Here is a 72,089-nt window from a genome sequence, read left to right as displayed (position 1 = left end):
AATATTGCCTGTTAAAAGTTTTTTTCTAAATATAAGTAAAAAGTTGTAAGGTTAATTGTGTGTCAATAAATTTAATTCTTTTTCTTTTTACAAAATTATTTTCACTGTAGAAAATTAGATTATTTCAAGGTGTTCTGTAGGTCAGTAATCCACCAGTTCAATTCATCAAGTATTTATTCAGCACTATATTCCAGGTAATAAGTAAGGTAGCAAGCATTTATTTAGTACTGTGAGACAGACATTCTGCTAAATATTGGGATACAAATTCAAACAAAAAGAAAGACAATCCCTGACTTATGGAAGTTTACATTCTAATGATGATAGGCAACACATAAAAAGGAGGGGCGAGAGATTACATGGTGATGGCAAAATCCTGAAAGCCAAGAGTAGAACAGAAAAAGTAAGAAAAGACAGTTAACCTGGGTCCTTCTTCAAAATGAAAGATCCTGGAGAAACTCAATAATGGGAGAAGGGGTGAAGATCTAGCACTGTGATAAACTCTACACAAAACCAAAATAATCCCTGACTCCAAGGAAGTTTTAGTCTATTGGAGGAGACAATGAACACATAGATGAATATATACAAATATGCAATAAATAAATAAATAAAAGCAACTTCTCAAAGAATGAGCCCTAACAAATGGAAGATCAGGTAGTCTCCTAGAAGAGCTAAAAACTGAATTTTGAATTATTTTTTAAAAGCTTGAAATTTTGTCATCATTCTTAAAATAATGGATTTGTTGATTTTAATAAGACTCTGAAGAACACAACTTAAATATATGTCAGAAGAATGAAATAATTTGGAGATGAGAGAGTGATTATTATGATAAAATAAAATTATTATGATAAAATAAAACATAAGGACCTTTCAAATCTTAAAGAAAAAAGGGCAATAAAAATAAAATGAAAAATAAAAATAAATTTTAGAAAAATTTCTAAAGTAGAGTGAATCATCAAGAACATAAATTACTCTATTGTTATTCGACCATCAGGATATACTCCCAAGTCTTTTGACTCACCCTTTCAAACTAATATTCCACTGAGACCTCAATGGACTTAATTTTTTTGATGAAAGGGAAATAGAGGGTGAGGTGGCTAATGCCAAATCCCCAGGTCTAGATATGGTCCTTTCGGGGGTGTGTAATATAAGAAATTCACAAATTATAGGTACTTAATAATGTTAAATTAAACATCAATATCCCCAATTTACAAATGAAGAAACTAGATGAGACAGTATATACTAAGTCATGTAGTTTAAGTAAGTTACAGGTAGTCAGGTAGTCAGAGATAGGTAATAAATGTTGACTTTGTTAGCATTTAATAAATGTTAAATTAAGTATCATTATTTCCAGCTTACAGATGAATAGACTAAGGTTTATAAATATTAAATGACTTGACCAAGCATGGTCACATAGCAAATAAATTTTAGAGCTGTATAAAATCTAGATGTTCTAATTCTGAGTGAAGATCTCTTTTAAATGAGACAATGTATATAAATCATTTTGTCAAATACAAAGCACTACAAATCTTAGCTATCATTCTCAAGTCACCTTTACTGTTTCTGCTCTTCAGATACCCCCTAATAACAATCGCAAAAGTAGACATATTATGCTAGAGAATTTAGCTTCTTCTCCATAAGAGTAGAAAGCCTGACATGAAAAGAATGCTCTTTCCTAGTATATCATGAAAGATACTTGACTATGTCTTTGCTATCCCTCCCAATTAACAAAATGAAGTCTCTCTGAATGGGAAAATTCATGAAAGGATTCTCTTCTGTATGCATTAATTAAGCTTGGAAACAAGGAGTTCTAATGTAGTTCATGTTAATATATAAACCAAACATTCATGGGACTGATAAACTCTTTGGTGGACAAGGCATTTTTGAAATTGAGACAAAGAACTAAATATATCATATACCAATGTTGTTCCAACTTTAACAGAATTTTAAATGAATTTAGTGACCCATCTATGTAGCCATCCACAAAATCAAGACACAGTTTAATCATTTCTATCAACTTCTGAAGTTGATATGTAGTTGACTATAGTCCAGAAAACAGAAGCATGATGGAGTTAGGAAAAATAATCCACTCAAACAGCCAATAGATTACTTGACAAAGGGATATGACACCACATAGCTTACAGCATTTTAAATACAGGAACTAACCCACACATATATAGGATGACTATTTATCTGTAGGGCAACCCAAATCTTTTCAAAAAAACACTCCTATACACTCACTGAAAAACAGTAATAATAACTATTAATATTATGATCATTTGACTTAGAGCATTTTAAAGTATATAGAATGCTTTGTATACTATAACATTTTAAAGTACATGCAATGCTTTCTGCATAGCCACCTTGTGAGGTAAGCAATGAAAATGTTATTATCCCTCATTTTAAAGTGAGAAAATTGAAATTCAAAAAAGAAGCTTGCCCAAAGTCACACAGCTAGCTTCTGTCAGACCTAGGATGTTCCTGACCACAAGTCTACAGCTGGTCCACGCCACCTTAACTGATTAAGAGCTACTGAGGCCACATCAAAACATTAATTTATTGCCTTTTCATGGTTGGTCTTAGTTTACTATTTTCTTTAGAGAGCCAAACTCTTTCCAACAGATTATTGGTATAACTGAATGGAATGGAAGAGTTTGTTGTAGAAAGTATCAATGTACTATTTATGGTCTAGTTGTGGGTAGAGTCCCACATGAGCCACTTAAAATTGGTCGTTCAGGCCATTCAGTCATCAAGATTAACTCAAAATCACAAAGGGCCAATTTAGATGCCAGACATGGTTTATTTAGGTCACCCATGAGGAGAGAGAAAAACATCACATCACCATCACTCCTTTGGGACAATATGTACCCTAAAATAAGTTATAAGTCTGAATTTTTATGGAGCTAATAGGATATTATAATATTAGCCAATTTAAAGCTAGAAGGAACCTTAGAGAATCTCCTCCAAATCTTGATTTTAGTGACAAAGGAATCAAATCCAAATATCAGCTTGTTTCCTGCTGTGGAACCACGGACTTACCTTGAACTCATTTCCTTGAGTAAATTCAATTTGACAAGTAAATTGGACTCCAGAATGCCATGGATTTTGCCAATTAAAATATATTCTCTTAGATCTGTACAAATCCATGATCTTTTTTATACATCATCCCTGAAAAATTAAGATCTAGATAGTATTTAATTCAAGAAAATTGGCAAGCAATAGCTGCCTTACCCTAAAAAAATCCATCATGATGTAATAGAAAGAACAATGGCTTTGAGACATAGAATCCAAGAATCTCAAAATTGGAAAAGACTAGAGTTCTAAGGTCTAGTTTAACCCCTATGAAAAAAACAGAAATTTGTTATATTATATTCCCAATTACCAGGCTCTACTTGAAGACCTCATGACTGGGAACTATCTGAATGCCTTTGGACAGCTCCAATTGTTAAGGAGGTTTTTCTTGTGTTAAACTTATCTGCCTCTGTGAAATTTATAGATATAATCTCTATTCTCATCAACACAATAGTTTTGACCTTTCCTACTTTACCTCCTCCCTGCCGACTTTGATGTCTTCCACTCCTAGAGCCTCACTATAATGGAGCAGGACTTAGTGCAAACACATGATTGTCTTTAGCTCCACTGCAGTTTAGAACTTCCAAAATCAAGTGATCCACCTGTCTCAATTTCCTCAGTTACAGGGTTTATAAGCATATACCACCATGCTTTGCTCTTTATGTCCTTTTCTCCAGGCTAAATATTTTCAAATCTTTCTTCAATTGATCTCATACAGAATATCCTCTGAACCCCATAATATCCAACATCCTGTTCACCATCCAATAGATACATTTTATTTTTGTCAGCATCAAAACCAAATGCTATATTTTAGCTATGGTCTGAATGGGGGTTATTCCTACAATTCATATTATCATTTTGGCCTAGAAAATGCTTTTCAGACCCTGATTTTGTCTTCTAATATAGTAGCTAAACCTTCCAGTTTGATTTCACTTCAAACATATTAAATATGCCATATATGTTTTTATCTATGACTTTAATGATAATTTAAAGAGCATACAGTCAATAAAAGATCCCTATGGCACCTGACTATAGACTTCCATACATTGAGACATTAACTAATTCTATTTTGTCCTCATTCAACAAGGTCTGATTCAAATTTAACTATATTACCATCTAATGTTATCAAACTCAAATAGCTATTGGGACCACTAAATCATATAAAAGGATTGTTATAGTCCTCATTTTGACTTAGAAAACTATATATCAGCATTTTTTATGTTCTGTTGCATTTTACTTATTTTTAAAATATTTATCAATTACATTTTAATTCAGTTGGAGCATTCTAAAAAATGTTCACAGCTACATGTTTGATACTTCTGATCTCGACAACAACAGCATTAGACTACAGTGTGTTCTATAATTCTTCAATCTAAATAAACTTCCATCTCTAATATTATCCCCTATCTACCAATCTAATAATTGTCCCAAAAAAAGAATCAGGTTAATCTAGTATTGTTAGGCTACTCCTAACAGGGTGATATCTTTCCTTATCTAGTCACCTCTATGACTCTTTAGACATCTCCAGATACACGAGACAAGATAATCAGTCACCACACCTGATGAAGGTTGCAGCAGGCACACTTTATTTGGTACAGCTCATGATGTCTCTCCCTCTCCCTTGTCCCTTGTCCTTTATATCTTCCTCCCAACCATCCTCCATTTCCTCCAGATCATATGCCTTGACAACAGTTCTTCTAAGGCAGGGGAGTGCTTATCCCATTCTTGGCACCTATAGGATGCATGACTGTTTGTGACTTGTTTCTCTTGCTAGAACACGTAGAGCACACCTGTCAGCAGAATACATGCCTGGATGCCTCAACCACATCCTGGTTTGTACTGTTAGCCAAAACAGTTTGTTATAGGGTTCATGAAAAACAGGTGGGGTAAAAGGTTTCAGGCCCCAACATAGTATATCTTACACTTTATCATTTTCTGTTAGCTCTTTTTAATTAATACTTTCCTTTCTAAATGTTTATAAAGCATACTTTTAACATGATATTCTAAAATTCTACTAGAAATATAATTCAAATTCACTGGCCTAGTTTATAGCTCTTTCTGCTCCTTTTTTCTTTCTTTTTTTTGTCTAAGGCAATTGGGGTTAAGTGACTTGCCCGAGATCTCATAGCCAGTAAGTGTTAAGTGTCTGAGGCCAGATTTGAACTCATGATGTCAGGGCTAGTGTTCTATCCACTGCACCAACTAGTTACCTCCTTCTTTTTTTTTTTTTTGAAAACTAGGGCTGTTGTCTTTCTCCAGTCTTATAGCACCTTTCCCATTCTCTATGATCTTTCACAGTTCACAGATTTCATTTCATTAAATGAGTATGTCTCCTTGCATATAACAAGATATATTGGAAATGAAAGTGCTATAAAAACAAGAGATAACACTGATGGATTGAATTCTAAGACCACTGCTACTACAATTCCTCTCAAAGTTCTAGGGATAAATCTTGATGGATTGGTAGAGGAATGGTTTTCTAGGGCTATAGTAGATACGTTATCATTAGATGTCAGTAAGTCAGCTAGGCTTAATTTAATGTTTAAAAACGGGTATATACTGAAATTGTGTAACAGCTGGTAAAAAAAATCTAAAAAGTCTATAACACTCTCTCTTTCCAATAAGAGAAAGGAATAAACATTATTAAGTGCCTACTATGTGCTCAGCACATATTATCTCATTTGATCCTTACAACCACCCTGGGAGGCAGGTGCTAGTATAATGCCCATTTTATAGTGAAGAAAACTGAAATAAACAGAGGTGAAGTGACTTAGGTAAGTCAACATAGCCAGTAAGCATCTAAGGTCAGATTTGAATTCAAATTTTCTTCAGACCTAGTATTCTATCTGCTTTATTACCTAGCTTCCTCTAATATATCAAGACCAGAAAAAAAAAAGTAGGCTCAAGCTTAAACTGTACATGTAGCAAAGGGGTAACATACAATTCTTGGTTTTCTAAAAAACCCTTTCTTTCACTTTACAGGTACTCATGAAGTTCCTATTAAGTAAGCCATAGTTTTTCTGCTGGGGAGTCATGAAGCTGCCTTTATATTACATGTCTAGTTTTTCCTTGTCTCGATTCAGACATTGACACTAGTTTCTCCTGTTCCAGAGATGCTACAATGACACCCCTGAAAATGTCCAAATACTTCAGTTCTTCTAAGTTCATAAAGTACTCGTCTGATCAAGGAAATAGGGGAAACCTGAGGTGCTCCCTAAATACACGTTATTTCTTATTAAGAACTGGCCTGCAATAACTTATACTACCAATTTCTAAGTATCCAAATGTCTAATTTTACACTAGTTTCTGGTTCTGGTCACTGTGTAATTTGTAATCTTAGAGAAAAGTTGTCCTAGATTACTAGAACAGTCACATAGCCAGGATATCAGAAGGAATATCTATACCCATATTTTTCTGATGCCACTCTAGCCCATTATTCATTATCCCAATATGACTATGTCATCTTGCTTCTCATTATAAATGGTTTGTGCATGCATGTGTCACATGTTCCAAAAGGGCACAACCAAGTCCCTACAACCAATATGAATATACCTTCTATGCAATGTCACCTCATTCCATCCAATGACTTTAAAGGACTTTTAAGTGAGCAAGCATTTTTCAGACCTAGTCTAAAAAGCAGAGCAATATTGCCCTAAGGAACCAGGCTACCATTATAAATGAAGACTGAGAGAGAAGCTTCATAATGTTGCTACATATGTAAATTTTTATCATTAACTTGTGTTCTTATATTATGTACATTTGCAGCATATCTGCTTGTGTATCAAGAATGTCTTTTATAAATGAATTTATTGATTCAAAAAAGTGTTCTCAAGTGGTTGAGGTATTAGGGTATAGCATCTTTTTAACTCTCTTAAATAGTGGAGTTATTGGGAGATTGACTAAATGAGTCCTATTTTTACGTTTATAATATGCACACACTCATATATATATTATATATATATATGTGTGTATGTATATATATACATATTATATCACACACACACACACACACACACACACACACACATATATATATATATATATATATATATATATATATAAAACGCATACAGGAACACACAGAGACAGAAGCCTTTTTCAATTATTTTGTAATTTCTGAATAAGTTACATTCTTCCATAGTAATAGTCGTCATAATTACAATCCTACAAAGTTTCAGTCATACCTTTGACATTGAATTTGTGTCTTTGGATTAATTAATTTCCCTGAACTAATGGATTTCTCTCTCTCTAGTTGGAAGGTAAAATCATTTGCCTTCTTCATTATTTATGTGTTCTGCAAAGTTTAACTTTATTTGTATCATATATCCCTTTGGAAACCCAGTAAGCTTTTGGATCTATCTCAGAATAATATTTTAAATGAATATAATAAAAAATAGGATTTAAAAAAGTAAATATTGAAACAAAATTATTCACCCTGAATTTTTAAATATCAAGTTCACAGAACCCAGGTTAAGACTCCCTACTCTAAGTCTTTATTATTGAATTATCTTTTGTATCCCTTCCTGTGTATTACGATCATACCTACCAATATTCTTCTTTCTACTTTATACTACCTAATCCCTATATCTTTCTTAATAGAGAAGGTATGGGCACTCTTATTCCTTTCCTTTTCTTTTCAGATTTGCAGATTTCAGATTTGTCCCCAGGAAAATGTTTTCACTAATTTTTGTTATATGCACTCAATTTCTATCCAGGATATTTTTGGCCAAGATGGCTGCCAAAATTGGAGGCAAACCATCTAGCTCTTATATACTTACTCCAGAAAAACCTTGACATATGTACCAAACTGAATAATCATCAAAAATCCAATTAAACATTATAGGAAATTACATTTTCTACTCCAGATTCACACAGAAAGTCAATAAGAAGTTCATAGGCAATAAAATAGGCCCTCCACCCTATTCCCCAGCAAAGCCACTACTAGGATAGAATAGATTCCCATTGTGACTAGGAGAAACACATGTATCATGTAAGGATCCTTAAACAGAGAGTGGAAAAGTTCTCCTGAGAATGCCTCAAGATGGTTAGAAAGTCTCATAGTGGAAAACTTGGAAGCCCCAGAGATGGGTAATGTACGTGATCTGTGGTAGCACAGTGATCAGACTGAGATAAATCCAGCACATGGACTCAGAAGTCCCTAATACTTGGGCCTAGGATGCTAAAGAACCATTGTTTTATTCCTCCAAGATCCAGAAGGCTCTCTCCAGAAGATGGACATTAGAATAGAAACCCAGGGGACCCAGAAAGGGACTAAGAAAAAAAACCAACTACTCCATTTAAAAGACAATGAGTGAAAAAAACTGACCCTCTGGAGCAAAACCCCAATTCAAGAATTCAAGCTAAAGAGATAAAAAATGAAACAAAGAAAATATTGACCAATTTTTAAAATTATTGCAAGTCTAACTCCATAACAGAGGTTTTCCACAAATACTATATGAATACTTATAAGAAATGAAGCAAGAAATTAAAAAGAAATAAAATCTCTGGAGGAAAGAATTTGAAGAACTTAGTAATGAAAACTTTATCCAGAAAACAGATTCCCTGAAAACTAACTCAATGACTCTATGATAAAGCAAGAAATGTTAAAAACAAATCAAAAGACTAAAAAATAGTGGGAAATATAAAATAACTTAATCAAAAACAATTGATCTGGAAAACAGACTAAGAAGACATTAATTAGGAATCACTGGACTTCCTGAAAAAACCTCACTTAGTATTAACACTCTTTAATTCCTATATTTTAGGCCTTAGTTCAAAAATACAAATCTTGCTCTCAAATTCCCATTTTCATAAACAGCTATTGACTTCTTAACTTTGATTTGATCTTCTGAAGCTCCTACTTTTAATCAGTGGCAGTTATGAAAACACCACCTGTGCTCATAAGCTTTTTAGTTTCTTGCCCAGGATTTAATAATCATTGAAAAAGCTTCCTAAATTGATCCTCTGTTCTATCACTTGTCCCACCACTAATCACCCAAAGTGGGATGTGATCTTCATTTTTTAAGGTCCTCAATATATCTACCTTGTCCTGAACACATATCTTAAGAAAACAATAAATTTCTTGTTGTTTATATCAGACAAATAAATTGTCACCTATCAGCAGAATTTCCAATCATCAGTATCCTTCTACTCTGGTCATTGTGAGAAAACCTCTCTACTGATATCATAACTATAGCTCCATCATCATTACATGATGTTCAAGAAGCTGCTCATTCCTCAAAAAGAGCCATCTCCCCCAACAGAAAGAGACATGATGCTTACTTATCTTTAAGTGTCTAATGGCACTTTCTTCCATCATTTTCTGTCACATTCTTTCAAACTTCCTTACATTAGGTAGGATTATTCTCTACCTTTTTAAAACTTTATTCTTTTGTTTTCTCTTTGAAGCACTTCTTCCACTTGTAATTTGATGTAGATTAACCTAGGTTCAGAGGATTTCACATTCAACAGGCACAGACTTAAAAAGGTGAAATACAGAAATTTATTACTTCGCAGAACCTTGATTTAAACAAGATATAAGAAAAGAAGAAACTTATAGCATAAAAGTCATGTGCAATTAACAAACATGAAGATCATTTAGACAATGTAAGAAAGAGAGACAACATACAACATACATCATCACCACTATGAGGTAGCACCAATATCTGAATTCCTTGACTGGCAAAAGTCAGGTCACAGCTATTCAGAGTCTCCAATGGGAGGCTGTTAGGCAAGTAGTACAAAGTTTCCTAATTGAATTCTGAAAGTCCCCTTGCTTTTATAGGCTGAGAACAAAGAAAGCACTACATTAAATATTCTCATTTAATATATCACTCTAGAGACCTAGAGTAATCCCCTGAGGTACAGGATGTTTTCATCACAAGAAGCCCACCAACGAGAATATTTGTTCATTCCTTTAAGAGGATTATGTTTATTCCAGGAACTGGCCACTTTTTCAGGCTAAACACAGACAGACCTGTCATAAAGGTTATTCATTAATTAAGGCACCAGGAGGATGGCCTATCCTCCTAATGCTTCCTGGGATTATATTAGATAAATAGGACCATATTCCAAAGTTCTCAGCAAACAAATTTACACAAAAGCATGCCTAAGTCAATAGGATTCCTCACTAGGATTCCTTACATTTGACTACCACTAAAACAAGATTGAGAATAGGCAGTCAAGTGCTTCATATTCTGTGTGAAAGGACATATGACTCCTAATTTGTAGAGAGAATGCTAAATTCAGTACTGTGAACCTGAAAAAAGAGATTCACCATTTTGGCTCCAGAGACTTATTGGAAGAGACATGTAAGCAGAGGACACTCTAGGGATAAGAGAGAGAGAAAGAATTTTGAAATGGAAAATATGCCTGAAAAACTAATCCAATCATGCCTCTGAACTTCCTTGAAATCCTCAAAACTGATAGAATGGAATTTCTCTCAGTGAAAATGTTTGTTCTCTTTCCTGGTTTGAGCTGAGATTTCATCTTGCTCCCAGCTGGCAAATTCATTTACTCTTGTGTATTCTTTGCTATATTCTAATTTGTATAATGTCTCTGATTTCTGTTTGGAGCACTGTTCTGCTTGGATAATTACGTTTACTCAATATTCCCTGTGATAGTGCTTTATGTAACCAGCATTTGTTAGGAAAGAACTAAGCTGCTGAATGTGAGATAAGAGCTTTTCTTCCCCTTAAAAGTGACCAAGGAAGTAGTTTTCCTTCTGACTTGTATCTTTAGACAAGACAAATATTTGATATGTGGTAGATAGGCAAAATTCTAGCTTATTACTCCTCTCAAAGACTATAGAAAAGAGCATCCAACTTTGATGATGCTCCTGAAGCTACATACTCCTTTCCAACTAGGTTTTCCATCAGTGTGGGCACATTGTCTTTGACTCTAATCCTTTCTATGGACTAAGCCTCAGATTATATTTCTACATGCCAACCACAAATCACACCTATACATTTAGACAAGTCATATATATTCTATCTCATGAATTTTTCCAAAGAACATATTCTTTCTGATAACCTGAAGATAAGTGAAGCATTCCCATAACACTTTTATTTTCTCATCTAAGAAGAAAATCAGAGAGGGTTTTTGCATGTGTCCATACAGTGGTTACTTAAAACTAGCAGAAAACAATTATCATACATTTTCTGTAGGTCAATACAAAATTCCCCCTTTCTTATACATTTTCTGAAATTGAGATTCTCAGTCCTCTATTCTTCTTGATAATAGCTCTCATGGCTAACTCCCATGACCAAGTGATAAAGAAAACACAATTACTGAGAAATGGCTAATACCTTAACATATGTTTATAAATTGTTTATATATTTTGGCTATCAGACCCTTATTAGAGAAATTTTATACAAAGATATTTTTTCCTATTCAATCTGCAACAAAGGTCTTCTTGGAATTAAGAAAATATAAGAGAACATCTAAAGACTAGCAGCAAGAAGGGGAACTTCTAGGTACAATTCATTAGATCACATCTTGCTAGTAATTTTTTTCTGTTTGAGATTCTAACATAGATGTCAACTTAGGATAATTTGACATTTGCATTATGGTTTGACAGGTAATTGTTTGTGAAAACAGATGAAATCACATCATAAACCAGAAAAAGACAAGTAACCCAAAATAAATAAATTGAAACTTTTTCAGAAACTCTGGATGACCAAATCCCAAACTAGCCCAGAAAAGAGGTATGATAAGCATGCAGTTTCTGGTTGAATTGCAAAAATTCTTTCTATAAAATTTCTCTACTTAGGGTTTGATAGCCCAGATACATAAGCAATTAATAAATACATATTAAATGATTAGCCATTTTCCCAAAAGATATAGGACATAAACAAAGAGTTCTCAAAAGAATTGCAAAGTATTCACCATGTCATAAAAGTGCTCCAAATCACCAATAATAATAGAAATGCACATCAAAACACCTGAGATTACAACTCCCAGAAGCAAATTGGCAAAAATGGCCAAAAAATGGCAACAGGCAATGTGTTAGGCATAGTATTATATTGTGGGCAGAGCTGTGAAATGGCATAGCTATTTTGGAAAACAATATGTACAAATCTATATTTTCTTGTTGTTGTTGTTAGTCTTTAGATATCCTCTTATATTTTCCTAGTTTCCAGAAGAACTTTGTTACAGATTGAATAGGAAAAAATCTTTATATTAAATTTCTTTAATAAGGGTTTAATAGCCAAGACATATAAACAAATTTATTTGTGCAAATATAGTGACTAACATAGCCATTTGACATTTTGAGTCTTTAAATCAGAAACTTCATGACTGGACTTATACCCTAATAAATACACTGATAAGAAAAAAAGTCTCCATATACTCCAAAATATTTATAGCAGCTCTTTCTGTGAGAGCTAAAAATTGAAAATAAAGTAGATAGCCATCAATTAGGGAATGGATAAACAAATAGTAGTATGTGGATACAATAGAATACTACTGTGGTATATGAAATGATGTCTGTGATGAATACAGGGAAGCATAGAAATATGTATTGTGTGAAGTAAAATAAGCAGAGCCAAGAAAACAATATATACAGCTTATATTTATAACATATATATACACACAGTATTTAAATACAATACTGTATATACACAGTAACCATAATATTTTAAATGGGAGGAACAATATACCAAAGATTAAAAATAAATGTAACAAAAATATAAAGATCAAGTAAAGAGACATGAGAATATGCCTCCAATCTATCCCTTAATGGAAGTGAGATGTCCACAGTTGTTATACATTGCTCATGTTTTCAGACATTCTCAATGTATCTATTAGCTGTGTTGACTTTTTTTCCCAGGTCTAAAAATATACTTTTTAGCATATGGGATAGTTCTTGGAGAAGGGGAAGAGGAGAGGTATGTGGGATACCATGGTGATAGAAGAAAAAGAAAACATTTTTTAAAAAATTTTATGTAAAACATTAATTTCTATCTGCAAGTACATGATTTTTATGTCAAAACAATAGCAGTTCCAATGAAGATTGCCCTGGATATTCTAGATATCCTTATGCTGCACTTTAACACACATACACATGTATGCATGCATACACACAGCTATATATAGACCCACATATTCAGCATAAACAAGTTAATTTGAAAAAGGGACAGTTGTCTTTCCATTTTGGTAAAGTGTAGAAAACTTACGTTTATAGACTAAATTTGGACATGAATGAGTGTTAGATTTTGTCCTATCCTTAGTTAATTTGAGTGTCTGATGGTAATCATTTGAACTGGCAGTCCTTACTGATGCATATTTGATTATTACAAGTGTAGGGAGAAGGAAGGATCTCCACAATGGATAGAGAATGAAAATTACATTGGGGGAATAAAGTTAAAGTTGTTTTTTAAAGTGTGTAAAGATATCTGTCTGATGATAAAGGATGCCCCAAGAGACATAGAATACTTGCCCTATACTAAGTGGGGGGGAGAGGGAAGTACATAATAAAAAGTTTTAAAACCTGGAGTAAAAGAGGAATAACAGGAGTGAGATCAAAGGAGAATTTAAGATATATCAAGGCAAGACCCTTATAACTACAACATTGTAACCCAAGCTACATACTCTGGCTTTCTTTTCTATCCTTTTTTTTTTTAACTTTTGTTTTACTTCTTTCCTTCTCCTCCCTCCCCAGCATTTTAAAGCATACTTAGTCTTAACTTGTTAGAGGTTTAAGATTATGTAGGTGAATTGAATTAACTTTATATGTGACCTTAATTCAAAGGGACTGGAACTAGGAATCTCCAGTAGCTCAGTAGTTTATTACAGATTGGAATAAACATAGCTTCCAGGAGGATGCAGAAGATTAGGCTACAAGCATGAATCTACTAATTATTAGCCCCTTGATCTTGGACAAGTCATTTCATCTCTTTTACCTTCAGTTTCTTCCTCTTTAAAATAAAGGAGTTGAAGTAAAGTATCTTTAGAGCCCCTCTCAATTGGAAACTTTGATTACTTTGATTATGGTGATAGCTGACAAACTGTAGAGGGACCAAGTTTGAGAATAAAGCTAATGGTACTATTAATTTATGTGTTATTGGACCTAGCTCTTTATACCTTCTATTTAGATTATCATTTCTCCATCCAAACTAGAGTGCCATGTATAAAGTCAGGAAGATTCTTCTTTATTAGTTCAAGTCTGGCCTCAGACTTTTCTAGATGGTCACTTAACCCGGTTAGCCTCATTTATAAAATGAGCTAGAAAAGGAAATGGCAAATTACTAGAATTTTTTTAAGAAAACCCCAAATACCATTCTCCAATTGATAAATGGTTAAAGGATATGAACAGACAATTCTCAGATGAAGAAATTGAACTATTTCTAGCCATATGAAAAGATGCTCCAAGTCATTATTAATCAGAGAAAAGCAAATTAAGACAACTCTGAGATACCACTATACACCTGTCAGATCAGTTAGAATGACAGGGAAAGATAATGCAGAATGTTGGAGGGGATGTGGGAAAACAGGGACACTAATACATTGTTGGTGGAATTGTGAATACATCCAGTCCTTCTAGAGAGCAATTTGGAACTATGCTCAAAAACTATGCTCAAAAAGTTATCAAACTGTGCATACCCTTTGATCCAGTAGTGCTACTACTGGGCTTATACCTCAAAGAGATATTAAAGGAGGGAAAGGGACCTGTATGTGCCAAAATATTTGTGGCAGCCCTGTTTGTAGTGGCTAGAAACTGGAAAATGAATGGATCTCCATCAACTGGAAAATGGTTGGGTAAATTGTGGTATATGAATATGGAATATTTTTGTTCTGTAAGAAATGACCAGCAGGATGAATATAGAGGCTTGGAGAGACTTACACCAACTGATGCTAAGTGAAATGAGCAGAACCAGGAGATCATTATATACATCAACAACGATACAACAACGTATGAGAATGTATTCTGATGGAAGTGGATTTCTTCAACAAAGAGATCTAACTCAGTTTCAATTGATCAATGATGGACAGAAACAGCTACACCCAAAGAAAGAACACTGGGAAATGAATGTAAACTGTTTGCATTTTTATTTTTCTTCCCGGGTTATTTTTACCTTCTGAATCCAATTCTTCCTGTGCAACAAGAGAACTGTTTGGTTCTGCACACATATAATGTATCTAGGATATACTGTGACATATTTAACATGTATAGAATTACTTGCTATCTGAGGAGGGGGTGAAGGGAGGGAGGGGGAAAGTCAGAACAGAAGTGAGTACAAGGGGTAATGTTGTAAAAAAAATTACCCAGGCATGGGGTTCTGTCAATAAAAAGTTATAATTATGAAATTAAATTAAATTAAATTAAATTTTAAAAAAGAAAAAGAAAACCCCAAATGAGGTCATGAAGTGTTGAATATGATTGAAAAACTACTCAAAAACAACAATCCAAACTATATCACCCATGTACTATGGACTAAAAGTACGGGACTCAGCATAAGAGGATCTGGGTTTGAATTTTAGATTTATGAAAAAATTAATGACATGTGTCCTCAGTTTTCTCATACAAAATGAGAGTATGAAATGATCTCTAATATAGCTTAAATATAATATATATATGTATATATATATATAGATAGATAGATATACAGAGAGAGAGAGAGAGAGAGAGAGAAAGGGAGGAAGGGAGGGAAGGAAAAAAAGAGAAAGGGAGGGAGAGGGGGGGAAGGAGGGAGGGAAGGAAGGAAGATGGGAGGAAGGCAGGGGAAGAGAGATTTAGAGTTCTAAATCCTATGATTCTCTTGAAATTTCCCTCAGGGATACAAAGAACTATATGACAATTGTCAGGACAGAACCTCTAGAATTCTGATGGTAAAATGAACTCATTAACAATATGGGGCCAGGCAGTTAATGAATTTAAGCAACAAATCATAGAATTTAAGTTTAAAGGCAACTTTAATGGTACCACATTAGTGGTATCCATTTTCAGGAGTTCATATTTACAGACTGAACGAGCATAGTATTGGTATTGGGATGATCATTAAGAACAAAGGTTCTTAACCTGGGGTTTATGCAGTTGTTAGAGATAGAAAGGAAGACATGTACACAGACAAATAAATAGAGAGGCAGATAATTACATACATACATACAGGTGGAAGGAAACTAACAGAGATGAAGAGACGGAAGGATAAAGAGATTGGTAAACTATTTCAATGTAATTGGCTTCTTTTGGAATCATATGTATTTTTATATCATGCATTTTAAAACACTAATTTAAGGAGTCCAGTTTCACTAGATTGCCCAAAGAACTTAGTGTAAGGCAAAAATGTTTAGTAATTCCTGTTATGGAGAGAAAAGTTTCTGAAAGTGATAGAGACTCTATAAAGCCTTCTAGAACTGACAACTCTTATAAGAATGGCTTTGTTGGCAGTGGTCAGTTCTTGGCATCAATGAGATTGCAGTAATGGTTTAACTTCCAGCCCAATACCTGTTGCCAACAAATACATTCTATATGATTTTCTCTGTTCCTTTAGGCTTTCAATTAACTTTTTAATTCTCCCAAACATGAATATTTAATTTAATAAGTTATATAGTCTATAAATTATGTTATAACTCATGTCAATCAATTAATTGTATGAGAGAGGAGACAGAATGGAAGGAAAGAGTGAAATGGAGAGTTCCCCTGACTAATTTGGTATGCACAAAATGAAAATAGGGTAGAGATTTAAATCTTTGTCCAGAACATTGGGGTTTACCTAGTTGGGGGCTGAGCCAATTGTAAAATAATTTTATTATTTTAATTTTTAAACAAGTTTTATAAGTTCCAAATTGGCAGATGAAACATACAACTTAGGACAAGATGCCCCTAACCTATTGCAATCCTTATTGAATCAAATAGAAATAGCTTAGAAGTTCCAGTTCTCAAAGCAAGGCTGGAGAGTAGAGGTATACAACAAGAAAACATCTTATCTCGTGGGCCACTCAGAAGGATAAAAGTATGGTCTTGAAATAATTTAATTAGCCTAAGGTAAGGGAGGTGGGGAGAACACTTTAGAATATACTGTAACTCTCCAAGCTTTGCTAGACAGTAATACTTGCTTAAATTTTCCATGTAAGGCTTCTATGTCCATTGCAACCTCAGTCTGGTAGCTTAAGGAATGAGTTTTAAAATAGAGAGAAGTATTAAGAGGAATAATTTCTCTCCTGAGCTTCATTATTACACCACCAATTATTAGACATTTCAAACTAGATGTTCCAAAACATTTCAAATTCAAAATGTACTACAAATTTCTCCCAAACCCATGCCTCTTTTGAACGTCTCCATTTCTGCCAAAGCAGACCACCATCTTTCTAATAAATCATATTTTCAATCTGAGTTACCTTCAATCTTTCACCTTCCTTTACTCCATACATCCAATCAGTTGCTAAATCTTAGAACCATATGCTCAAACAACTAGAGCTGTAACATATCTCTGGGGATATCTAGTCAAATCATATGAGGAAATAGAGTTAGAGAAATTAAATTGCTTGGCTAAGGTCACACAGGTAATATTTGTCAAAAGTGGGATTTGAATCCAGTTGGCTGACTTCCTGTGGATTCAATGATCATCCCCATGTAGATGACTCCCAGATCTATATATCTAGATTTTAGTTCTTCTGAGCTTGTTAATTTCCTTTTGAATATCTCAAATTGGAGGTCCTATAGACATTTAAAATTCTGGTTCGGTCATTTTTCAATCACATCTAACTCTTTGTAACCTCATTTGGAACTTGTAAAGTTCAGGCTAGCTTTCTGGAGGTCCTCCAGAAGGGCCTTGGTCTCACCGTGAGAATGGACAAGAATAGGTCCAAAGTTTTATTGTCTCTTACATAGTCTGTGTCTGTCATAGTCTGACCCAGTCTCCTCCAGCAGTCTGATAGTCTGCCAGTCTCAATTAGTCATCCTCTGAGTCTTACTTTGTCTCCAGTTTAAATACCTATTACAATTACATCATTACAGTACACGGAATATGTGTGAACTAGAGAACAATCATCTCATCAATTCCACTGAGTTAATACCTTGTTTCAAGTATATTTGTCCAGACTTCCAGCCCTCTACAGGGACTTTCTTGGCAAAAATACTGGAGTTTATCATTTTATTTTCCAGTTCATTTTACAGATAAGGAAACTGAGGTAAACAGGTTAAGTAACTTGCCCAGGGTCACATAAGTATCCAAGACCAAATCTGAACTCAGGAAGATTAGTCTTCCTGAGTCCAAATCTGGCACTCAAATTCAATATGTCCAAAACATCTTTCCTTTCATACCCAACTCTCTTTCCAACTTTTCTGTTACTGCTGAGGGTACCATCAACCTCCCAGTTGATATTCTTCACTTACCCTAATCCCATATATCCAAACTTCTGTCAAGTGTTATCATTTCTACCTTCACAACATTTCTCCTATACAACCTTTTCCCTTCATTCTCATAGCCCCCAACCTGATGCAAGCCATCATCATCTCTTCTCTGGACTATTATAATAGCTTCTTACGGCTCATCTCTTCTGATTCCTTATTCTCCATCTATCCACTAGAGTGATATTCCTAAAATACAGCTTTAATCATCTTTCTCCTTTTCCATATATGTTAGTATCTATTTATTGCCTCTAGGAAAAAATACAAATTTATCTGCTTGACATTGAATGTCCTTTACAACCTGACTCCAACCTGACTTTTCAAACCTAGAATTACTCTCTCACACCCTCTTTGATCCAACCAAACTAATCATCTCACTATTCCTCACACATAACATCCCATTTTCTGTCTGCCTGCATTTGCATTGACTATATCCCATGCTAGAAATACTTTTTTCTTCACCTCTGCCTCTTATAATCTCTACTTTCCTTCAAAGTTAAGCTTATATATGTCTGTTCCTTGAGGACAGGGATTTTATTTTTTTTTTTGTTTTGCCTACTATTAGATATCTGGCATTTAACAGTTATATCATAAATGCTTATTGAATCATTGATGGAATATGAAAAATGAAAAAAGGAGTCATTTTTTAAAAACTTTTAGACTTTAAAAAATATAGCCCTTTAGTAGTAAGTTTTGCAGACTGATAAAAAATTTTTTCTCCAAAATGGCCCCAGCTACAGACCATTTCTTGAGAAAAAGTGATCTCAGACAAGATGACAAGATTTCTTTCTGGAAGGTACCTTAAAGTTCAAATAAGCTGACTCTCAGTTTCATAAGTGAGAAAACTTAGGTCTACAGAGGGGAAGTGGTTTGGCCAAGGTCAACTCTGATTCTAAATCTAGTGATGTCTCCACTATACAACATTACCTTTCATTGAGAATCCTTCATCCATTTTCATTCCAATATTTAACCTTATATTCAAAAAATTCTTCCTTCCAAGTGCCTTTAACATTCTTTTTCATTCCTATATTTGTAAATTACTATTAACAATTATTAGTGGTAACTGATTACTAATTAGAATTAATAATAATGATGATGCCATTTTGCATTGTGTGATGCTTTAAAAATTTAAAGTCCTTTCAGAACTATTTTCTAATTTTAAGAATTCCACAATGCTATAGGTAAGTAGGATATAATTCTTTTCTTATCAGATGAAAAGGAAACAGATTGGGAAACAATAAACTAACCTGTTTCTTCATTTTCTATCCTTGGTAGAACTGAAATTGGTCACTGTTCTCCCTAGATTAGCCCTTCTGCTACTTCCAGGCAGTTAATAATTCACCCCTTCAGCCTTAATTTAAAAGTTTCTAATTCATTAACAATGCAATTTTCAAAATGAGGTTTCTGTAAGAGGTACTTAATAACCAAAATGCTCAATCAGTCTTTTGCCTGGAGAACCTAGACTATAAGCTTTGATCTAAGTCCATCAAGTTGGGGGAAGGGAAGAAGAAAAGAATGTCAAGGGAGGAGAGGTGAGAGGTGGAGAGAGTCAGAACCTCAGATTCCAGGAAGTCCACATGGGTTGATTAAAAATTCTGCCCTCTCTGAACAGGAAAAAAAACTATTCTAATTAATAAAAATCTTGAATCTGGGCACACTCATCTTGCCTTATGGGTGGCAACATTTGTCTAAACTAGACTAGGGGCCTCTGGCCACAGATTGCACATTACCCAGCCCTAATGATGCAATTAATTCCCTGCACTGACTGGGAAAGATACATCATTCTTTAAAGTAAAATTTTCAAAGTTAAAACCCAGAAAATGGAGTATTTGAAAAAGTAAAGTCAAGAACTAACATGAGGAAAGAATGTACAGGGAGTCTTAATTCATTCCTGGCTTCTGCTTATTATATTGACAAATACACTATTTTAATCTCCCTCTACCAGGCTTTGCTCACTATGGTCAAGAGGCCACTTTATTAGGTGCAGTTTTTTTAGGTGTTTTTTTTAGGTTTTCTTTTCTTTCCTTCTTTCTTTCTTTTTTTTTTACAGCCTTCAGGCTAAGGGAAAGGTTTTGAGTACAAATACCTCACAGCTGGTATTAAAAGGACATACTGGCAGGAAAAAAATTATATAGTCAGTCTTGCTAAATTAGTTTACCTAAAATTGTATGTGTGAGTGATTTTAATCAAAATCTAATTTCCCCTCTTTTTAGAGTAACTGAAATGAGATTTTTCTAATTTACTTTTCGCGGTTCAAGTTTCTCATAATTCTTCTATGGTCGTGACAGCGCCGTGAACGCGTCTGCTGCTACAAAGCATTAAAAAAAATTAGATTTTCAAATTGATGTGCTAAATTAAAAATGTTTAATGTTTCTCATCAAAAGGCACAGGAGTATGCAAGGGGCCTCTGGTACAGTTAAAGGCACAATATTTTTTTGTCTGTTTCTTTAATTCACATCCCAAGACAACTACTCTACTGTGAAAATTAACAAGCTATAAGTAAAGGAAGTGTTGTAAAACAATGTCCTTCGAGATGCTACCTTTTAATTTTCTTCCATTCCTTGCCAGTATGACCTTAAGGTTGTTATTATAAAAATAGATGTTGGTGCTCTGTTATGTGTGTGTCTGTGTCTGTGTGTATTTTCCCCCTCTACCCCAGATGGAGTTTGCCAGGTGTTTTAAGGACTTAGAAACCTCAGAGCAATTTTAATTCTCTGAGCTTGACTAACTATCTCCCATGTTTTAGAAAATCATATTACTTCTCCAAATTGTTTGCAGTTGATATTATATTAAAAGTCAAGCTCCTTACCTCCCTGGATGTCTGCTGCCTGACTCCAACAAGGCTGAGATTATCCAGGGAACCACAATGAGAAATAGTTCAACAAGTTGGGAGGGAGGGATCAGACATTTTAAAAAATTTTTGGTGCTCTAGATATACACATCAGGCACTACCCATGAGATACACCCAATACAAAAAGGCTAGATGAGCTCAGTTGTCAAATTATAGAATTTAGAACTGGAAGAAATCTTAAATAGCGTCTACTTAAACTCCCCTAACTTTACAGATGAGAAAAAGGGAAATTGAAGAGAGTAAATGACTTGTTCATGGGCATACTGGCCTCATAAAGTCTAGTTCATAGCGCTTTCTGCTACCTTATGTTTTAGAAATGAATGGTAATAGACTTTTGTCCAAAAAAAAATTCATCATGTACAATCTATGATGCACTTAATATTTTACCCTTCAAGCCTTTAATTCTATTCCTATATGTATTTTTTTTCAAAAATTATAATTTTTGGCAAACTCCATCTGGGGCAGAGGGGGAAAATACATACAGACACAGACACACACATAACAGGGCACCAACATCTATTTTTATAATAACAACCTTAAGGTCATACTGGCAAGGAATGGAAGAAAATTAAAAGGTAGCATCTCGAAGGACATTGTTTTACAACACTTCTTTCACTTATAGCTTGTTAATTTTCACAGTAAAGTAGTTGTCTTGGGATGTGAATTAAAGAAACAGACAAAAAATGTATCTTTAACTGTACCAGAAATTATAATAATAATAATAGCTAAGATTTATATAGTGCTTACAAGATAGGTACCCATAAGTATTTTACAATTATCTTATTTCATATTTACAACAAACTTACAAAATAGGTTCTATTGTTATTCCCATATTACAGATGAGGAAACTGAGGCAAATAGAAATTAAATTTCTTGCCTAATATTGCAAAGCAAGTAAGTATTTGAGATTAGTCTTGAACTGAAGTTTTCCAGATTTCAAGTCCAGGGCTCTATTCATTGTGCCTCTATTCACTTACTCCACATATTCTCCTTTAATAAAAAAGATTTCAGATATTATGAGAAATCATTGACAGAGAACAGGCATAAGGAAACTTATCCAGCCTGAAAACCATCATATAGACAGCTACCCACCCTGCCCAAAAATTAGCCCAAGCTGTCTTCCAATAATAAGTAAAAACATGCTGTTGGTTTCATATTCTCTGGCTGTTGTCCCCACTAGTTTTAAGATTCAAAACCAGGAAAATATATATTTTTTGCTTAGTAAATGGACTTTACAGTGAAGAGGATGGAGCAAAAACATGAATGCAAGGAATAAAGTAGGTAAAAAACCAGACCATCTGGAAAGACAGCGTGGCATAGTGTAAGAGAGCATGCCTCAAGATTTGAAAGATCTGGGTTGCAATCTACGCTTTTGGACAAATCACCAAAGCTCCCAATGATTCTAAACAATTGTCTCTAAACTTACAACTTGCAGAAAAGGTACTGACTTGTATTTGTAGAGGAAGTTCCTCACTGGGGGTTTCCTATACTATTTATATATCTATTTATCTAGTCCTAACCTCTCTGTTGACTTCCAGTCTCAAATCACCATCTGTCTATTAAGCATCCCAAACTGGGCTTCCTGTGGACACATTAAACTAAAATGTGTCCAAAACTGGACATCATCTTTTCCCCTAAACTTTCTCTACTTCCTAACTTCTCTATTACTTTCAAAGGTACCACTATCCTTCTAGTCATCCAGGTTCACAATCTAAGGGACATTCTTGATTCCTCTCAACTCATCATATCAAATCTGTTGCTAACTCTTGTAAAATACATGCACATTATCTCTTGTGTGTGGATATGAATTGATGATAGAGACAGACAGAAATAGAGATAGAAATAGAGATGATAGATGATAGATATTTAGATCTGTGTACAAATATGAATACATAAACACATACTTTCTCCCTTCTAACATTGTCACTATCTTTGTGCAGCCCTCATTTCCTCACACTTGCACTACTGAAATAATTGTCTAGTTGTTCTCTTTGCCACAAGTCTCTAAGTCCATCCTCCCTTCAACTGTCAGAGTGATCTTCCAAAGATGCAAGTTCTGATCATGTTACAACTACCCTACACACTACTCATTAAAATCCAATTGCTTTCTATGACCTCCAGGAATAAATATAAAAATTCTCTATGTGGTTTTCAAAGCCCTTTATAACTCCCCCCCCCATGCCAACCTTTCCAGTATACTTATATCTTATTCCCATATACCATACTCTGAGATCCAGTGGCACTGTCCTCTTTACTGTTTCTCCCACAAGACATTCCATTTCTCAATAATGGGCATTTTAGTGGCTATCCCCCATGCCTGAATTTTTTTCTCTCCTTATTTCTGCCTCCTTGCTTCCCTGACTTTCTTTCTTCATTTTTCAGCTGAAATCCAACTTTCTACATGAAGTCTTTCCTAATTCCCTTTCATTCTGCCATCTTCCCTCTATTAATTTTCTCCACATGTGTATATAGCATTTTTTCACAGTTGTTGATATTTTATCTCCTCCATTAGATTATGATTTCCTTGAGAGTATGGACTATCTTTCACTTTTCTTTGTATTCTTACTGCCTCAGTACAGTTCCTAGTACATAGTAGGCATTTTTTGTTGACTGATTATTCCAATTAAATTATGGGTCTATTTAAAAAAAAAGTCTATCTGAAAGCAAAACTGGTGGACTAACCACTCATATTCAATTGACAATGGACCCAATGATCTGCAACCTGCTCTTTTTTGAGCTTTAAAAAATATCCCTAATTTCTTTTATTTTTATTAGCTTGTTCAAGGCTTTATTCAGGCACATCACATTATTTTGTAGTCTTTAATTCCTTTGTAAATTATTTGCTTTATGGAAACTGCCATAAAACCAAATATGTTCTCCACTAGTAATGAGATCTCCAGTGTCTTCTTATCCTATTTATAGTTTGAAACTAGTGGATAAATGGACCTCTGGGCAATTTCAAGTCTGAGAAGAGTACAGCTTCAGTAGAGCAAGTACATTTTGAAGGTTGAGGTTGTGTTGGAATCTTTACAAACTGTTAAGTCATTAGAGTTGATAGAGACAATAATTATCTAATTTAGCATGGTTCAGTATGATTGATCTGATCTTACAAGGAGATGTTATGGGCCAGAAGAAACAAGGTACTAAGTACAACTGATAGAAACAATGCTTGTATTCACACCTTTAGAGAGCTCATATAAGCAAGAAGTATTTAAGTACTCATTGGAGTTCAAGTATGGGAGATTCACAAAGTTAACTTTGTAACTTCACGTCTCTCTTGAATCTCTCAGGGCCAGAGAGCACTCTGGGAGGAAACCCATAATCCCACTCTCAGATCCCATAACCCCTCTCAGGAGGAGATCATACATAAGAAGCAGACAGAGGCTCAGTTAGTTAGTTCAGCTGAAAAAGATTGAGAAGGGAGCATCAAGTCAGTTCAGCCAGAAGTCCTCTCTCGGAGGCAAGAGAGATTCATTCCATCTTCCACCTTTGTGCTGGCTGGAGGCTGAAGAAAGCAGAGGCAAAGGACAAACTTTGGATTTGGAGACATTCAGAGAGAGCTCTTGGAACCAAGCAAAGAAATAGGCCTCTAAGAAAAACTAACCAAGCTATTTTGGAGGAATCAATAAAAGATTTGAACTTTTAACACCTGGCTGCATTTGGGGTAATTATTGATCTGAACTGATACTAAGGCTGCCTCCAGAAAACCTCCCTGAGAAACCTGCTCTTTCCCAGAAAGAACCATTATATTATTTTAAAGAAGAAAAACACCACAAGGTTGAGGTTCAAAGGATGCTTAGATCTTCTTGAAAACTAACCCAATCTCCAAAAGAATTTTTAGCATGTCTGGCCTACCATTGTCATTATCTGCCATTGTAAGTGGTCATTCCTTATAACTTCCTATCCTTAACAGCCATAGAAGAAGAAGGTATCCAGCATCCCCTCCATCCATATAAGAAGTGAACACTTTGCAAGGACTAATTAAGGTACTCTGGAATCATGGGTACCAAGATAAGGGTGAATGGCATTTCCTTTTAGTTTAAATATTTTAAAATTTATGAAAAAACATGATGTACTGGAAAACATTTATCAAATATGAAAATATGCTTTTTCATAAAAATGGGCCTCATAATATATTCTTTTATATAAAAGTTTTTAACATTTTAATTTCTTTTTTAAATTGAAGAATAAAATCAAGTCGTTATGGAGGAAAACAATTCAGAAAGTATGAAAATTCTATCACTTCTAGATTGATATAACAAATGTAAAATTGAAGAAAAATAACTTGAGAAAATTGCCAATCATTCAATGAAATAAAGCATCTTGGGGAAATGATATGTTTTTCTCCTAAATAAGATGAGAATGCCTGAGGTATCCTGGTCAAGTAGATAGAGGGCTAGCCTTGGAATCAGGATAATCTAAGTGAAGTGAGTTGAAAGACCTGCCTCTCACACATATTGGCTATTCGAAATTGGGTAAGTCAGTAATTTCACAAGGACCCAGAAAACTCCCTGTAAGGCTCGAAGTTATAGAGTTCAAATCTGCAAAGTTTTAGGGAATTTCAGCTCTCTGCATAGATGAAAATACAGGTTCAGACTCTGTTTAAAGAGGGGGTGTGTGTGTGTATGTGTGTATGTGTGCATGTGTGCATGTGTGCACGTGTGTGTGTTTGTGTGTGTGTGTGTGTGTGTGTAAAAGACAGAAACAAAGGATGAAATAAGAATAAACTTTTATGAGGCTCATGGGCCATAGATCAAAAGCTGGAAGATAAGACAAGTGAGATAGATTTTAAACAAACTGAAGAAAGATTCAGAAGCCAGAGTCATTAATAAAAGTCCTCGAAGTAAATTTGTGGCATTCAGCCAGATAAGTGAAAAGTCCCAGTATTTCCCAAATCACTGGACAACAGAAGAGCAAGAAGGTAAAAGTTTGTTCCCTAGGTAATAGCATGACTTGGGTTGACCTTAATCTATGAATCCTTAAGATTTCATGCTCTCTCATATCAAAATCTCCTAGAACTAGCATTAATAATATCCTACTCCCAAGGAACTACCTCATTAGGCCCTGGAAACTTAGTAGGGGGATTACATTCATGTAACCACTGGTTAGTACTAGCAAGGAAGCCAAATTAAGCTGTCCATCACTTTTCAGTCAGAGTCCCTGTGCATACAAGTCAAGGGAAATACACTCCCCTCTTCCCTTCATATTGGTGGAACATCTTTGAAAACATTCCCTCCTCCTTCTTGTTGTTCAGCCATTTGATTTTTATCTGACTCTTTGTAACCCTATTTGGATTTTTCTTAGAAATGCTGCTGGAGTGATTTGCCATTTCCTCTTCAGTTCATTTTATAGATGAGGAACCAGAGGCAGGCAGAGCTCAGTTATTATTCCCGGTCACACAACTTGTAAGTATCTGAGGCCAGATTTGAACTCAGGAAGATGAATCTTCTTGACTTCACAATCAACATATTATCCACTGTACCACCTAGCTGCTCATCTAGGGCAGCTTGAGAAGCTTTCAAAAAGCCATCATAAACTGATAAAAATGCCTCCCCCACCTCTGAGGCTAAATTAATTTTTTTTCCAGAGTATTTTCATAGAGACATTTCTTTCTCTTTTTTTCAGGGTACTCATTAAAACATTCTAGTAAATTCTTATCTCTGTTAAATGTATACTCCAAACCCCTGGTCAGCTTGAATTGGTAAACTCCAATTTGTTCTTATAAAATTTAAATAACTTTTATCTTTTCTATTCCAGGCTGTCATGCAAATGAAAAAAATCATTGACCAATGCATTTTATGATAGGATAGATCTTTCAAAATCTAAAAAAATAAGAATTTTTTTAAAATCTAAATAAATTTAATAATTAATAACTAATTATCATAGTCAATAACTAATAATTAATAATAATCATCTAAATAAAAATAAATAAAAAATCTAAATCAAAGTACATTTGTCTAAGACCAGATACATTGACCTGGAGCTGATGAAGTGGGTAATTGTCTTTCTTTCTCTAAAATGTGAAAGGCATTATCAGCTCCCAGGAGAGAAACTTTTTTCTTTGTGCCTTAAGAGGAAGTAGAGAAGAGAAGAGGGTGATATCTTGACTTTTAAGTGAATTGAGTTTAAGTGATACATAGCTTCATAAAGTCATCAATCTCATTCTCTCCTCCAGTAATTAGAATCCAATGGCAGACTGAAACTCAAGACAACTGATGATAACCTAGGATTCAGTGACTGACCTAGGCCTTTTAAAATTTCCCATGTCTCAGTTGTTATCAACTTGGGTAAATGAGTTTCTATCTACCCCAGGAGTTGTGGATTCCTGGTTCTGCACTTCCCTCTTATTTCTACACAAAATTAGACCTATCCCCCTACAATCCAAACTTCTGATTCCTCATCCCACTATAGTTGAGCTTCATTCTAGCCTGGCCCTCCAGCCCATTTTCATGGCTGATCTTTTAGCAACTTCTCTTTACAGCCCCTTCTAAGAACAAGGTAGTCTATTCTTAGGTCAAGTCTAAGATTAATGAATTTTAGGGAATTACCTACCTAGGGAAATACCACAAGCCTATAAATAGCTCCCAAGGACCAATATCAAAGGACAAGCCTCTGTGCATAAAGTTTCAAAAGACAGAAGACATCTGCACTGACCCACAGAGTTTAAGCACTCCCATTTGGCCTTCTGAGTTTGGGATGGCATGGGGATTTCAACGAGCTATAACTTGAAAAAATGATTTTAAACTTGTACCTTGGAGATTCCTAAATAGGGGGCAAATGTAACTATTTAGAAATACAATTCTGAGACCTTGACCTGGATTCAGTGATTTCCTAATATGCAAAATATAAAAACAGTAAAATCTTCTTAAAACCTCAATAATTCCAACACAAAACTTGTGATAACAAATAGGCGAAGGCTCAATTTTGAATGAGCATTTTTTAAAGAAGAATTTGCTAAGCAAATTAGTTCTATAAATGAATGAAAAGGCATTTATTAAAGTGCTACTACATACAAAGCACTTATACCAAGCATTGTGGATATAATTAGAGAATTCAGTCAGTCCCTGGTCACAAATAGCTTGCATTCTAATGAATAATATAATGCATACATAAGGTTTCAACTGCAAGTAAGATGGAAAGCTCACTAGGTCCTTAGGGTGGAGCAGCAAACCAATGGTAATGCCTCTTCTTTCATGTTATTTTCCCTAAAATATATATATATATATATAGTCTTGATGTTGAACCATTTGACATTGTCCAGGACAATTATGGTGAGGACTTTATTCCTAGGACTTTGGAATCTATAGTTGCTGAAAAGGTGGACGCTATAACAACTAAAGAGACAGTGGCCAGGCCATATATCTGCAAGAATTGTTTCCCTGCATGGCAGCTTCAAGAAGCACTTGGCTAGAAGCAGGATAAATGGCCTGGGGTAGAGAGAGGTCATTTTGCTATTTCCTGGACTTTGGAGGAAGTAAATGGAAACTAATAAAAGTACTTTAAAAAGCAAGAGAATAATTTAATTTTGACTATTTGGGAAGTACTTACTTATATGTAAAAAAGTAAATCATACAGAATTCTTATCCAACAATCCTATGTCTCAAGATGTATGTCTGACAATATAGTCTGGTAATATTTTGTTAGATTAGGGTACCAATGCAACTTCAACACACTTAAATTAAGTTCCCCAATCATCATTGATACATGGTATCATTAATACTGTAACTGTCTCACTATAAAATAGAACAATGGAGGGAAGTATTGACTAGCTTTTGAAGACAAAAATTTCTATGCCTTATATAAAATGTTCTTAATTTTTTTGTTGCACCATGGATCCATTTGACATGAGCCCATTCTTAGAGTGATGTTTTTAAATTCATAAAATAAAATACATAGATTATAAAAGAAATTGAAATGCAGACGTAAAACAAATTAAGTCCATTAACCTGAATTGTCTTTATAATAAGTGATACAAAGCAGAAGAATACTACCCAAAATCCTTTAATACTGAGGTCAGTCACAAATAAAAGGTGGGATGGTAGATCTATTATACCTCAAGGGACAGCTATTCAAGCATGCCTCCTCCCACATACAAGCAGAGGTACCTAATGCATGTGCCAAGACTACCAACACACCTGAAGGTACATTCTCATTGGTCCTATTCCTTCCTCTCAATTTGGGGAAGAAAAAGCAGATGGTGGCTTGCTGCTGTCTTCTCTTATAGTGCAAGAGGACAGGAGAACTCAAACAAGAAGGAGCAAAGTTATGCTGGTGATGCATTCATAATCGAGAAATCTCTGTCCCCCTAGAGCCATAATTAAATAAGAATCATTATTGCCAGCAAGCTGACATAGGAAGCAAGGTACCTCTCCTTTGTGTAAGTCAAACATTATCTCAAATACTCTGGGAGTGGGTTCTATTATTTCTCCCATTTTACAGATGAGTAAACTAGGAGAAGAAGTTAAATGACTTTCCTAGGATCACTTGTAAACATCTGAAATAGGATGACCTGAGTTTTTTAAACTCAGGCCTCTCCTAATTCCAGGTTCAACAATCCATTCACTGCACAATCCAAACTTTCAACTCCAGGTCTCAAAGTCACTAATTACTAGGAAGCAAGGTGGTCCAGTGGATTATATTCTAGACATGGAATAAGGAAAACTTGATTCAAATCCTACCTGAGACACTTGCTAGCTGTGTGATTCTGGACAAATCACTTAGCTCCTTTCCTTACTTGTAAAATGGAGGAAACAATAGAACTTATTTCCCAGAACAGCGGAGATAATAAAATTAGATTAATTATAAGATATTTTACAAGTCCTAAAATGTTATGTAAATGCCAGTTTTGTTTTTTATTCCAAACCTATGACTGGTGTGATATGGTGAAAGATTTGTATATGTAGAAAGTGTCACCCTAAACTTTGCCCCATCTACCAGGGTTTCTAAATTAGGGGAAGGAAAGTATCAATATACCACTATAAAGATCTCAGATCTCTATAAAGATGTAATTTTTGCTTTTATAGAATTAATTTTTCCCTGACAGGAAAATATATTACATTTATAACCATGAAATTAAATACCTTATATAATGTTGTTTCCCCAATATCCTTTTCTTTGTCTTGTAACCAATCATGTATGCTTGTTCTGTGCCAGATTCAAAAGTAATAAAAACAGCATTTCTGGGGAAAGAATGCTAGATTATCTTCTAATCCAAAAAAGCTTTCTCTTTCTATTAACCCTGTTAGTAAACATTCACTACAAACCAATTGGTGAGCTCTCTCTTTTCAATGGGATGCAGAAAGATCTTTTGTATTAGGTAACTACAATTCCCGTGGTAATAAAGACTTGACATTGACTAATCACAGAATCATGGCCTTTTAGAGCTGAAAAATATTTTGGAGATCCAATATTCTTATTTTGCAGATGAAGAAATTGAGGCCCTGAGAAGAAAAATAACTTATTCAAGGTCATATACTATCTTACCTCAGACTAGAATCCAGCTCTTCAAGTTCCGACATATTCAACAGATAGCATCAGTAGCACAGTTTTTATTTACACCAAAAGGTTTTGCAATGGAACAGAGACCTACAGATTCTCACACTACAAAATTGCACAAAGATATCAGCTGTCCTTGTTCCATTCTTCCACATAACAGCAAGTCGTCGTCACGCATTTCTTTCCTTCTAGAGTGTAGCATGCAGTGATCTCCCTTCAATGTGTCTGTTTTATGGATGGGTCCAATCACACAGGGGATATTTTCTTCCTTGCTTGATAGTTACACAGGGTGATGCTGTTTTTGTCTACCCTGGCCCTAAAGCAATTGGTTGACAAATCTAGAGTGAGCCCCCACTGTAAAGTGAAATATAAAAACTCTCTGGGTATCAGGTGTTTCCTTTTTAATGAAAGCTTACCTGGCAAAGTGTTGAGCAGAAAGCTGGAGCTTTTCCCTGCTGTTTGCATTAGGCCAAGAGCCAGCACAAACCTGCTTCTGTGACACTTTAGCTCACATCATTACTGCAGAGGTTTCCTCTGGGATGCTGGTAGAATGCTTACACATAGACAGGGAGGCAGACAGACAGACAGACAGAGCAACAAATGTATAAAGAAAAAGGGAGAGAGAGACACAGAGGAAGAGGAGAGACAGAGGCAGTTAGACAGAGATGAGGTAGAGATAAAGAAAAGTAGAGAGATAAGGACAGGAGAGAGAGAAACAGAGGGAAGAAGAAGAGGGAGAGAGACAAGATGGAGAGGCAGAGAAGAAAAAAGAGAGAAAGAGGAAGAAAGGAGGGGGAATAGGGAAGATAGAGGAAGGAAGAAGAGAGGGAAATTGAGGAATCAAGGGAGAAAAAGAGAAGGAAGAAAGAGAGTAAAGGAGACAGAGACAGATTCAGAGGAAGAAAAAAAACTAGGAGTTTAGATGAAATTGATGGTAAATAGATGATAATTAAGATGGTAAATAAGGATGTTGCCCTTGCCTTCTGATTCATCTGGATGGAAAAATTGTAATATCCAACCCATTACTGACTTCCATTAATGTGGGGGGGGGGGGAATGAAGGTAGTATTGTTAACTCGTTGACAACTAAGGTCTGCAGCTGAAGGACTTCAGAAGAAATTAGACTGGTAGCTGGCCAGGACTGGACATAAAAGTACTCTCACTCACAGACCAGCCAAATGTCCAGATTGAGAGAATTCTTTATAGAAGTAAATAGCCAAATATTTGCTTAGTGTTGAAGCATTTCAATCTAAAGCATGGACCTTGCTTTTTGACCACACTAACTCAGATCTTACTAGATTGCAGTTTCCAATTAAGACACTGCTGCCTGCATGCCTCTGGCCCTTTCGACTTTACAACAGACCTCCCCCTGTTTAGTCTTGGAATATTCACATTTATATTCTGCTCTTCCCTTTGCATGGAGCTGCAAGTCTCTTACTACCCTCATCCCTGATTCAACCTTCCCAAAATGGGGAAGTTTCACTCATCATTAGGGACTCTGCTGAAGCAATTATTCATTCATCCAACAAGCATTTATTAAGCACCTACTATATGTATACAGATTCTGCATATGGGAATTCTATTGGGAATAATGGGAAATTATTCTATGGGAAATTGGCTGAGATATAAAAGTTATGGTCTAGTCCAGTTTCTTGAACATAGTAGTCACTAAACAAATATTTGTTGAATTAAATAGAACCTAATAATTATATTTATGGAGATTATAATTTAGTAAGATGAAAAGACACTATTAAAGATGCAAGGGTCTCTGTAAGGAATGACCAGCAGGATGAATACAGAGAGGCTTGGAGAGACCTACATGGACTGATGCTAAGTGAGATGAGCAGAACCAGGAGATCATTATACACTTCGACAACGATATTGTATGAGCATGTATTCTGATGGAAGTGGATTTCTCTGACAAAGAGACTTAACTGAGTTTCATTGGATAAATGATGGACAGAAACAGCTACACCCAAAGAAGGAATACTGGGAAATGAATGTGAACTATTTGATTTTTGATTTTCTTCCCGAGTTATTTTTACCTTCTGAATCCAATTCTCCCTATGCAGCGGGAGAACTGTTCGGTTCTGCAAATATGTATTGTATCTAGGATATGCTGCAACATATTTAACATATATAGGACTGCTTGCCATCTTGGGGGGGGGGGAAGGAGGGAGGGGAAAAAAACGAAACATAAGTGATTGCAAGGGATAATGATGTGTAAAAATTATCCTGGCATGGATTCTGTCAATACAAAGTTATTATTAAATAAAATTAAATTAAAAAAAAAAAAGATGCAAGGGTAAAAAAACCAACAAAAGAGACAAACCCTTAGTAAATCTGATTTAAAAAAGGAAAGAGAAAAATCAAATTGTTAGTCTTAAAAATGAAAAGAGAGAACTCGCCACTAACAGAGGAAATTAGAGCAATAATTAGGAGTTACTTTGCCCAACTTTATGCCAATAAATTCGACAACTTAAATGAAATGGAAGAATACCTTCAAAAATATAGCTTGCCCAGATTAATAGAGGAAGAAGTAAATATCCTAAACAGTCCCATCTTAGAAAAAGAAATAGAACAAGCTATTAACCAACTCCCTAAGAAAAAATCCCCAGGACCAGATGGATTTATACATGAATTCTACCAAACATTTAAAGAACAATTAACTCCAATGCTATGAAAACTATTTGAAAAAATAGGGACTGAAGGAGTCCTACCAAACTCCTTCTACGACATAGACATGGTACTGATACCTAAACCAGGTAGACTGAAAACAGAGAAAGAAAATTATAGACCAATCTCCACAATGAATATTGATGCTAAAATCTTAAATAAAATATTAGCAAAAAGATTACAGAAAATCATCCCCAGGATAATACTCTATGACCAAGTAGGATTTATACCAGGAATGCAGGGCTGGCTCAATATTAGGAAAACTATTAGCATAATCGACTATATCAATAACCAAAGTAACAAAAACCATATGATCATCTTAATAGATGCAGAAAAAGCATTTGATAAAATCCAACATCCATTCCTATTAAAAACACTTGAGAGTATAGGAATAAATGGACTTTTCCTTAAAATAGTCAGGAGCATATGTTTAAAACTGTCAGTAAGCATCATATGCAATGGGGAAAAACTGGAATCTTTCCCAGTAAGATCTGGAGTGAAGCAAGGTTGCCCACTATCACCATTATTATTCAATATTGTATTAGAAACACTAGCCTCAGCAATAAGAGTTGAGAAAGAGATTAAAGGAACTAGAGTAGGCAATGAGGAAACTAAACTATCACTCTTTGCAGATGTTATGATGGTATGCTTAGAGAACCCCAGAGATTCTACTAAAAAGCTATTAGAAATAATTCATAACTTTAGCAAAGTTGCAGAATACAAAATAAATCCTCATAAATCCTCAGCATTTTTATACATCACCAACAAAATCCAACAACAAGAGATACAAAGAGAAATTCCATTCAAAATAACTGTTGACAGCATAAAATATTTGGGAATCTGTCTACCAAAGGAAAATCAGGAATTATATGAGCAAAATTACAAAAAACTTTCCACACAAATAAAATCAGACTTAAATGACTGGAAAAATATTAAGTGCTCTTGGATAGGCCGAGCGAATATAATAAAGATGACAATATTCCCTAAACTAATCTATTTATTTAATGCTATACCAATCAGACTTCCAAGAAAATATTTTAATGATCTAGAAAAAATAACAACAAAATTCATATGGAAGAATAAAAGTTCGAGAATCTCAAGGAAATTAATGAAAAAAAATCAAATGAAGGTGGCCTAGTTGTACCTGATCTAAAACTATATTATAAAGCAACAGTCACCAAAACCATTTGGTATTGACTAAGAAATAGATTAGCTGATCGGTGGAATAGATTAGGTTCACAAGACAGAATAGTCAACGACAACAATCTAGTGTTTCACAAACCCAAAGATCCTAACTTTGGGAATAAGAATTCATTATTTGACAAAAACTGCTGGGAAAACTGGAAATTAGTATGGCAGAAATTAGGCATGGACCCACACTTAACACCGTATACCAAGATAAGATCAAAATGGGTCCATGATTTAGGCATAAAGAAAGAGATTATAAATAAATTAGATCAACATAGGATAGTTTATCTCTCAGACTTGTGGAGGAGGAAGAAATTTGTGACCAAACATGAACTAGAGACCATTACTGATCACAAAATAGAAAATTTTGATTACCTCAAATTAAAAAGCCTTTGTACAAACAAAACTAATGCAAACAAGATTCGAAGGGAAGCAACAAATTGGGAAAACATCTTCACAGTTAAAGGTTCTGATAAAGGCCTCATTTCTAAAATATATAAAGAATTGACTCTAATTTATAAGAAATCAAGCCATTCTCCAATTGATAAATGGTCAAAGGATATGAACAGAACAATTTTCAGATGATGAAATTGAAACTATTTCCACTCATATGAAAAAGTGTTCCAAATCATTATTGATCAGAGAAATGCAAATTAAGACAACTCTGAGATACCACTACACACCTGTCAGATTGGCTAAGATGACAGGAAAAAATAATGATGAATGTTGAAGGGGATTCGGGAAAACTGGGACACTGATGCATTGTTGGTGGAGTTGTGAATAAATCCAACCATTCTGGAGAGCAATCTGGAATTATGCCCAAAAAGTTATTAAACTGTGCATACCCTTTGATCCAGCAGTGCTACTACTGGGCTTATACCCTAAAGAAATACTAAAGAAGGGAAAGGGACCTGTATGTGCCAAAATGTTTGTGGTGACCTTGTTTGTAGTGGCTAGAAACTGGAAAGTGAATGGATGCCCATCAATTGGAGAATGGCTGGGTAAACTGTGGTATATGAATGTTATGGAATATTATTGTTCTGTAAGAAATGACCAGCAGGATGAATACAGAGAGGCTTGGAGAGACTTTCATGAACTGATGCTAAGTGAAATGAGCAGAACCAAGAGATCATTATATACTTCAACAACGATACTGTATAAGGATGTATTCTGATGTAAGTGATTTCTTTGACAAAGAGATCTAACTCAGTTTCAATTGATCAATGATGGACAGAAGCAGCTATACCCAAAGAAAGAACACTGGGAAATGAATGTAAACTGTTTGCGTTTTTTCCCAGGTTACTTCTACCTTCTGAATCCAATTCTCCCTGTGCAACAAGAGAACTGTTTGGTTCTGCACACATATATTGTATCTAGGATATACTGAGACATTTTTAATATATATAGAACTGGGGGTAGAGGGAGGGAGGGGAAAAATCGGAACAGAAGTGAGTACAAGGGATAATGTTGTAAAAAACTACTCCGGCATAGGTTCTGTCAATAAAAAGTTATTATAATTTAAAAAATAAAAAATAAAGATGCAAGGGTAATATATAATATGAGAGGATGGGACTAGATGATCTCCAAGGTCCTTCCAACACCATGATCTTATCCTATTATAAATTATTTGATAAGTACATTGGACAATATATTTTTTGAATAGTGGTTTATGAAGCCATGGACAGAAGGGGAGGGAGAGAGGCAGAGACAGAGAGACAGAGAGACAAAGAGAAACAGAGACAGACAGAGACAAAGAGCATACACATAAACTTTGTGCTAGAGAAGTGATCATTATTGTGATATACCAGGGACTATGTAATGGAAAAGACTGAATGAAATGTGTCATGATTAGGATTATTCCTTTTTTTTTATTCACCTGTTAGAAAGGGAGTTAGTTGGTTCCTGAAAATATTAAGTGTCTGCTGTTCAAAAGATAGCACTGTATAATGGAGAAAGAATTAGACCTTTAGTTAAGGAACTTGTATTCAAATCCTGACCCTGAAAATTACTATCTGTGGGATCCTGGGGAAATTATTTAATTAAATTAAATAAGGGTTTATCAAGTACCTACTATGTACCCACCCTTTGTTAGGTGCTGGGGATATAAAGCAATCTACAATCACTCCCCATGAGGCAGCTAGGTAACACAATGGATAAGAGATTTGGAACTAAAGTCAAATCTGACCTCAGATACTTACTACCTGTGTAATCTTGAGCACCTTGAGGATCCTACTGAGGGAAAATGGGGTAAAACACAGAGTACTTCAAGAAACTTGGGGTGGAAGGGTTCACCTAGAGGAATCAGATAAGTCTTCATGTAGGATGTGGCCACAACCTGAGCCTTAAAGGAACTTAAGGATTTCTAAGATTTGGAAAGGAGGAAAAAGAGACTTGCAAGTATAGGAAGCAATGTGGGCAAACGTATTGAGGGTAAAGTAGAAATATTATGTGTGGGGAATGTCAAGTAGGCCAGTTTGGCTGAGAATAGTTAGCTGAGTGCCTGAGGGAAAGTAATGTGAAATCAATCTGCAAAAAAAGGTTAAAACCTGACTGTAAAGGGTTGTAAAATGCCAAACAGAGGAGTTTTGCTTTATCCTAGAGGCAGTAGTGAGCCACTGAAGTTTAACCTCACAAAGCCTCAGGCAATTTTCTAAGATTTATTTACTAAATTATATATGGGTTGAAAGTACTCTTCACTGGTGGAAGGAATTCCAATCCCAATAGATCACAAATAGATTCTTGGCATCTAGACTATGTGCAAGGCACAAAACTGCAGTGGCGAGGAGTACAGGGCAAGACATGAAAATGAATAAAATGTGGTCCTACCTTAAGGAGCTCTTCGGCTAGGAAGGCAGATAAGACAAGTACACAAATAACTCTAATATAAAGCAATGACAGAAAATAGGGGGGAAGTGTTATGATAGTTCAGGAAAGGTTGCATTTTAGCAAGGTCTTGAAGGATGAGTAGTATTTTGATATACAAGGATAAGTAGTGAGAATATTCCAAAGAGAGCCAATGTCCTAGACAAAGGTACAGAGGCAAAAAAAAAAAGTTTATGGCCTATTAAGAGAGTTTAAATAGTCCAGATTGATAGAAGTAAAGGGTAAATGAAGGAGAAAGAGGGGAAGATAAGCTAAAAAGACAGTAGAGGACTCCCAGGAGCCATGATGACAGATTAAGCAGTAAATTGTTTTAACTGTCCCATATTCATCTCCAAGTAACCATAACATAGTACCCTGAAACTAATCCTGGAACAGCAGGATCAGTAAAAAGACAGGATGAAATAGTCTTTTATCCCAAGAAACTTAAATCAGGAAGAAAGGGTCTTGGGTAAAATGGAAAGCATGGGAAGAATCCCAGCAAGCCCCACTTTAGAAAACAGGAGATCCTAAGGCCCAGCATAGTAGAGCATGCAAACACCAACCCTAGAATCCCCCATGTGCCTCAGCATAGTCAGAAGAACCAGTAGACTACAACTCAGAGAATCTCTGAGTATGTCAACATAGCTCTGAGAAAACACACAGCCTCATACCTAAGTCTAGCCCCAGAAACACAGAAACACCCTCACCAGCCTCACTATGCTCAGCACCAGGTAAGCTACCATACCCCTTCAGCCTCCAGCAGCACTAGTCACCCCTCTATTTCACTCCTCAATACAGCACAAGACATTAGATCAGCCATGGATCTCCGGGCAACAGAGGTATAACATTAGGTAAACAACTACAAAAAGCATGAGAGAGTACCCTTTCTAGCAGAGGAGCCGAGTTCAAGTTTAAAATAAAGAAAAATAGCCAAAAAAGGTAAATAAACAACAAGAAGTAGAATCTGACTATAAAAAGTTATTCTGGTGACAAATAAAATCAAGACACAAACTCAGAAGAGGACAACAGTATCAAAATACCTATGGGCAAAACCCCAAAGAAAAATAGGAAGTGGTCTCAGGCCCAGAAGAAATTCATAGAAAAATTCAAGAAGGATATTAAAACTCATACAAAAGAAGTAGAATAAAAACTGGGAAGAGAAATAAGAATGATGCAAAAGAATTATGGAAAAAAGTCAACAGATTGGAAAAAATACTGCTTAAAAATAAAATTGACCAAATAAAAGAGGAGATACAAAAATCCACTGAAGAAAAACAATTCCTTAAAAAGTACAATTGACCAAATAGAAAAGAAAATACAAAAGCTAACTGAGGAAAACAATTCCTTAAAAGTTAGAATTGAACAAATGGAAGCTAATGTATATAGGAGAAATCAAGAGTCAATCAAAATAATTCAACAAAATGAAAAAAAGATAGAAGAAAATGTAAAATATCTCATAAAAAAAATGACTGATCTGGAAAATAGATACAGGAGAGAAAATGTCAGAATCATTTGGACTATTTGAAAACCATAATGAAAAGAAGGATCTAGACAACATCTTTCAAGATATTATCAAGGAAAACTGGCCTAATAAACTTGAAATCAGAGGACAAATTATTCATTGAAAAAATTCAGTATTCACTTCAGGAAAGAGATACCAAAATAAAAATTCCAAAGAACTTTATAACCAACTTATAGAACTATGAAGTCAAAGGAAAAAAATAGTACAAGTGTCCAGAAAAAAACAATTTAAATATAGGGAGCCAAAATCAGGCTTACATAGGACTTAGTAACTGCAAAATTAAAAGATCAGAGGTCATATTACATTATATTCTGAAAAGCAAAAGAGCTAGGACTACAACCAAGAATCACCTATCTGGCAAAAAAAAAAAAAATAAGCACAATACTTCAAGGGGGAAAAGGATCATTCAATGAAATAGAAGGATTTCAAATTTTCATAAAAAGATCAGAATTGAACAGAATATCTCTAATATTAAGAAAAATAGAAACCTAAAAAGGGAAAAGAGGAAAGGAAAACTTAGGGAATTCAATAGATTTGAACTCTTTACATTGCTATATGGGAAGATAATATTTGTAATTCCTAAAAATTGCACCACTACTATATAGCTATAAGGAATATATGAGGCAGAGAATGTAAATATAAGGTTAATTTGGAGGAATGACATAAAATAGATAAAGGATGAGAAAGAGGAACACACTGGGTCCAGAAGGCAAGGAGAGATATATTGGGATAAATTATTTTACATTAAGAGGCACAAAACCTTATTACAATGGAGAAGAAAATGAGAGGATGGGCAATGGGCCTCAGTTAAACCTTTTTCTCATCAGTATTGGCTCAAAGAGGTAAAAATATACACAGTCATATGAATATAGAAATCCAACTTACCCAATAAGAAAGTAAAGGGGAAAGAAATTAAGTAAAAGGAGAAGAGAGTGCAGGGGAGAGGATTTGACAGAAGAGAGGGCAGATATGAAGAAGTGGTAAACAGAAGAAAATACTGCCAAGGAGTGAGAAAGTAATAGAAAGGAAAAACAAAAGAAAAAACAAGAGAGAAATGTAGTTAGTAATTATAATAGTGAATGTAAATGGGATGAACTCTCCTATAAAATGGAAACAGATAGCAGAGGGTAGCAAAAACCAGAACTATAGATTGTTTAAAAGAAACACACTTGAAGCAGAGAAATGCAGACAGAATAAAGATAAAAGACTGAAGATAAAAAGCAGGAGTAACAATCCTGATCTCAGACAACATAGAAGTAAAAATAGACCTAATTAAAACAGATAAGGAAGGAAACTACATTTTGTTAAAAGGTACCATAGACAATGAAGTCATATCAATACTAAACATATATACATCAAGTAGTGCAGCATCCAAATTTTAAAGAAATTAAATGAGTTAAAAGTTAATGACCAAAGAAGATATTTTACATTTACAAAATGTAAAATAGGTCATTTTGATCATATTAAATTTTTTAGGTTTTGTACAAACAAAATCAATGTAACCAAGATTAGAAGAAAAGCATAAAGCTGGGAAGTAATTTTTACAGCAAAGATCTCTTATAAAAGTCTTATTTCTCAAATACTAAGAGAACTTAATTTATAAGAATATAAGCCATTCCTAACTGATAAAGTCAAAGGATATGAAACAGGCAGTTTTTAGATAGAGAACTCAAAGTTTTCTATAGGCATATGAAAAAAGTTCTTAATCACTTTTGATTAGAGAAATCCAAATTGAAACAATTCTGAGGGACTACCTCATACTTATGAGATTGGCTAATTTGACAAAAAAAAGTAAAATGATAAATAATGGAGAGATGTGGGAAAATGGGACACTAATGCACTGTCAGTGGGGTTGTGAAATGATCCAAACATTCTGGAGAGCAATTTGGAAATATGTCCAAAAGGCAATAATTGTGCATACTCTTTGATCCTATATCCCAAAGAAATCATTTTAAAAAGGTTAAAGACCTAACTATGCAGAAATATTTATAGCAAACCTGCTCATGGTGGCAAAATATTGGAAACTGAGGGAATGCCTGTCATTTAGAAAATGGCTAAATAAACTGTGATGTATGAATTTAGTGGAATACAATTGCAATAAGAAATGATGAACAGACAGATTTTGGAAAAATCTGAAAAGACTTGTACAAAGTGATGCAAAATGAAATAAGCAGAACCAGGAAAACATTCTGCATAATATCATCAGTATTATATGATAATCAATTATAAATAACTCAGCTCTTCTCAGCAACACAATAATCCAAGACAAGTATAAAATACTCATCAAGGAAAATATTATCTACACCTAGATAAAGAACTGAAACACTCTGACTGTAGATTTAAAAATACTTTTTTCACTTGTTTCATTCTTTTTTATGTTTTTTCCCCTTTTGGTCTTTTCTTCTTTCACAACTTGGCCCATATAGAAATATGCTCTATATGACAGCATATGTATAACCTATATTAAACTGTGTATCACTTCAGAAAAAAAGAATAGGGAGAGAAGGGAGAAAAATTTGAAACTCAAAATCTTATAAAAATGAATTCTAAAAATTGTCTTGACATTTACTGGGGGGAAATACTATTAAATCGTAATTGAATAAAGAAAAGTAGATTACATATTTATGTCCAAAAAAGAAGACACTATACAAGAGAAGATTAGTTCAGTAGCTGTTACAACCATTCATAAGTGAAATGATAAGAGTATGAGTTAGAATAGTAGTACAAAGAATAGATGGAACAGAGAACAAATAAGAGAAAGATTTTGTAGATAAAATTGACAGAACTTAGTGCCTAGAGGGAAGGGCAATAAGGGAGAGTAAGAATCAAGGATAATTCTATTTCCTGATTGAAAAAATTAGTGAACTGGACTAAATGATGTCAAAATTCCATTCCAGATCTAAAATTGCAGACGCTATGACTGAGATTGCAAACCTGAGAAACTGTTGAATAATAATAGTGTCATTAAAAGAGATATCAGAAAGAGGTCTTGGTCTTGTGAATAGGAAAATTATGTTTGGTTTAAGAAAGATGAAATTTGAGACCCTAATAGAATATCCAGGTCAAAACAGATGGAAATGTGAATGTGTCTCTCAAGAGATAAATTGGAACCAAAGATGAAATGAGCACTTCTTTGCTTAGTGTCAGTAAGAAAAATCATTGACATGGATAAGATTGATAAAGGACAGAAGAGGAGGAAGTCAACAAAGGAAAATGGAGAAGAAAAAGATGGACTGCATTTCTGGACTAAGAGAACTAAAGAGGAACAAGTGGAAAGAAACAAAGTTCCCAGATATTTAAGAAAACAGGGAAGTATAGTATTCTAAAAGGCAATAGGAAAATGCAAAAAGGAAAGTTTGGGCAACAGCATCAAGTGCTGCAAAAACAAAGATGAGGAATGAGAAAAAGCTATATTGAATTTGGTTACTAGTGACAGCACTTACCCAGCACTTGGTACAAAATCAGCACTTGAGAAATTTTCATTGAATTGAATTCCAAATTAGAGCTTGGTTTAATTTAGATAGATCCTGGGCAAGGAAAGTGAAATTCAATTGGATTTCCAGCCTCTTCAGTCCTTTTCTCACAGGTAGGAGTTAATTTGAGCATTAACAAAAAAGTAAAAAGTAAGCTATTTCAAGGAACTCACTTGTTATGGCCTATTGTTCTTTTATTTGGATGGGGAAGGAACAGAGGAATGCAGCTGTGAGCCTCAGCTCAATGAGTAAGAGAATAAACTAGTTGGAAGCAGATGGGACTAGTGGGGCCTAAACAAAATTTCAGAGTCAGGAAAATCCAACATCAGCCAAATTTCAAAGTCAGAGATTCCAATCAGACAGACAACAGGTGTGGGGTTCAGTCAGCAAAATGTCTTCCTGAGCAGTGGATCAAAAGCCATAGAGATCCATACAAAGTTGGGTCCAGAGCACAAGGTAAAAGGAAGAATATATTGCTTGGAAAAATACCAGTTTCCTTCACAATTTGGCTCAGCTCAGACAGAATTACATTTTATATCATTCAGACACTAGTTACCTTCTCTCTCACCCCACTCAGCTGAAAGTAACACAACTGTGGTGTCAAATACCACACTGACAACCTGTCAAATGGAAACAGAATGGTCCTTTCTCAATTCTCTTTCTCAATCTCCTATGTTCCTGGATATTCTCTACTCTCTAAATTTTTGTGATACTACTCTCTCCTGGATTACCTAGTACCTATCTGACCACTCCTCCATCTCCTTTGCTAGCCCATTATTTATATCACAGCCTGTTACTATAGGTGTAGCCCAAACTCTGTCCTAGACTCTTTCCTTTTCCCTCTACCACGTATTCTTAACCTTGAAGTTCATGAACTCTATTTTTTTTACTGTTTTGATATATGCTTATACAATTGGTTTCCTTAGTAATCCTAGATATTTTTTATATATTTATATGTTCTGGAAAGGGGATCCATAAGCTTCACCAGGATCCATGATACTTAAAGCTTAAGAACCTCCATTCTATAGCTTTGGTAATGATATTAGCTCCCATGACTATAATAATCACTACTACATAAATTACTAAAGAGTTATATAACCTATTCCTATTGAGTGCTTTAATCCTGCATCATCACTGCCTATTGGCCATTTTTAAAAAGATGTTCTGGAGAAATCTCAAATCCAATATGTTGAAAATGGAACTCATTTTCTTCCTTCTCCTAAACCCTTTCTTCTTCCACACTTCCCTATTTCTCTCAAAAGTAACACCATCCTTTCACCATCCCAGGTTCATAATCTCAATATTATCATCAGCCCTTCATCTCACAGACACCTCCTTATGTCAGGGCTTTATTACCACTCACCTAAATTATTTTAACAGCCTCTTAAATGTTCTCTTTGTCTCAAATATCCCCAAAGCCCAACTCATCCTTTATACTATTGCCAAAATTATTTTCCTGAAAATGTCACTCCCTATTCATTCAACTCCAGTGGCTTTATTGAATCTAAGATAAAATATTAATTACTGTTTGGCTTTTGAAGCCCTGATTTCAGTCTATCTTTGTAACCTCACTGAACATTATCCCCTTCTTCCAGGATTACAAGCTTTCAAAGACCTACAGTACTTTGGGTAGTGTTTTTAAAACTCTAGTCAAACTGGGCTTCTCTCTGTTTTTCAAATTATATCCCCCCACCTTCATGTCTTTGAACTAGCTAATCCTCATACCTGGAATTCCTTGTCAGCTCTTTCTCATAGAATCTCTATCTTTCTGCAGAGTTCAGGGGTGTTCAGGAGTACTAACACCTTTGGTGTGAGGGCTTACTGAGCCCTTTTGAGGCCTTCTCATTTATCTTTGGTGACATCTGATTCACCCAATTCTCACTTATGGCTCCAAGAATCTATAGCATGAGCAGTGGACACACCCTGGCAAACTGTCTTGGCAGATGGCTTAAACTTGATTGAGGGTAACTGATAGACTTCAAATCTGTTAATGAATTAGAGGGATGTCTACCCCAAGCAGGTAAATTTCCCTGCTTGAAGGGGTGGATGAAAACAATTTATTTCAGTGGCCATGAAGGAGATTGAAATAGGTACTGTGGAACTTAAAGCTTCATCAGACACTGAAGATATCAGAATAGGCTATTGCTAGTTACCTTGACTTAATTTCTTGCCATTGGACTTCAGTGAGTCAAGAAGAGAGAGTGAGGCTGCTGACTGTGCAGTTTTGCCTCACTTAAATTCAATGATGTCATTGTTCCTCTTCAAAAACAAAGAAAAAAACCACAAATTTTCCTTCAAGACACAACTCAAGACTTTTCCTGATCACCTTCCCTCCCCAACTGCCATGGCTCTCCCTCCTAAAATACTTTGTATTCAATTATTTTACTTTAATTTAGTCTCTTATTATTTCTTATTCTATATGTGCTTTCCCCTATCATTAGAGCAAAAGCTCCTAGAAAGTGGGGATTGTTTCATTCACTATATCTGTATTCCAGCACCTCGCACGGAATGTGACACATAATAGACTGTTAATAAAAGCTAGTTATTTGATTTTTTAAAGAAAATGACAACTTTTGGCATATGTATTTCCTAAAACCGTATTATCCATTGGATCCGGGAAAATATACTAAAACCATCCCACTTCAGAACAACTCAAAGGATTGATTTTCTTTGCTTATTACCCTGCTGAGATGGAGAGATGGAAATAGTGACAGCTTAATAATTAAGAATATTAATCTGTGTGTTTCCTTAAGTTTGTAAGTAATGTTACAACACCAGCATTACAGTAGTAACAATAATGCTTAAAGGTCTCTAGCACATTTATGACATAATGGGAAAAATTTATATACTTTCATAAAACATTAATTAGTTATCACTGATTTGAGGAAAGATATGTTCTTTATTTCACCAAAGGACCCAGCATCTACACACACACACACACACACACACACACACACACACACACACACACATACACATATCTGCCACCTCACAAATTTCCTTTTCTTCTTAGGGGCACCATCAGCCTACAATTTGCACAGGATTAAAATTTTAGACTTTTTAAATTTTCTTTCTTCCTCAATACCCCAAATCCCAACCCCAACCCCAGTCAATTAATTGCAAAGTACTATCATTTCCAGGGCAGTTAAGTGGTGAAGTGGATGCAGTGCTTGGCCTGAAGTCAGAAAGACTCATCTTCCTGAATTCAAATCTGGCTTCAGATGCTTCCTAACTGTGAGATCCTGGAAAAATAATTTAACCCTGTTTATAGGAGAAATACTCTACCCTATCACATGTATATGTATTTGAACATACCACAATGGTACAAGTCAATATATAGATATATTTTTATCTTCATGTACCACCTTTAACAACACAGCTGATTTTTATTAGAAAAAATAGGAGCAACGTGGTCAGTATCATGTTCCCCAGTTTCAGGGGCATTTGTATTTTAGTTGATAAATTAAAGAATCCTAGAATGGCAGAGTTAGAAAGGAACTCAGAGACTTTCTAGACTCAAAAATTCCCCTTGTTGACATATCTTTTGGGGGATGTCCCAAAAGAGATCATTCACTCTTCTTAAGGCATCCCAGAATAAATTTGCTAGAGATCTCCCTCTCAGTTGACATAAATTCATTAATCATTACTCCTGTCCAATCATTCAAACAGTTCTTCATCCACTTAACTGTTTTCATTCAGCCCTCATTCTATATATAATATATTGCAATGTTGTTCTAGCATGATGCATTCTTGAGAAGCTTATGCTTGCTTCCAATAATCAAAACTTCCCCAAGTGGTCACAAACCTTTCCCATCATAATACATTCTAAAATTTTATCAAGAATCCAAGGTGATCTCTGGTTATAGTTTGAGGAATTTATGTTCATCTAATCTTTAAAAATTGGGACCATATTTTTCCCATTTCTAGTTTCATAGCACCTCTGCAACTTTTCTCTTTTTAAAATTTTTTTTAACAGTTGTATTTAAAATTTTGAATTCCAAATTCTTTTCCTCCCTCCTTCTTTCCCTGTCTCCATCAATTTCTCCCTTTTCTTTCAGTTGGTAAGATACAGGTTATATATAAGTGCAATTATGTACATTTCCATATTAATTATTTCGTACAAGAAGACTCAAATAAAAGGGGAAAATGAAAGGAAGAAAGTGAAAATAGCATTATTCAATCTGTATTCAATTAATGCAGTTCTTTCTCTGGAGGTAGATACTTTGCTTCATCATTAGTCCTTTTGAATTGTCTTGGGTCAATGTATTGAAGAGAATAGCTAAGTCATTCGCAATTCATCAAAAAACATTCCTGTTACAATGCATAACATTCTCCTGATAATTTACACTTTACTATGTATCAGTTCATATAAGTCTTTCCAGTTTTTTTTTTAAATCCTGCTTGTCATTTTTATAGTACAATAAGATTCCATATAAAATACAATACAATACAATCATATGCAATAGCTTATTTAGGCATTCCCCAACTGATGGACATTCCTTTGATTTACTATTTTTAGCCACCATAAAGAGTTGCTATAAATATTTTGGTACAAATAGGTTTTTTCCCTTTTTATGTCTTTGGAGATAAACCCTAGCAATGGTATTGCAGGACAATACTATAATATTTTAGGTATAGTTCCAACATTTGTTTGAATTGGTTTTGCTTGTGCAAAACTTTTTAACTGTTACATGATCAAAATGATCCATGTTACATTTTGTAATGCTTTCTATATCTTCTTTAGTTCTGAATTCTTCCCTTATCCAAATACTGAAAGATAAACTATTCTTGGTTTGGTATTATTTGTATCATAAAAGGAATTAATTGATTGTTCTTCAAATGTTTGGTAAAATTCACATGTGACTTTATCTGGTCATGGGTTTTTTTCCTTGGGAAGTTCACAATGGCTTATTCAACTTCTTTTATTGAGATAGACTATATAAGTATTTTATTTCTTCTTTGTTAATGTGGATAATTTATATTTTTGTAAAAATTCATCAATTTCATTTAGATTATCAAATTTATTGGCATATAATTAGGAAAATTAACCATTTTGACTTTATTGTCCTCTTCTAAATTTATTCCTTGATCTTCCCTATCACCATAATAACTTTATATAATCAAATCTTTTTTTTTCTTTTTTTGCTCATTTTGGGGGGCTTTATGTGATGATATTTTTATATCAAAGTTAGACTCTAGTTTTTTTGTGCTGGGATTTTGAATCTTATTGCTGGCTTTCACTAGGCTTCAGGCTTAAGCTGCTTGCCTTCTCTGGAGAATAGGCCTCCCTTCTGGCTTGTGCTGAGGGATGGATGAGAGCTCCCTGTTGGCTTTACCTAGGTGGGGTGGTTTAGCTACTGATCTGCTCCAGAGGTTGGACCTTGCTTCTGCTTTGTTATAGTTATAGGTCTTTCCAGTGGTTGTCCCTGGAGGAAGGATCTTGTTGCTGATCTACCCAAATCGTGGAACCCTGCTTCTAAGTTTGCTAAGGAAATATGGTTTCTCTACTGGTAGATCTCAGGGGTAGGGTCCCTCTGTGCAACGACCAACCGTAGAGCAGGCTTCACTACTGGTCAGCTGTGGGGTCAAGACCTACCTGGAGGCTTGTACTAACGGAGAGAACCTTGCTGTGATAAATAAACTGTTCACTGGCCTAGGGATCTGTTGGCTTGCAGAAGGGCAGAACCTCACTGATATGTTGCCCAAGCTTGAAGCCTTGCTGCAGGTTCCTTGCTGTGAGGCTGACTGCTGCTGCTGCTCTTGAATTTTGTTCTCCTCCCATCCCAATGAGACCAATTTTTCTGCCATGCTGGTAAACTGCTTCCCTATTCCTAGACCAGTGAGACAGTTGTCTAGTTATTTGGAAGAGAATTTGGAAGGGCATCAAAGGGTTCCTTTCTTGGTCTGCCAATTTTTCAATGGAAATCCAGTCTGAAATTTTTCAATGATAATAACTCAACATTCACAGATCCATCTTCTTTCAAGACCCAGGGATGAAGTTTATCTTGATCCAGTCACTTACATTCATTGAAACCTGCTAGAGACAGGATCTTATTTGTCTCTGTCTTGCATTGGGTTTGTAACAACAAAAACATAACTAAAATAATTGTACAAATAGCACTTAAAGGTTCGCAAAGATATGGAAGATTGAGGTAATTCATATAGTTAATATAGTACTTTTATCAATGAAATCTCAAGTTTTAGAAATATTTATCTTCCAAGCATAGAATTAAAGGATCTTGGATTTAGACAAAGAAATCTTGGTGATCATCTTATCCAAACTCCATACTTTTCAGAGGAAGAAGAGAAAAAGAAAGATGATAGATGGTTATAATAACTAATACTTATATAGTATTCTAAGATTTTCAAATCACTTTATGTTATTTCATTTGATCCTTATAAACAAATCTGTGAAGTCATAACTGTTATTATTCCCATTTAAGGGATGGGGAAACTGAAGCTCTGTATTCCTCATAAGGAAGTGAGTCAGGATAGATGACAGATGATAATAGTTAACTAGAACTTCTATAGTTTCTAAGATTTTCAAATCACTTGTATTATTTCATTTGATGCTTACAAGCAAATCTGTGAAGTTGTTACTGTTATTACTCCCATTTTATGGATGGGGAAACTGAGGCAGAGTATTTCCTGGAGTTATACTCCTTGTAAGGAACTGAGTCAGGATTTAAATTTTGAACTTCATGAATCCAAGGCCAGTGCTCCATTGATTACTCCTATGGTGTCAAACTGAAATAGAAACAGGGTCACTAAATTATACATAAGGATCTCTGAAGGCCACAAAATAATTTAGAAAAGCCCATATTAACATTATCAACATTTTATGATGGTTTTATTTATTTTGTTAATAATTTTCTAATTACGGTTGAATCTGTTTTTAGCTTCTCTTGTAAATTTTGCCAATGAACAATTGGTGATTAACAATTCTTCCTTACACCATCTAGCAGCCATCTGAGACTGGGTTTCTTGAATAGAATTAAACAGAATCAAAGAGAATATTTAATAATTCTGCCTTTTTTCTGACAGGCATCTTCATTTCATCTACTCCAAACTTTAGTTCTGTCCCTTGGGAAATAGTGTAGTAAAAGAGAAAGAATGTTCAGCTTCCCCGTAGATGAACTTGGCTTTGAATTCCACCTTTGCCAATTACTACCTATGCAATCCTCTGCAAGAAAGTCACTTAACCTCTCTGACTGTTCATTTTCTCATCTGTCAAAGGAAGATGTTAGAGTAGATGACTTCTAAGGTTTTTTCCAGCTTTAAATCTAAGTGGTCATGAACATAGGCATGGTACATTTGACATCCCATAATGACCTGCCTCTATACTCAGAGAAGGGAATAGTGCTTCATTATTAATTGTTTAGGACTCTTAGTGGCTATATGTTCTTATAGAAACATGCAGCTCTTGAATTGGTCCTCAGTTTTTCATCCTTGTTTCTATCTTCTGTATATCTTCCTATTATAACAGTCAAGGAAAAGGTGATGAGCAGCTGAGCACAATTGATGGCAAAGGGTTGGAATATGTTTGAGGTCACAAATGAGTTGAAATCTTCCAAGGACTGTTCTGAATCCCACATCTGATACTTAATCTTCTGAGTGACTATAAGCAAGCCATGTCTTCTCTCTTAGTCTATTCTCTTCTTTGAAAAATTAGGATAATAACGCTTGTACTATTGCCTGCTTTACAGGGTTGTTGTGAAGAAAGTTCTGCGTATTCCTTAAAAGGCCATGAGAATGTCAATTATCATTATCAATGACTAATCTATGAAAAGTATAGGAGGAAAGTAACTGCCCAAAACCTAAAACCCCTCAATCAAATCTGAGGGCTAGAGAATAAGATTTCAATGGACTGAGTGAGACACCTCCACCAGACTGATCAGATGAATTCATAGCAAGAAGGTTAAACCTAAGCTAGAAAAGAGTGAGTACTGGCATGGTGAAAATTAGTTATTTTTACCAGAGTTCAATTTCTAACCACACAGTGTTTGGCAAATAGTAGATAATTATTAAGTATTTGTTGACTTCTTTTACTAGTTATGGTATCCACACCTCCCTTTTCAATATAAATTCTCTTTTGAAATACTTGGGAAAGTAGCAGAGTAAAGAAATAGGAGGAAGAAAATATCTCCTTTCTACTGGCCAGCTGGAAAATGGGAGAACCCTAAAAATCAAAATCAGGTTATAGTAACAGAACCCAGAATATGGCATTACAGAATCTGATCTGAAAAAAAATAACAATAATAGCTTACATATAGAGAAACAGAGAGAAAGAGAGAGACAGAAAAAGAAAAAGAAAGAGAGAGAGAGAGAGAAGGACATATCAAGAGTCTTAATTCAAAAATTACAAAACACTTTCTACACAAATAAAGTCAGATCTTATCTCTTGGGAAAATATCAAGTGTTCATGGTTAGGTTGAGCTAATATAATAAAAATGACAATACTACCTAAATTAATCTACTTATTCAGTGCCATACCAATCAAACTCCCAAGAAATTATTTTGCAAAGTTGGAAAAATTAATAACAAAGTTCATCTGGAAGAACAGAAGGTCAAGAATTTTGAGGGAATTAATGAAAAAATGCAAATGACATTGCCTTGCTGTACCAGAATAAAACTATATTATAAAGTAGTGCTCATCAAAGCCATTTGGTACTAGTTGAGAAATAGAGTAGTCAATCAATAAAATAAGTTAGGTTGACATGACAAATTAATCAATGACTATGATAATCTAGTGTTTGACAAAACCAAAGAACCCAGTTTGAGGTATAAGAATTCCCTATTTGACAAAAACTGGTGAGAAAATTAGAAATTAGTATGGCAGAAATTAGGCATTGACCCACACCTAACACCATGTATTAAGATAAGGTCAAAATAGGTTCGTGATTTAGATATAGTGATATTATAAGCAAATTAGAAAAACAAAGGATAGTTTACCTCTCAGATCTGAGAAGAGGGAAGGAATCTGTGGCCAAAGAAGAACTAGAGCACATTATTGAATACAAAATGGATGATTTTGATTATATTAAGTTAAAAAATGTTTGCAAACAAAAGCAATAATACAGACAAGATTAGAAAGGAAGCAGTAAACTGGAGGAGGGGTGAGAATTTTGCATTCAAAGGTTCTGATAAAGTCCTCATTTCTAAAATATTTAGAGAATTGACTCAAATTTATAACAATTCAAGCCATTCTCCAGATGATAAATGGTCAAAAGATATGAACAGACAATTTTCAGATAAAGACACTGAAACTATTTCTAGTCATATGAAATAGTGCTCTAAATCACTATTGGTTAGAGAAATGCAAATTAAGACAACTCTGAGGTACCATCTCTCAGATTGGCTAAAATGAAAGGAAAAAATAATGATGAATGTTGGAGAGAATGCAGGAAAACTAGGACACTAATGCATTGTTCTATGAATTGTGAATTGATTCAACCGTTCTGGAGAGCAATTTACAACACTACCCAAAGCGCTATCAAACTGTGCATATCCTTGATCCAGCAGTGTTTCTTCTGGATTTGTATCCCCAAAGAGCTCTTAAAGGGGGGAATAGGACCCACATGTGCAAAAATGTTTGTGGCAGCACTTTTTGTAGGGGTAGAAAACTGGAAACTTAGAGGATGTCCATCAGTTGGAGAATGGCTGAACAAGTTACAGTCTATGAATATTGTGGAATATTATTGTTCTATAAGAAATGATCAGCAGGATGATTTTAGAGAGTCCTGGAGAAACTCACATGAATTGATGCTAAGTGAAATGAGCACTACCAAGAAATCATTGTCACAACAACAAGATTATACAATAATCAATTCTAATAGACATGGCTCTTCTCAACGAAGAGATGATTGGGCCAGTTCCAAAGGTCTTGTGATGAAGAGAGTCGTTTGTACCCAAAGAGAGGTCTGTGGGAATTGAATACGGACCACAATATAGTATTATTACTTTTTTGTTATTGCTTGTTTTCATTTTGTTTTCTTTCTCATTTTTTTTCCCTTTTTGGTCTTATATTTCTTGTGCAGCACAATAATTGTGGAAATATGTATGGAAGAATTGCACATGATTAAGATACAAATTGAATTAGAGGGAAGAAATTTAGAACACAGGATTGTACAGGAGTAAATGTTGAGGAATAACCAAGTATTTTGAAAATAAAAAGCCTTAATAAAAATAACAAAAATAAGTCTTAGTTTAGTTTTAAGCTATTAATAACTTTTAGGACTCTGTGTAACAGTATTTGAGGTTCTCAAAACCCTTTGCATATATTATCTATTTTGTTCTTCACAATAGCACTATAAGAGAGGTACTATTATTATTTCCATGTTATAAATGAAAAATGCAAGGCTGATAAAGATTAAGTGCTTTCTCAGGATCAAATGTCAGAGACAGGATTTGAATCATCACCCTGATCTTGAATTCAACATTCTATTCACTATACCATCTAGCTTCCTAGAAAAGAAAATGTAAGAAAAAGAATCTGGGGAAGTTGCAATGGAACCTGAAACTCCCAATCAAGCTTTCAAGGCACCATAGACTTGTAGGTAGAAGGCCTGAATTTACTGAGCTTATTCCAGAGGAAAGTATTGTGTTTTAGAGATAGGAGTTACAAAGAAACAGACCAGTTCAAAATCAGTTAGAACTCCTTAATAACTCAAACTATCTAGAAATAAAGTAAGCTACTTTATTAGGGATTGATTGTCCCATTACTGCTAGTACACAAGTAAAGATTGAACAACCATTTGTCATTGTTCCTATACAGAAAAAATGAGCCTAGTTTGTCCAACTGCTCTGTGAACTCAGAGTTCTATAGATGTATTTCCCCAAGTACAAAAATTTCCCATGCATAAAAGCCCTTTTTCTTCAGGGTAGGAGCTGTTTTTATGTTCTTACTTTTCTTCACATCCCCAGAGCTTAGCAAAGTGCTTTGCACCAGATAAGTACTTAATAAATGCTTGTTGATTCACTAACTGACTGACTGACTGACTGGTTAAGATTGTTTTCTGAACCTCAGAACATTTATTGTTAGTCAAGGCTCAACTTAGGAATCACCTTCTGAATGAAGTATTTTCTTCCCCTCCTTTCTCTCCCACTACTACCCCTTCCTTAGTGTTCTCCCAAGATAACTTCATACAGCTCTGCTTCACTTAAATCCAGTTCACTTGCAAGTCGAGACATCCCCTCCTGACGTCATTTTCCATTTTGAGATGGGATACTACCAAAAGCAATATCTTATGTTTACCTATTTATGAATGCATTGTACCTCCTCCCCTCCCCTTATAAATACCTCGATAGATTTTTTTCTTTTTATTCCCAATACTTGGGGCAATATCTAATGTTTATGCATTCTTAAATCTATTACATTTGTGTGTCAAATTATCCAATTTTTTGCTAATGAGCCTCTACGGCATTTAATTCAGTTAGTCAGATCACCACCTTCCAGGGCAAACCCATTCTACTTCTAGACAATTCTAAATTGTTAGCAAATAATCTTTTTTTTTTCCTTCCCTAGAGTCAAAATCTGCCTCTTTGTATTTAGTTCCATCCTCCAGGCCAACAGACAAGTCTAATGTTCAGGAGGTAGACACACGGTCCCCTGTTAACCCCATACTTTAAACCTTTTCCCCTTTGGTAGGATTTACTCAAGCCTTTAATCCCCTTGCTTCTCCTTAAGAAAAATTAATATCCCCTCCACACCAAGAAGAACCATGGGAGAATTTAATGAGGGAATAAGCTAGCCTATCTTGATAAATTTTTTAAAAAGTTATGGGAAGCAAAGAATGTTCTTCCTCATTCTCTCATACTCTAATTTAGGATCTCAGATTTTTTTTCCTGAGACAATTGGGGTTAAGTGACTTGCCCAGGGTCCCATAGCTAGGAAGTCTTTAAGTGTCTGAGATCAGATTTGAACTCAGGTCCTCCTGACTGCAGGGATAGTGTTCTATCCATTGCACCACCTAGCTGCTCCAGGCTCTCTGATTTTTAGAACTGGATGGATCTTAATCTAATCCAAGCCTTTCATATTACATATGAGAAAATGAGAGACCCAGAAAGGCAAAGTGATTAATTCAGGATTAGACAGTTAATAGGAGTCTCAAGATTTGAATTCAGGTTTTTCTGTTTTGAAATCTAATTCCTTATACAATGCTAACTTAGAGAACATTCAAAATATCTGCTCTATTTAAGTTATTTAAGTTCTGCCGGGCATCACAGAATGTTGCTAATGATTAGTTTAAGTAATCAATTTTATTAATAATATCTGCATGATGTACTAAGTAACAAAAATAATGATATGTTAAATATTGGGCAGTTTACCCAAACCAAATCCAAGATGATGCCTGTTTCCTAATCTATAGTACAGATCACATATTGATTCCTTTTTGCTATTTTAAGAAGTATGAAGTAATCTAGCTGGTATTTTCATCTCCAGGGTGCAGAGGTAATAGCAGTTCTCTTTATGGGTATGTGAACTATTGACTAAATTACACTGTAATTACTATGTAGAATCAGGGTAATTACATAGCAATTACCCTATCATTATCTGATTTTTGTGTCTGGTTTATAAACTGCACTGAAGGTTACATGGTAATTAATATGGGTCTTCCTAATGTAATGTAGTTATTATCATTAGTTCATTAGCATATCACCAATCACATATAGCACAGTTTTCACAATAGCAATCAGTATTTAAACCAACTTTAGAAAGTGGGAGTCTGACTTTCATCTGAAATAACTCAAGCAGCTAGAATAAAGTCATCTTCAAACTGATTAAAATCAACAAAATAATTTTCCAATGTGAGTTTAATTGCATTTTGTTTTACTTGTCATATAAGTGAAAGTCTTCCTTGTTGCTCCATGAATAAGACACTGAATCTCTCCACTTGGGACATTTTCTTTGACTGCCGCCCAAAGCTTTGAATGCTCTCCCTCCTCATCCCTGCCTTCCCTTCATTGGATACCCATTCATAGCTGGATACTGATCTTTCTTATTCTTACCTGTACTTGAAAAAACCCAATACACTCCAACCCTTGAGCTATTACTCCCCCACCAAAAGTCAATGATTGAGGATTATCTATCCCTCTATTGCTCCCCCAAAGTCCACAAGGCCTTTCTAGTTGCCCTATTGTTTTGTCTGTTAAACCTTATATATCAACTGACCTTTCCATTTATACATGGGGCTGAACCCTCTTTTACATGTTGTCTCCCTTAAATAGAGAGTAAATTTCATAAGAAGAGGGAGGGACTATCTCACTCTCATTATAATGCTTGGCACATAGTAGATACTCAATAGATGCTTTTCCATTCTATAATATTAATAGCCAACATTTATATAATACTTTAAAGATTGTAAAATGATTTATATGTAATATCTCATTTGACCTCATTGATCAGAAGGATGAAGGACCTTAGTTCAGAATATATAAAAATGGATAGAAAGAAGTAGAGAAGAGAATATTAGAGGGTGGGAGGGAAAGAGACATAATGGTGGTCTTCAAATATTTGGAAGTCTATTCTGTAGAAAAGAGAACAATTGTGATTGTTCTGCTTTGCACTAGAGGTCAATATTAAGAAATGGTTGGAAGTTGTATGGAGGGTAAATTTTGTCTTGATGTAAAAAAAATGTCCTAACACATAGATCTATGTAGCATAATACTGTGATGTTAGAAATATTAGAAAGAAAGAAAAGATTATTTGAACTTTAAGTTACATTCAAATGATTTTTCTTCTAACATTTGTTTAATACATTTACAATTAATTGTCCCCAGGATAATCTGAAAACACTTGATAGTTCAAAACTAGAATAAAATGACCAAATGGTAGGGCCAATATGATTGTTTAGGAGAATGAATGGAATTGGGGATGTTTTCATTATACTTGCCTTAATAATAGTCATCTTTTCCTCCAACAATTTACTTCAACAAACACTTCAGGTGCTGGCTAAGTACAAAGCACTGTGTTAGGCACTTTAGACAAAAAGGGAAAAAATGAATCTTTTCTAGAAGTTTACGTTTCATTGAAGTGTTCTGTTGCTTTAAGGACATCTTCAAGACTACAGGATTCTGTGAAGATTGTAAAGTAGGTGAGAAAATTCAAATTTCTCCAGATACCCCCTCACAAACAAAACAAAACTTTGTCTCGGGTACATATAGACTAATGAAAAATAAGATTTGGAGCAGAATAAGGGTTTTCCTGGGACCACCCAAGAAGACTTGAAGAAAAACTCCAGGACCCTAGTTTAATTGGTGTGAAGTATAAACACCTCCAGGCTAGCTCCACAAAAACAGTGAGCAGGGAACTCTGAGACTAGCTGGAGTCTAAAATATTCTCTGCCCTAACCACAGGAAATTTTACCTCCCTGAGGAGTCACTTTTCTAAGTCTATGAAGATTGACGGAACCTGATAAGGAATGCCAGGCCCAGTTATACTGCTGACTCACTACTCTGGGCTAAAAGAACCTGCACCCCCAATAAGAGCAGAAGCAGTGAGGCAGTTGTTGGCTGTGGTACTTGCAAGAGGCCAGAGTTTTTGGTTTGGGGTTCCAAGTCAGAGGGGAGAGGTAAAATGAAGCTAAAGCACCATCCCCCTCACCCCAGGATTAGAAGTGCTTTGAAAAAGAAAATGAGCTGGCAAAGAAGAAAGAACCCAACCATGGAAACTTGCTATGTGAACAGAAAAGATAGGGGTTCATCTTTGAAAAACAATGAAGTAAAAAGAAAATCTCTGCTACCCCAAAAAGTAACATTAAATGACTACCTGCCCAGAATTTATAGAAAAAGTCAAAAAAAAAAAAAAAAACTTCAAAAATCAAATGAAAGACATTGAAGAAAACCTTAAAATAAGAACCATTCAAGAAAAATAAGATTATGAAGGGAAAAAAAGTTAAGCAGCTTTACAAAAGGAGATACAAAATCTTAAAGAAGAAAATGATTCTTTGAAAATTAGAAATAGATAAGTCATGAAGCTATGAGACCAATTTCATAACAACACATAAAGAATGAAAAAATAGAAGAGATTATGATCTAATAAGAAAAACAAAAGATCTGAAGGATAAATCAAAAAGAAAAAACATAAGAATAATTGGTCTACCTGAAAACTATGATTTAAAAAAGACCTTAACATGATAATGCAAAAAATAATCAAAGAAAATTGTCATGGAGTGATAGAACATGCGTGAGAAATAGAAATAAAATAAAATCCACCAATCACCACGTCAAAGAGATCCTACATGGAAAATACATAAAATATTATTGATAAATTTTGAAACTAAAGAAGCCAAAGATACCAAAGACCAAAGACCAAAGAGAAAATTCTACAAAAAATAAACAAAAAAGAATTAAATATGCTGGAGCTACAATTAGAATTGAATAGGACTTATCAGCAACTATGAAAAAGACCACAGGTCCTGGAATAACATATATTAAAACCAAAAAAACTAGACCTGCAGCCAAAAATATAATATCCAGCAAAACTAGCCATAATACTGAATGAAAAAAAAAATGGACATTCAATGAACTTTCAGATTTTTATGATTTTTGTCTCAACCAAACCAAAACTCAGCAAGGAGTTTTTTTACATGGAAATGTATACCATATGTTTGAGACTGACACCAGTAACTGACATCAACTTAAAAGAAAGATTGGGGCAGAGCTTAGGGTGATCTGATTCTTAAAAAGCAAATCTTCTAAGGAAAATGAAAAAAAAATGCTATACAAATGAAATGCAGAGGAAAAACCAACACAGAGGCATGAGATGGGGGAAAAGGGCTGGTAGTCTGAAAACCTATTCACATTGAGAATGGGTTAAATAAGAAATACGTATGTGTGTGTGTGTGTGTGTGTGTGTGTGTGTGTGTGTGTGTGTGTACCACCATAAGGTGGGGGTACCAAAGAGTTTATAGATATATGGCAATGGTGTAGTTAAAAGGAAAAATAATGGGAAATCAATGTAATTTAATTTAATGTAAATTAATAGTCAAGGGATAAAGAGGAAGGAAAAGAGTGGCATAGGATAAAGTGGGGCACAGAAGGATGTTTGGGAGTGGGATAGGGTCAGAAGATTAAAGAGGAAAAAAAAAGGTGGGGGAGAAGATATGGGAGGTATTCATGGGTGGGAGAAATTAAGTAATAGCAAGGCAAGTTAAGAAATAGAATTAAAGTAGAAGTTAACAAGGATAGGAAATAAGAGATATACAAAAACACTATTACAAGTATCAGAAGTAGAATTCTTTAGAAACAAAAAGTAGGGCTTTTTATTTATCTCAGATACTATTTATAATATCAAATATAAAATAAGATTTATCTCAGATCAAACAGAGTTCCAAAGAGAGAAATCTATATGTCAGACATATTAATATTATTTTAGATGCATGTCTGCATATGTGCAAATGGGAATATATGCATGTATTATGTGCATATATGTGTAGGTATATGTCTGTATGCATACAGAGATATGTGGGTGAATATATATATATATACATACACAATATATATATATATATACATACATACTCATGTTTAATTGTAGCCTATTTGGGGGAGATGGAGAAAGGATAAAAGAGGGGGGAAAAAGAATAAAATAAAAAGTACATAACAGAGAACAAAAGAATAACCTACAAGGAAACAAAGAAAAGATGGATAGTCATGAATATATAATCTCTTCTATCATTATATATGCTTTCTTAAAATGGAAATTTATTTTTACATATTTTTAATTTTCCCTGATGTTCAGCTGAGTACGTAGTAAAGTTTTGGCTTGGTTTTTTTTTTTTTCTGTTTTATTTTTCTATTTTTTTCTTATTTTGAATTTAGATTTAAATAAATAAAAAGAGAGAAAAAATTTTAATTAGCTTTCAAGACTTTAAGGCCTACTGAGACTTCAAAGTATATGCTGTGAAAAGAGAGATGCTTTGAGTCTAGCCCAATGATAAACTATATTTCTTTCTTGTTTGAAAAGCAGCCAAGCTAAATTCCAAGAGAGTCATAGCAAGGTAACCTGAGAATAATGAATTTTTTTTAGCACAGTCAGTGAGCAAACATTTACTAAGTGCCTACTCTACTAAGTGTCCTTATAGTGCCCAAGCATTGTACTAAACTAAGGATACAAAGAAAATTAAAATATAGTTCCTGCTTTCAAGAAGCTCACAATTTAACGGAGGAGACAAGTTATATATGAGATAACTATGAAATAATCAACAGAAGAATGTTAACAAGAATTAGTGCCTATCCATGTAATCCATTTGTCTTCCATCCCTGGATTCTCCCAGTGATGGCAAATCACAGTATTTCAGTACCTTAGATTAGAAGTGTCAAACCCAGTATCCAACTCACAACCTTATGTTTTGTGACCCCAACCAGATTAAAATGTAATTCCTATCTGTTTAATGTATTGATGTATTTTTTTTAAAAAAGAATTGTATAAATATGTATGGTTTTCTAAATCACTAAGTGGCTCTATTGAGATTATTTCCATTTGAGACTAATGCCACTGTCTTAAACCATCTTCATGAGTTACTCAAGTCAAAAAATATCATCACATCATGAGCAGTCTTCTAATAATGAATTTCTCCATACTTCGCTAGACTGAGCCTCAAACAACAAAGAGTCAGTTACTGAACTCATTCTCAAAGTCTTTCCATTATTCTAAGACTTGCTGGAGTTTGCAATCCTCTGGCATTGCCTTCAAAAACAACCAGTCATCTCCATGCCATAGTGAGGCATTAGAGGAAGAATTTAGCTAAATATAGATATTTTCAAATGAGTCAATAATTTCATAACCAGAAAAAATGATGAAATAAGTTTGAAGCAAATGAAAACTTTGGTTAGCAATAATTCAGATAACTGACATCTTCAACCAGAGTATTCTGCATTTCTCTTGAGAGAGACAAATCATAATATGACAAGTTATTTGATTTTTTAACTGTTTATAAAATATGCTGGAGTCAGGACAACTCACATATCTCCTAAATTGACACTACTTCATACATGGCATTATGTAGTACATTTTGATTAAGTGGACCTAAGTTCACATCCCGGCTTTCTCACTTACTAGTTATATTTTAGCAAGCCACTCAGATTTTCTAGCTTTCATCTTCCCCCACTGGGAAATGGGAATAATAATTCCTTTTTCATAGGCTTGTGAAGAAAGAACTATATAAAACTTAAAGTACAATATGTGGTGATGGGAAAGATATTGATGATGATGATGATGATGATGATGATGATGATGATGACTTTAATCATAAGCATCCTGACTTGATAAGCATAAGACACTGAACCAAAATGAAAGATGTTTTTGAAGGATTTTTATCAAGAATTCAAACAAGGATGTTTTTTGATCTATGATACATTGCTAATTCGTTTGACCTTGAATAAATCAAGTAATTCTCTCCAGGCCTCAGATTCCTCATTGACCAGATGGAGATAATAATTTATACCTAACCTGTGTCACAGGGTACCTGAGATAATGAAGTATGGATTTAAAGCTAATAGGTCTTAACAGCCAAATAATATAAACCTTTTTCTTTACGTATAAGGAAACTGAGGTCCAAAGAGCTTAAATGAATTATCCATAAACATAAGAGTATAGTAAGTGCCAGATTTGAAATTTGAACCTAGATCTACTAGCTCCAAATCCAATGTGCTTTCCCTACACATCCTATTTTTAAAATCCTTCAAACACTAGAAAATACTACAAAATTATAAAACTTTATATGGAAAACCTTCTTACTATCTCTCATACCTCTCCAACAATCTGTTGCCAAGACTTCTCTATTTCACCTTTACAATATGTCTTCTATATGCCCCCTTCTCTCCTCGGACATTGTCATATCTCTAATATGTCTTCTTTCCATCACACCTGCATTATTACAATAGCCGATGGTGGGGTCTGCCTTTCTCAAGGCTCTCCCCACTTCAGTCTATCCTCTATTCAGCACTAAAGTGGTTTTCCTGAAGCATTAGTCTAATCATGACACCATCCTACTCAATTAAACCCAATTCTCATTGCCCCCAGGAACAAAAAAAAAAAAAAAAACTATGTTAGGCAAAGCCCTTAATAACTTAAAGCCCACATCTTTCCAGTCTTACTACAAGACTTCATCTCAGAATTATCTCTGGCTGTCCTCCATGCTCAGATTGCACTCCCTCCTCCTCAGCTCCCTCTCTGGCTTCCTTTATACCCTAACCAAAATCCTACTTTATACAAGAAAGTCTGACCCAATCCATCTTAATTGCAATTCCCTGTTAATTTCCTAACACATACACACACACACACACACACAAAAACACATATATGGTTAGCTTCATATATATGTATTTGCATATCGTGTCCCCCCATTAGATTTTATGCTCCTTGAAGGAAGAGACTGTATTTTGCCCTTTTTTTATATGCCCAGTGTTTAGCACAGTGCCTGGTACATAGTAGGCATCTAAAATGTTTATTGGTTGAATGTTTAAATTAATCTTGAGCATTTTTCATGTGTGTGCATCATTTACACCTATGAATAGTAGTCCCCCTTAAATGAATGTTAGCTCTTTAAGGTTCGGGAATTTCTTTTTTCTATTCCATCCCCAGTACCCAACACAGTGCCTGATTCATCGTAGACACTTACAAATGCTTTTTGATAGATTGATAAATTGATTCCTAATTCTGACATTATTTCTCCCCTATGAAAATACGTGTAATGTGTCCCAAACCCCTTAGCTACTTACCGTTACCGATTTCCCCACTCCCTGGCATACTTATTTTTCGACATAATCAAGAAATGGTTTGAAGGGGTTGGGGGAGAGGGGAGGAGAAAGGAAGGGAGGGAGAGAGGAGGAGGTAGCGGCAGAGGTGGTGATTTACGAATTATTTCTGAACACAGGGACTAGTCTTCTAGCTAATCAGATAAAAATAGGGCCCTCGAAGCTCTTTTTCACTCCCTTCCCCGCACGCACCAGTATATTATTAAACGGCCCTGATCCCCTGACGCGTCAAGTGAAAGCATTGCCGCCCACTTCCATTCTGTTTGTTTTCAACACTGTCTGAAAGAAAGCTGTCTAACCTGGTGGCTCTCAAAAGGGTGTGTAAAAATGGCACGTTGCTTTATATCTAGCGCCTTCTCCACAGCACATCATCATTGTTGTAATGGCAAGACAATTAGGAGAGCTGTGAGAGTGCCTTGATTAATAAGATCTCCCACGTACCAGTCTAACAAGGATTTATGCCTGTTGGCAGCAATCATACAAAGCTTTCAACCTCAAATGTGGTGGCAGTGGTTTCTCAAATTAAAAGTACACATATATCTATGTGTATATGCATATGTATATGTATATGTGTATGCATGAGTATGTGTATGTAGATGTATATATGTATTGTGTAAAATATTGTATTCCTGTGTATGGGTATACACATATATATATATATGTGTATATTACATAGTTATGTTATTTTTAAAAACTTATCATAAATTAAAAATAATTAGGTGAGTTTTATGCCTCATTTCTTCCTCACTTTGCAAATCTGTGGGAAGACATAAGTGGGCTGTTAGCATGTTTATTACAAGAATATTCATTGTTTTATCACAAATGAGGATCGGGGATGTAGAAAATTACTGATCCAACAAAAAAGGGGAAAGTCTATAATGCTCTGTAAGGTGAAAGCCTGCGTGCACTTAAAAGCTTTGGCAGGGGTAGTGAGAGACATATTTGGAAAAATTAACAATACTACTGCTGCCAGTTCAAATATAGCTACACTACTATCAGCACTATGCACATCAAGACTCCTTTAGAAAGGAAAATAGTTAATGTATATTGCTGTAGAAATGTAAACTATGCTAAAAGTAAACCTCCTTTAACTACTGCTGGTTTGTTTTTTTCTGTGAAAGCTTTCTTTTCTGTGTTCTTTCAAGCTCTTATTTGACTCTCAAATGACCTGAAGTAGTGTAGAATGTTTTTAGGAAACACGGGTTTGAGTATTTCCCCTTGCATTTCTTTTGGTGGCCTCCAATGTTTCATTTTTAATTTATGGAAAATCCTTTGGGTTTTCTTTCTCTAAAATCTAAAAAGACTTTGGGTAAGTCTTTCTTACAGTAGTTTTAAACATCTAATTTTTCCTAAATAACATTCCTTCACCTTTTCTGAAATCTAAGTCTCCCAGGCTGGAAACTTTCATCTCCTATGTAGCCTTGCTAATTGGCACCTGCTGGACTGTGCCATCAAAGAGGAAAAACCAAACACATGTGATGGGGACCAGCCCTCCCTACACAAAACCTGATTCAAGTCAGCATCTGGGAGCTACTATGATCTATGAAACAATTCTAGGAGGAATGACAAGAAACTTGCATGTAATGATACGCCAAAATGGAAGTAAATGATTCTTTTTCTCAAGGAAAATCATCATGGACCCTATCCTGCCCTACTCCAGAAGTGTTCTGGAAAATGTCTAATAATTAGCTTTCTGAAGGGGAGGCAGGGGAGAATTCATGAAAGCACATTTTTAAGTTTAATCTACATCATTGACATTTTTCCATTGCTTTCCTAACTCTAAGCAATCAAAAAAATTAATGTTCATATTTGTAACATATGCCAATTTTTAAGGTATAAATGTTCACACCAAACAACATCATTGTCTTAGGTTCTTGCTATCTCCAATACATCTCTGTGCCTACATCTTTGAAACCCCTCTATGAGCCAGCAATATTTCCTCATTTACATAGTATGCAAATAATTTGAAGAGAAAAATAAAATCCTATATGTCATAAGAGTATAAATTTATAACTGGAAAGAACCTCAGAGGCTATGCAATCCAATTCCATCATTTTTTGAAGGAAGAAAGCAAGACCCAGAAATATTGGGTGACTGGGGATAAGTATCAGGATGGTATTTGAACCTGGAGTCACTGCTCTTTCCATTACACTCAAGAAATGACTCTCTATAAAACCAGTGCTTTTATTAAGATTGCTCTTAATCATGACATCAAAAGTTCATGGTTTTAATCATATACTTTCAAAATTGGAAGAGACTTTCAAAGTCATCAGTTTCAACTTCCTATCTAATATAGGGATCAACAATATTTGTGACTGCTGTTCCTAAAGCCTTTACTCAGTTAAATTCATTTTATCCATCCAGTCTCTCCAAACTCTCTCCAATCTCTTGCATTCATCTGCCAAAGTGATTTCCCTAAAGCAGTGGTTCTTAAACTTTTTGATCTCAGGACCAGTTTACATTTTTAAAAAATGATAAGGATTTCAAAGATCTTTTTATATGAGTTATATTTATTGATATATATACTATATATGACATTTAAAATAACAGTATTATCATGAAAATATTTTTTGATCTTATAGACCCCCTGAAATGGTCTCAGGGATTCCCAAGAGATCCTGGATCATGTTCTAAGAATTACTGTCCTAAAGCACAGGTCTCTCCATGCTATTCCCCTATCCAGTAGACTCGAGAGGTTTTCTAACACAACTCCCAAGGTTGGCTTTTAACCTTCCAACTGATCTTCACTTACCCCTTCACATACTCTCTGTTCCAATTAAACTGGCCTACCACTTGTTCCCATGTTCCAGCATTCACCTTCATGTCTCCTAGTGAAATGTACTCCCTTCTCTCCTTCACCTTTTAGCAATTCTAATTTCCTTCAAAGCTCACATGTCATTTTCTAGATTCCTCTAATTATCATCAATCAATCAAGAACTTTTAAGTGCGTGTTGTGACTGGATATGATAAGAATTGGGGATACAAATACCCAAAATAAAACAATCCCTATTCAAAGGGAGAGCACATTCTAATGGAAGAGAGAAGAAGCACAAATATAAGTAAATACAGGATAAATATAAAGTTAATAAATACAGGGTATCTTAGGAGAGAGAGTACTAGAAGTGATGGTTAAGCTGTATCTTAAAGGAAGAGAGCTAGTATATAAGGTGGAAGTAGTTTGGGGGCAATTCTGTATTTATATCCTCAATATAATTGATGATACCTCAGTATTTTTAGGTGCTTTAAAAATGTTTCTTGATACATGTAATGGGGTGAGCAGGGAATAAAAAATTACTGTTAAAAACATTTTTAAATATAAGTTAACTAGATTATTCAAATTACTAAATACACCATCATTTAGTGGAGACAGCACTACATTTAGAGTCAAAGGACCTGAGAACAAATATTAGCTCTGAAATGTATTGGGTACGTGACTTTAGACAAGTCACCTATTTATTGAGTTTCCTCATCCATAATTTAGGGAGAATATTATTTGCCTTGCATGTTTAATAAGGCATTGTGAGAAAAGTGTTTGGTCACTCTTAAAGTACTATGGAAATTGCAGTTATTTTATTTTCCTCTCTCTATATATATATATCTCTGCCCTCAGTTTATCTTTCTCATTTTCTCATCTTCATGCTCTCTTCCACCCAATTCCCATCTACTGATGCCCTCAATTTAGCTGTATAGCATGCATGTACAATAATGCATGACTATCAGGTAATAGGGATGATTTGGTGTGCTGCTTACAGAAATATGTCTCATTATTTTCTAGCTCCATAAAAGTGCACAAATTTATAGAAAGCTATATGAAAACAGTTGTCCCCAATATCATGTTACTGACATAGATATTCCCACATACATGTCCAGAAAAATACAGAACCAAATATATTTACCTATGCACCAAAGAGTAGCTCCAGTACTTCACTTGAAGATTAATTCCACACTGTGACCTTTAGGATAAAATACAAACTTTTCAGCAGGGCATATATAGACTTCCACAATCTATCCCAGGCTACTTTTTGAGGCTCCTTCTAGACAAATTGGCCTATTTATTATTGTCTTAATTCAGTTATCCCTATACTTCCCCCATGCCCTTTATAAGCTCCCCTCTTTGCCTGAAACAAGTCTCTTCTCATCTCTGCACCTTAGATCATCTGGCTTCCTTCTAGGGTTAGTTCATGTACTACAAGATATGATGGATGAATTCCCAATCCTCCTATTGATGCTTCCTCAAATTATCATGTATATTTTGTATTCCTTGAAAATAGAGACAATTTTTATTTCATTTTCATAGCCCCAGAATTTTGCACAGCGTCATGTACACAGTAACTGATGAACCAAATTTGGATAAATTTGTATATTCTGAAAGGACTCAGTCCTGAAGACTTTGTTCCTAATGTGAGGCAATTAACTGGCATCGAGTTTAGATTGCTAGACTTGGAATTATAAGGACCTGAGTTCCCTCAAACTTGAGACATTAGCTATGTAACTCTAAGAAAGTCATAATCTCTTTCATTCTCCCTTTCTCCATTTATAAAAATGGGGACTATGTTAGTATTGGTATCATCGGGTTATTCGGAGGATTATGCTAACATAGATAGCATTTTGCAAACCTTGAAAGGCTATATACATGCTAGCTGTTATTAAAATGATATGTGCTCTTGAGTTTTTCAATTTTGCAAACACTTATTAGAGAGTTAGTATGTGTAAGGGAGAAGCCACTAGATAGCACAGTGGATAGTATATCAGGACCAGAGTCAGGAAAACCTGTGTTCATATATGATCTAAGACACTACCTATTCTCCTGGACAAGTCACTTAACCATGTTTCCTCAGTCTCCTCCTCTGCAAAAATAAGGTGGAAAAAGAAATGGGAAACCATTCTGGTATCTTTGCTAAGAAAACTTTAAATAGGGTCATGAAGTGTAGGGCTTGACTGAAAAATGACTGAATAGCAAAAATGTATAAGAAAAACAAAAATGTACAAAAGAGCCTATGCACAGAATTACAGATAGAAAAAGAGAAATTAAGAGTCCTTGCCCTTAAGAATTTTAGAAGCTAACAGGTGTTTCTACATTATTTAATGCTGAAAGTATTTATTATTATTTGTAGTTGTTGAATTTTCACAACAATCAAAAGCCTATTTAACAAAAAAATTCTTCCTGATATTAATAAAGAGAGGGAGAGGAAGAAAGAAGGGAGAAAATGAGAAGAGTATTAAAAGATTCTTCAGAGTGCATTGGTTTTTTCCTCATAAAATCACATTTCCTGTTGCACAAAGTGCAAGTCCCTTCTTCCTTGTTTGAGGATTAAGTACTTTGCCTGTGGTTATAACAATTTACTTTGTATGTCTTTTTTCACACCTGCCTACATATCCCCTGTAGAGGCAAGTATGAAGTGACTTAGTATTAGAGGAAAGACTGTCCTATACATTGGGAAAGCAAGTTAATGAATCTAGAGGAGAGAGCTATGAAATCCTGAGGCAGTTAACTCATCAGGACCTGGAGGAGACAGTGGGGGATGGTATGGATTTCACAAAGAAACCTTTCTTTTGTGTAAATGCTGAAGAATATCAGAGCTTAATTACTTTGTTCTTCTTTGCCTGTCTCAGCTACTTACAACCCACAGACCAAATAAAATTTCCATTATTTCAGAAATTACTTGAATTTTATCTGGAACGAAGTCACATGGACTGAAATATGTATCTTCCTTGTTAGATATGATACAAAGATCACTTAAAGAAAATTCTTAATGCCAGTGCTGGGAAAGAGGTATTTTTTTTTTACTAAGTTCAGAGTCACAGAACATCAGAGTTGGAAAGGATCTCAGAAATCATCTGATTATATGTATTGGAACATGTACCTGAACCTGATCAATCAATCTTTCAAAATTGATTTATTATAGAACCAGACACTAAGGATACAGAGGTAGAAATGATTAGTGATTTGCTCTCCAGACTCACCATGTTAAGAAGAATCCCACACTTATTTCACCATACTAATACCAGGGTACACTCTCTATTTCTCACCTGCTTCCTTGCCACCCATTCTGGTCACCTTCTCCACCCCCTTTATATCTGTTGTTTTCCTCCAAAGGCTAAGGTCTCCCATTTTGTCCAGGGTCATCTCCAGTTGCCTTGATCTATATCTGCCACTGAATCCAGGTGGCTCTGGTAGGGAAAGTGAGACAGGTGACCTTTCCTCCCCCACTTAAATCCAATTCACTTGCGTCATGACATCGCCTCCCTGATGTCATAGTTCTTTTCAAGAATGAAGGACAAACAGCAACAACAACAGAAGGTAAGTTCTTGAAGACAGCAATTATCTTATTTGTTTAAGTACTTAACATGGTATCAAATAGCACTTTAAATATTCTCTGTCTCTCTCTCTCTCTCTCTCTCTCTCTCTCTCTCTCTCTCTCTCTCTCTTTCTCCTCTCTCTCCCTCTCTCTTTCTCTTTCTCTCATACATAGACACACACACACACACACACACACACACACACACACACACACACACTCACATACACCTTGGCTTTCAGCCGTACAGCATCATCAAAAGAATATTGATATAAAAATAAACTAAGTCTTTATTTCAGGGAAAAGTCTGGGTCTATTTTTAAAACACTGAATATCCCAAAGACAATCCAGCCTCCTCTCTTCTTCTCATTCAGATCCAGTTCATTGTCACAGAGTCTGAATGAAATACATATACTGATGGATCAACCCTGTGGATTTTCCATACAACTACATAGAATAGTTTATACAATTCCTCTTCCACTTCTTTTCCTGTGTGGATCATGGGGCTAAACTCTTTTGATGGCTTAAAGAAAAAAGAATATCAAATTCTTAGAGAAAATTATGACCTTCCCATTACACAAAAAAGATTGAGAAAATAGCAAAGAACAATCAACCCATATGCCTATTTTCCCATCTCTAAAAATCTTTATGAGAATCTACAAATGTATCTTATTATTTAATGAAGGCATGAAGACAGAATGGGCAGGCTTTCCCAGATGATCTTCTACAGCAGACCACATGTTTACAATTACACTGTTGACTTAAAATATAGAGAATGCAAGAGAAAATTGTGCTTATTTTTTATGATTATAAAAATAAGCATTTGATTTGCTTTGGTAGAATAAACTGCCACCTTAAAGATTATCTTCTGACAAGGTATCTCCATACATCTGTCACAAATTATACAAGATTACTTGAAAGGTATGAAAATGAAGATCATTTTGTTTGATGACCCTCTGACTATTAATAGCAATTGAGTCATAAAAGGAGACATATGTTCACCAAGGGAGTTCTACTCCGTCAGAGAAAATGTCTAGCACAAAATATAATAGAAAAGGGACTTATTGTGGATTTGAAACCCCTCCAGGTGGTTCTGTTTGTGGAACACATTGGGTAGATTACATCAAGCTCCAGAACATTACAGTCTCCTAAATGAAATCTGTAAGATCCATAAGAAAAATAATAAGCACAGTGTACAATTTAATCCATCAAAAGAATTAGCAAAAACTTATAGTTCTGTATGAAAATAAGATGCTTTGTTTTGTTTTGTTTCAAATCACTGGTGGTTTTGGCTGCTATGTCAAGCAATTGATATATACATACATATATATATATATATATTGAGTATTCTGCAACATATATATATATATCAAAATACTCAAACAATTTGTTAAACTGTGGGTGCCCCATTCATGCACTGACTGTTTCCATAAAGGTTTGTGCTAGTTTTGTTCACCTAAAGGTATCCCTTACAGGGGAATCTATGTTATTAAATTACCTTAACACCAAGGCCTGGGATAAGTCTGAGCTCTCATATTCAACAGAGAATTATAAATCTGAACATAAGAAAAGTGTCAGTTGAGGATAGTACATTATACTTCTGATACATTGTGCCTAGTGTACTTATAAGGGCAGAGTTGGACTGTTCAGTACAGCGATTTTCCCAAAATTCTGTGTGGAGGTTCCAAGCCTCTGACATGAGGTCCAAGCCTTTTGTGCCATAAGGGACATTCAGCGCCATAAGGGACATTCAGCACAAGAATTAAAGAACTAATTACTCAGTACCCCTGCTCAACTGTCAGAGTAAGCTCATTCCAAATCCTGTCACAGCTTGTACACAAAACTAGTCCCCTTTTTGCTCTAAAGGCATAGCATAAGAGAAGTTCTCTGCAGCCAAGCCAAGACTAACTGAGCTCCAGGTGAAAGTTGCTTCTTGGAAGCTGCCCACAGGTGTCAAACACTCCCTGCCAAACTACAGAGTTCAAATGCAACTCTGTACTAGAGCCAGCCAGGAGTTTGGAAGTTTGGAAGCCTATTTCCATGGACTAGACAATTTAATTCAGTAAACAGACCACACTCATTATTAATTAGCTTCCTGAAGTATGACTTTCTTAAAGGCACAGAGGTATGACTTCTGTGTTCTAGGGAGATATCTCTGCTTCAACTGAAAAGCAAATTAAGACCAAAGTTATTTAGCCTGCCTATTTCACATAGGATCATTTACATACTAGAACTAATTTAGAAATGTTAGTTTTATTAGCTTTCATTAGCACAAACTGAGCTGAACCAGTTCAATCAAGTGTTTCAGTTGTATACATGCTTCATCATGGTCCTTTCTCTGTCCACTGAAGTCTCACTAGTGAGTTTAAACTAGAAGCACAGATTATAAGTGAGACTACCACTTTATAATATATTTTTGTTGCTGTTGTTTTTCAGTATTTCAGTAAATAAACTTGCTTAGATATGCTTCAAGACAAACATATTTTTTGATAAATTGCAGTCCATAATGATATTATCTCCAAACTATAACTCATTGGGTATGTGATCTGGGACAAGTTATTCCCCCTTCTCCCCTCTCCCAGATTCCATTTCATAACCTTCATGTGTCCCCTTTTCAGTGTCAATCAGATCTCTGGTACCTATTTAGGGCTCTCCTCTACTCAAATGTATAGCTCTTGAGACCCCCCACCCAGTGAAACTTTTCTAGTACAAGTCAAATGACAAGAAATCAGGGGGGGAAGGTTTTTTTAACAAGAGAGCACAGGAAAAATTAACAAGGAATTGACTTAATTATTCAAAATTCTCAGCACCAATCTTCAAATATTGCCAGCTCTCTTCACTTCCTAGAGAGACTATAAGTTAAATCTCCATTAAATTCACCTATATCCCCAACACAACAGGAGAAGTTTTTTCAGATTCACAAGAGGATATCAGAAATTGAATAAGAAAATAATCTCAATTTCATTACTTCTCTCTCAATCTGTGCCTAGCATTTAGTGAATATTGTGCTCTTCATAAACAGAGCTTCAGATTATCTATGTCATTTCTATTCCTAAGCCAGTCTGTCTCCCACCAACCATGGCAAAATGTCATTGCCACAACTATTATTTAATGTAGTTCTAGAGATACTAGATATAATGACAAGAAAAAATAAATACAATAAATGAATACAAATAAAAAGAAAAAACAATTATCATTATTTGAAAATGACATTTATATAGCCCTAAATATTCAATTAAAGGTGAATTAAAATAATAAATTTAGCAGTATAACAGAATATAAAGTAAACTCACAAAGAATTCATTTTGAAAGGAACATCATCCTTTCTGTATGTTACTTATTAAAAAATAGTGGGAAAAGATAGAAATCCTGAAGTAACAACAAAATGTGCAAAATATTTGGTATTTCTACTAATATATGCCCATGACATTCAAATATAGATATAAAATGTGTTTTTATTTTGTTTGTTTTTTAGAGAAATAAAGGAAAATAAATATTACAAGAGATCTTAATTGTTCGTGGTTGGACATGTAATGATGTAATAAATG

Source organism: Antechinus flavipes, chromosome 2 (genome assembly GCF_016432865.1).
Source record: "Antechinus flavipes isolate AdamAnt ecotype Samford, QLD, Australia chromosome 2, AdamAnt_v2, whole genome shotgun sequence".
NCBI lineage: Eukaryota > Metazoa > Chordata > Mammalia > Dasyuromorphia > Dasyuridae > Antechinus > Antechinus flavipes.
The sequence above is the reverse complement of the archived record's forward strand: the minus strand, read 5'-3'. Positions refer to the sequence as shown.